Source organism: Capra hircus, chromosome 28, assembly GCF_001704415.2.
Source record: "Capra hircus breed San Clemente chromosome 28, ASM170441v1, whole genome shotgun sequence".
NCBI lineage: Eukaryota > Metazoa > Chordata > Mammalia > Artiodactyla > Bovidae > Capra > Capra hircus.
Genome location: NC_030835.1, coordinates 41,721,811 through 41,793,899, shown reverse-complemented (window position 1 = coordinate 41,793,899; position 72,089 = coordinate 41,721,811). Strand labels below are relative to the sequence as shown.

The 72,089-nt window shown below is 46.2% G+C and overlaps 1 protein-coding gene across 1 annotated transcript; it reads right to left on the bottom strand.

Annotated features, from left to right (window-relative positions):
• C28H1orf198 (chromosome 28 C1orf198 homolog) lies at positions 32,622-67,563 on the bottom strand. The gene is made up of 4 exons (XM_013975538.2): positions 67,173-67,563; positions 51,352-51,402; positions 38,541-39,086; positions 32,622-35,506 (listed from the first exon to the last, which is right to left on the bottom strand). Exons 1-4 carry the CDS (start codon positions 67,494-67,496, stop codon positions 35,450-35,452), a joined length of 978 nt encoding a protein of 325 aa, XP_013830992.2. The 5' UTR covers positions 67,497-67,563; the 3' UTR covers positions 32,622-35,449.

Genomic DNA, 72,089 nt, shown 5'->3' with positions numbered 1-72,089 from the left:
AAGAAAGAGCAGTACAGAAAATTTTGTTCCTCAGTCGCTCTCTCTCTCCCTTCCATCTTGACCATCCAGGCCCACAAGCCTGCAGCTGCTGCCGTTGCACACACAAAAACCAAATCTTGCCTCCTTTCCTTGGATTCCCACAAATCTGAGAATGGCAGTCTTTGGAAGAGGCTGGAAAGGGCTCAGAGATGGGCTTACTTATTAGTGTCTCCATGACCTTCTGGAGCAAATCAGTAGGCCAGTCTGAAGTTTGCTGGCAGAGAGACAAGGTCAGAAGTCATCCCAGGAGGGAGGACATAGGTGGCTGACGTGAGGTGGCCCTGCTGATGAAAACAGGCACGTTGAGATGAGAAGCCTGTTTCCATTTCATATTTGAGCCAATTATGGAATATCAGTGTGAAAGGATCCTAACAGGAAATGTGAAATTTTAGAACTGATGATCAAATTTGAAAGATCCCAATTCAGATAAGCCATTGAAAAGTCGAGCTTCTTCCAAAAATGAGTATAAAAATAAAATACCTAAGAACTAGGATCTTAAAAGAACCTGATGTTAGGACACAGAAGGCAGGAAAAACTCTTCTAAGAAATGAGGTTACGATCAGAGAGAAATGAGATGTATTGCGTGGTTGGAAGAGAGACAGGTTAAATGTGAAGCCTATGCTTTTCCCACCACAACTTTCAGAACACAAATGTAACCCTGTAACCGAAGCCCTTCTCCTGGAGCTCCAAAGTCTCCTGGAAGTGCAGAAAGCCTCTGGATCTTCAGAACAGGAGTCTGACTCAGGCCACAGGTGAAGAGTGGGAGCTGGCCACTCATTGAGGCTCAGAAGAAAGCAGACTCTCCCCTCCAGGGGCAAGAGTCTTGTTGCTGAAAGGTGTTAAGTCCAGGCTCAACATGGGTCTCTGAGACTAAGGGCCAGGCTCTGTCCATAGTCCTGTGCTCCAAGGGGAGGATGTTTTACAGAAGAGATGACCATGTATTGCTGAAAGAGAGGCTTTGAGATGCTGATGAGTGGTTTGAATGTGGTGAGAGGTGACCAGACATGGGCTGTCAGGGCATGGGGTGGAGAGATTGTTCCAGACTGTACCATCTGTGGCTGGGCAGGGAGGACCAGAGTAGGCAGCTGGGACAAGGGATGGCATGTGAATAAAGCTAAGAGAAGACATGTGTTTAAAAGCAGAGCATAATGAGCTCTTTGAGACTGAGATGGAGAGAGCAGACTTGTGGACACAGTGGGGCATGGAAATGGTGGGATGAATGGGAGATTAGCACTGACATGTATGCAGTACCAAGTGTAAAACAGCTAGTGGAAGGCTGCTATATAGCACAGAGAGCTCAGCTCCCTCGCTCTATGATGATCTAGATAGGACAAGGGGTGGGAGGGAGACTCAAGAGAGAGGGAGTTAGTGTTAGTTGCTCAGTCGTGTCCAACTCTTTGCAACCCCAAGGTCTGTAGCTCCTCTCTCCATGGAATTCTCCAGACAAGAATACTGGAGTGGGTAGCCATTCCCTTCTCCAGGGAAACTTCCCAACCCAGGGACCAAACTCAAGTCTCCCACATTGCAGGCAGATCCTTTACTGTCTGAGCCACCAGGAAGCTCCAATGTATGGATGTGAGAACTGGACTATAAAGAAAGCTGAGTGCCAAAGAACTGATGCTTTTGAACCGTGGTGTTGGAAAAGACTCTTGAGAGTCCCTTGGCCTGCAAGGAGATCAAACCAGTCAATCCTAAAGGAAATCAACCCTGAATATTCATTGGAAGGACTGATGCTGAAGCTGAAACTCCAATACTTTGGCCACCAGATGCAAAGAACGGACTCATTGGAAAAGACCCTGATGCTGGGAAAGATTGAATGCAGGAGGAGAAGGGGATGACAGAGGATGAGATAGTTGGATGGCATCACTGACTCCAGGGACATGAGTTTGGGCAAGCTCTGGGAGTTGGTGATGGACAGGGAAACCTGGTGTGCTTCAGTCCATGGGGTCGCAAAGAATTTGACGTACTGAACTGGTAGCTGATTCTCGTTGTACAGCAGAAACCAACACAACATTATAAAACAATTGTACTCCAATTTTTAAAAGGGGGGTGGAGAACAAATTCAATTCAGTCAACCACCAGCAAGGACCCTCCGTGGGCCAGCACTGTGCTAAGTGTTGGAGATACAAGGGTAAATAAGATGTAGTTCTCATCCCTACAGGAGCTGGAATTCAGGGCAGATGGGGAAGGGTAGCAGCATAATCAAACCAGACACAGGCAAATGCTCTCCCAGCTGGGGTGGAGGGACTGATTCCCAGCCCCACTCCTCCCGGTCCTGACCCAGGTCCTGTCACTTTGGAGTGCCTCCTGTTGACTTCGGGATGAGCCACAGGCTTTGAGTTGGCCAAGGGGACACAACTAGAAGCTTGGAAGTCTGTGCATTTGGGCTTGTTCTCTGTCACCAAAACATTTGGGCTGGCCCAGGGGAGACATGGGGCCTGGTCATCATGATATCCCCATGCCTTCCAGACTGAGAAGCTTGAGTTTGTCTTGTGGGGGATGAAGAGAAGCAGTCCTCATGGATAGGAGGGATAAGCTTGCAAGACTAAGCAGAGGGCAGGTTTTGAACAGACAGCCCCGCCTCCATAGGTGCCAGAACAAAGCAGCTCTTGTTCACAGAGCAGGGACCGGAGGCCAGGCCCTTCCCGCTTCTGTTGACTCCTCACAGGAGCCCTGAGAGAGGCGCCTGTCATCACGCCCCCTCCATAGATGAGGGAGTCTGTCTTGTGAAGCTGAACAGCTCACCCACACCACCCAGCCCATGGCAGAAAGTGAGTGGAGGAGCAGAAGGCCAAGGCCAGGCAGGGCCCTCCTAGCCAGGAGGACAAGTATGGCCAGTGGAGGAGGGCTTAGGAAGGGCCAGATTGTGACCCAGCTGCTGTAGGAAGGGAGGCAAGGTGTCCCTAAGAGGAGAAAAAGGGAGGATGGGGCTACTTTAGGTCTGTTCAGCAGCCCAGAAGCGGGGGCGAATCACTGTGGGGAGATTCAGAGCCTGGCTTTTGCAGGGCCTCCTGCAGCCAAGGAACCTAGAGTGGAAGAAAAGCTACCTGTGGGAGTGGGGGCGGAGGGTAGAAACCTGGCAGAGGGCAGAAAACTGGACAACAGGAGGATCCCACCCAGAGCTGAGGAGGTGTGGGTGAAGGGTCACGGGGATGTGGCTGGCGGGGGCAGGGGTATCTGCCCCGGAGAAGTCACACACCTGCCACTGTCAGCTGTCAGGTGACAGGAGAAACAGCCCTGCAAACGTGAGGCCCTTGACCAATGCAGGGTTGCTCACTCTCCCTGGGTCAGGGGACAACAGGCATCAGGACATAGGTGATTATCTTTTCAAGATCTTTTTTTTATATATAACAATTTATTTGTCTATTTTGGGCTGAACTGGGTCTTTGTTGCTTTGGGTGGACTTTCTCTAGTTGCAGACAGTGGGGGCTGCCCTAGTTGTGGCTCACGGGCTTCTCACTGTGATGGTTTCTCTTGTTGTGGAGCACAGGCTCTAGGCCCGCAGGCTTCAGTAGCTGAGTTTTCCAGGCTCTAGAGCAGACTCAGTAGCTGTGACACACAGTCTTAGTTGTCCCAGGCCGTGTAAGAACTTCCTGAACCTGAGATAGAACCTGCGTCTCCTTCACTGGCAAGCTGATTCATTAACATTGAGCCATCAGGGAAGCCCTCTCTTCAAGATCTTGACACAATCTTTCAAAATGAGGGAGATGGGAAAACCCGTCCAACAAGTCTGAGATGCCCATATGGTGGAGAGGATCGATTTTCTACATCCTGTCCTGTGAGGCTCTGCCAGGAGGCTAAGGGAGAGGCCTGTCGTCAAGTTGAGGTGGTTCATGGCACGGGGCTCAGGAGTCGACTTCACTGGAAAAGGCCTCCTGGCTCCTCTCGTCCAGGGAAACCCTGCCTTCCTTACTCTAGGATAATGAGTGCCATCTGGCCGGGGAGGCAGCCCAGCACCTGGCAGAGATGAGCCATGAGGCCCTTGGGTAAAAAATGGAGCTCCTCACTTCTCCTGCCAAAAGGCTACTCCAACAGACAGGCCAGTTTCCAAAGGGCCTTGGAGTCAGGCGGGATAAAGCAAAATGTGTATGAAAAACAAGCTGCCCAGTAGCGTGAATTCCAAGGAGGAGCAACAGGTCCAGGGGAGCAGCAGCCAGGGGCTAAGGGCTGGTTTGGCCAGATTTCCAGAAATAGCCTGTGTGAGACATGCCAGAGAACACCTTTGCTCCCCAAAGCCTGGGGAGAGTGAAAGTGTTAGCTGCTCAGTCGTGTCCAACTCTTTGCAACCTCATGGACTTTAGCCCACCGGGCTCCTCTGGAGTGGGTTGCCATTTCCTTCTCCAGGGGATCTTCCTGACCCAGGGATCTAACCCAGGACTCCCGCATTGCAGACAGATTCTTTACCAGCTGAGTCACCAGGGAAGCTCAAAGCCTGGGGAGCTCATATATCAAGTCATTTTCCTCTGGAGATTCAAGTATTTTGATCCAGCTTTGAGGCCTGGCTGAGGTCTTCCCTATAAGTTTCTCTACAAGTTTTGTAAAGAAAACTGACAATACTGTTTTTGTGCATCGAGAAACTGGGGCAGCTTAGAGGGCTATGAAATACCACAAGGGGCATCGTCTTCCTCCAGCAATGGCCCTGGGGCCCAGGTGGCAGCCACCCTCTGGTGTGGTGCAAAAGCCACACTAAAGCACATCCAGAAAATAGGACAATGAAGAGGGGGCTGGGCCAGCAGTCTGTCCCAGGAGACGCCCTGGAGCCTGCAGATGAGGAAGAAAGGAAATGGTTCTGACAGGAACATCTGCATCTAATTACTCAGGAAGAATACACTGCTATGGAGAGCGCACTTTCTTCCTCAGTGCAGGGCAGACTTTAAATGTGACCCACAGACTGTTCCATCCCTGCTTCCCCTTAGAGTCACAGAGTCATCAGACAGTATTCCTATCAATGTTGGGAACCTGCCAACAGGACTGAGGCCTGTAATTTAGAAATCAAGAATATCCGTGATGGAAAGGACCCCAGAGATCTCCCTGTATAGCAGTATTTATTTTTCTGGGTTGGGGATCCCTTTGAGAATCTGAAAAAAAAAAAAAAAAAAACAGTTCCTGGGCCTTCCTCTAAAATGTGCACACACACACTAGTGTGCTCATCATTCTAGAGAGTTCTCCTGTCTTCCAAAGCCGCTTAATGTGCTGTGGGTTAGTGCCCCGGCCCCTGTTTCCCTGAAGTTGTAGATGGAGAAGGAGCAGCCTGACTGGCTATTTGCAGAGCAGGACTGCAGCCCAGACCATCTTCTCTTGCCGGCACCACAGCCATCCACCTGATGAGTTTCAGAACTTGCTGAGGCCCAGGAGTCTTCCTCGGAGACTGGAAGCTTCCCTGGCTCTGTGGTGAGCGGGGCCTCATCCACAGCTGTCTTATGAGCGAGCCCCAGCAGGGTTCTCCCTCCTTCCTCCCACCTTCGTGGTTTCCAGTAATGCCTTGTGGGTGGCTCAGGGTCTGGCAGAGTTCAGACACCAGCAGCTCTTCTCAGTGGTAAGCTGCCTCCATGCAGGTGTGGGGCTTGCTGAGCTGCAGTCTGGACAACATCACAAGCTGAACAGCAAGGGTTATTTTCAGGGCCAAATAATAGCCTGAGGGACAATCCAGAAAAGCTAGTTTGGGGACTTCCCTGGCAGCCCAGGGGTTGAAGGTCCAGCTGCTAATGCCAGGGAAACAGCTTTGATCCCTGGTCTGGGAAGATTCCATGCGCCTTGGAGCAACTAAGCACGGGCACTGCAACTACTGGGCCCACGCTCTAGAGTCCACGAGCTGCAACTACTGAAACCTATGTGCCTAGTGCCTGGGCTCCACAGGAGAAGCCCCCGCAGTGAGAAGCCCACCACCACAATGGAGAGTGACCTCTGCTCACTGCAACTAGAGGAAACCCATGCAAAAAATGAAGACCCAGCACAGCCAAAAATAAATAACTAAATCATTTAAAAGAAAAGAAATGCTAGCTTTTCTGCCACGAGTGACTTCTGTACTGCCTCTGTCAGATCTCTCCTCTCTGCCTCGGAAAATCTCCAGCACATCGGAAGGCCTTCTTAGGAGCAGCAACCCCCTTTCTGTCACTACCATCCACTTCAAGCAGAGCTCCCTTCTGAGAGCCCACTGGGCCCCAGGGAAGCCCCTTTGCACTCCAGACAGTGGACATGCAGCCCACAATCGCTGAGACCACCCAGCCACCAGCCACCACAGGGGTTGATGGATGTGTCACGGGAAGAAGGGAAGAGCTTCAGTGACTTGTCTGCGGACAGGTGGCCAGAACTCACCCTGTCCTGGAAGCTGGCAGATGCAGCAAGACTGGCAAGGGAGTCTCCTCCAGGGAATCTTCCCGACCCAGGGATCAAACCCACGTCTCTTACATCTTCTGCATCGACAGGCAGGTACTTTACCACTTAGAGAAGGAAATGGCAACCCACTCCAGTATTCTTGCTTGGAGAATTCCATGGACAGAGAAGCCTAGCAGGCTACAGTCCATGGGGTCGCAAAGAGTCAGATATGACTGAGCGACCGTCACTCTTTACCATTAGCACCACCAAGGAAGTCCCATAGTCTAGGAGACACGCAAGTAAAGGATGTTTGTAACTGGCAGATGGAAGGTAAATTTGCTTTGTAATAAGGAGATAGACTGGGACCTGGGACATTTTACTGCAGTGCTTGCACCTGGACAAACATCTCCTGAAACAACAGATACAAAGAAACCATAAGGGACTAAAATTAACTGCATGCATAGGCAGTTGGGGCAAATCATGAACAACAAGATACAAAGATGTCAGAACCCACCTGCGACGTCTGAGGTGTCAGGAGCAAAAGCAGAGTCCTGAACCTGATCCCTGCCCACAGTACCACCAAAGAGGTGGGTGGACCACCTAAGTCGCCCCTCCAGTCCAACCCACCCACCTGTCCTCACCCTCACCCTACCCACAGAGAGTGAGCAAGAACACCTGTTACTTGTTTTTGCTCCCTCCTGGTGCAGCACAAGTCCCTGTAAAACTTTGCCTGAACTTCTGGTCAGGCCTCATCAATTTCTATTGATTAAAGAGTCCAAGGTGGTGCTAGCATAGTGACCCTCCAAGACAGAGAATGTGTTCAGCCCCATTCGTGGAACACGGATGTTATGGCCATTCATCTGTTACCATCTTCCTGGGGGTTGGGTGAAGGGGTCATTATAAAGAGTGATCTGGTAAAGATTCAAAACCCACTAGTTATTTGCAAGAAAAGCTATTGCATGGAGAAGCTCCTTGACCCAGGACCCATTTTGTACAATTCTTTGAGGTCAGTTTTGTTAATTTTCCTGACTTCCCATCCTAAAAGGTAAGCCAACAGGCAGACGCAGGGGCCCTCTCCACTCAAATTAATCTGACAACTCAACTTAATTGGAGCAGGTTGGGAGGAAATGTGTAGCCTTGAGACTCATGGTAGACTCCCCGCAGGGGAAAAGAAAAGGAGCTGGCCCAACAGGGACAGAAGGCACGTTCCCACATGGAAAAGCCTTCTCATTTCCTTATGAGGTGGATGACCCTGTGCTCCACTTGTAGGTCTTGTACACTGTCTGGTCTGAGCTTTATAAGAACCATGTGGGACTTCCAGAAATCCCATTTTACAGAGAAGGAAACAGACTTGACTGAAGTCACAGGGAGCACAAGCAGAAGGAGATCTCAGCCTTCCATCTACATGGCTCATGAGAATCCAGTACATACCTCAATCCTACACAGAACTGTTGCCCAAGTCAAGTGGAAGCGTGCACAGGAAGGCCCTCCAGAGGAGACAAAGTGCTACCCTGCGCTGCCCAATTGCAGTATAACGTGAGCCACCATGGAAGTTTTTCTAAATTCTGGGGCTGAAAGCTTGTACCTTTTCACCACGTTCACCCACTTCTGCCTCTGCTTCAATCATTACTTCTGGCAGCCATCAATCGGTTCTCTGAATCTGAGCTTTTTTGTTTGGTTTGGTATTCATCTTTCACATAGAAGTGAAATCATACGGCATTTGTCTTTCTCTTATCTGACTAATTTCAGTAAGCATATGCCCCCAGATTTTATCCATGTTGTCACAAAAGGTAGATTTCCTTCTTTTGATGACTTAGTTGTGTTCCACTGTGTATATGCCCATTTGTCTGTTGATGGACACTTGGGTTGCTTGCTTCCATATCTTGGCTGTTGGAAATAATGCTTCAGTGAGTATAAGGATATGTATATCTTTTCAAGTTAGTGTTTCCATTTTCTTCAGATAAATAACCAGAAGTAGAATTGCTGGGCATATAATAGTTCTATTCTGAATTTTTGGAGGAAACTCCATATGTTTTCTACAGTGGCTACAATTTATATTCCCACCAAGAGTGTACAGTTCAGTTCAGTTCAGTTGCTCAGTCATGTCTGACTCTTTGCAACCCCATAAACCACAGCACGCCAGGACTCCCTGTCCATCATCAACTCCCAGAGTCCACCCAAACCCATGTCCATTGAGTCGGTGATGCCATCTAACCATCTCATCCTCTGTCGTCCCCTTCTCCTCCTGCTTTCAATCTTTCCCAATAAAGGTCTTTTCAAATGAGTCAGCTCTTCCCATCAGGTGGCCAAAATATTGGAGTTTCAGCTTCAATATCAGTCCTTCCAATGAACACCCAAGACTGATTTCCTTTAGGATGGACTGGTTGGATCTCCTTGCAGTCCAAGGGACTCTCAAGAGTCTTCTCCAACACCACAGTTCAAAAGCATCAATTCTTCAGAGCTCAGCTTTCTTTATAGTCCAACTCTCACATCCATACATGACCATTGGAAAAACCATAGCCTTGACTAGATGGACATTTGTCGACAAAGTAATGTCTCTGCTTTCGAATATGCTATCTAGGTTGGTCATGGCTTTCCTTCCAAGGAGTAAGTATCTTTTCATTTCATGGCTACAGTCACCATCTGCAGTGATTTTGGAGCCCCCCAAAATAAAGTCAGCCACTGTTTCCACTGTTTCCCATCTATTTGCCATGAAGTGATGGGACTGGATGCCATGATCTTAGTTTTCTGAATGTTGAGCTTTAAGCCACCTTTTTCACTCTCCTCTTTCACTTTCATCAAGAAGCTCTTTAGTTCCTCTTCACTTTCTGCCACAAGGGTGGTGTCATCTGCATATCTGAGATTATTGATATTTCTCCTGGCAATCTTGATTCCAGCTTATGCTTCTTCCAGTCCAGTGTTTCTCAAGATGTACTCTGCATATAAGTTAAATAAGCAGGGTGACAAAATACAGCCTTGATGTACTCCTTTTCCTATTTGGAGACAATCTGTTGTTCCATGTCCAGTTCTAACTGTTGCTTCCTGACCTGCATACAGGTTTCTCAAGAGGCAGGTCATGTGGTCTGGTATTCCCATCTCTCAGAATTTTCCACAGTTTATTGTGATCCACACAGTCAAAGGCTTTGGCATAGTCAATAAAGCAGAAATAGATGTTTTTCTGGAAGTCTCTTGCTTTTTCCATGATCCAGCAGATGTTGGCAATTTGATCTCTGGTTCCTCTGCCTTTTCTAAAACCAGCTTGAACATCTAGAAGTTCACGGTTCATGTATTGCTGAAGCCTGGCTTGGAGGATTTTGAGCATTACTTTAAGAGTTTCCTTTTCTCTACATCCTCACCAACACTTGTTGTTTCTTATCTTTTTGATGAGAAGTAATCTGAGATGTGGTGATATCTTATGGTGGTTTTGATTTACATTCCCCTGATGTTGAGTGATGTTGAGCAACTTTTCATGTACCTGTTAGTTATTTGTAATTCTTATGAAAAAGTTAAATTTTTGGTAACTACATCTAAAAATGTAAAAAGAAACAAATGAAAGGGATTTTAATATTATATTTTATTTAACCACATATATCTAAAATAGTATTTTAACATGTAAGCAACATAGCAAGATTATGAATGAAATATTTTACCCTTTTTTCATACAAAGCCTCCAAAATCTAATGTGTATATTGCATTTTCAACACATCTCAATTAGCATTTGCCCATTTCAAGCAGTCAATAGTCACCTGTGGCTGGGACTGCTTTACAGGACAGCTCAACATTATCCAACAGTGGGACAAGTAGCTCCTGTAAACCTCTTTCTAATCCAGGGCAGCTATGAACTTAAACCAGCCCAGCTCAGAGAACTTACAGAACTCCTTAGGCTCGAAGAAGAAACCAAAGCAATCCAGCACTGACACCACCCGGTGGATTCCAATCTTGATTTTTCCACCGGATAGTTTTTCACAACAAAGATCTGATGTAAACTTCAACATAGAAAAGAGATCAAATCAGAGATCCTCAATGAAGAGGGCAGTTGTTCAGTCACTGAGCCATGCCCGACTCTTTGCGACCCCACAGACTGCAGCACGTCAGGCCTCTCTGTCCCTCACCATCTCCCAAAGTGTGCCCAAGTTCATGTCCATTGCATCAGTGATGCCATCCAGCCATCACATCCTCAGATGCTCTCTTCTCCTTCTGCCTTCAATCTTTCCAAGCATCAGAGTCTTTTCCAACGAGTCTGCTGTTTGCATCAGGTGACCAAAATACCGGAGCTTCAGCATCAGCCTGAGTATTCTGGGTTGATTTCCCTTAAGATTGACTTGTTTGATCTCCTTGCTGTCCGGGAGACTCTCGGGAGTCTTCTCTAGCACCACAGTTTTAAGGCATCAGTTCTTTGGCGCCCTGCCCTCTATACAGTCTGGCTCTCCCAACCATACGTGACCACTGGGAAGACCATAGCCTTGACTGTATGGACCGTTGTCAGCAGAGCAATGTGTCTGCTTTCCAACACACTGTCTAGGCTTGTCATAGCTTTTCTGCCAAGAAGCAACTGTCTTCTGGTTTCACGGCTGTAATCACCATCCGCGGTGATTTTAGAGCCAAGAAGAGGAAATCTGTCACTACTTCCACCTGTTTCCCTTCTATTTGTCATGAAGTAATGGGACTGGATGCCATGATCTTAGTTTTTTTCATATTTAGTTTTAAGCCAGGTCTTTCACCCTATCAAGCCTCTATCAAGCCTCCATCAAGCCTCCATCAAGAGGCTGTTTAGTTCCTCTTTGCTTCTTTCAGTCCTGCCATTAGAGTGGTATCATCCATACATCTGAGGTTGCTGTTATTTCTCCTGCCTATTTTGATTCCAGCCTGTAACATCCAACCTGGCGTTTCTCATAATGTGCTCAGCATACAGCTTAAATAAACAGGGTGACAGCTGACAGCCGTGTCGTACTCCTTTCACAATCCTGACTCAATCAGTTGTTCCATACAGGATTCTAACTGTTGCTTCTTGACCCACATACAGGTTTCTCAGGAGACAGGTAAGATGGCCTGGTATTCCCATATCTTTAAGAGCTTTCCACAGTTTGTTATGATCTCCATACAGTCAAAGGCTATGCTAAGCATAGTCAATGAAACAGAGTTGGATGTTTTTCTGGAATTCCCTTGCTTTCTCTATGATCCAGCAAATGTTGGCAACTTGATCTCTGGTTCCTCTGCCTTTTCTAAACCTAGCTTGGACGTCTGAAGTTTTTGGTTCATGTAATGATGAAGCCTAGCATGCAAGATCTTAAGCATGACCTTACTAGCATGGGAGATGAGTGCAATTGTCTGGGAGATGAGTGCAATTGTCTGATGGAATTGGGATGGGTACCAATTTTTCCAGTCCTTTGGCCACTCCTGGGTCTTCCAGATTTGCTGACATATTGAGTGCTACACTTTGATAGCATCATCCTTTAGGGTTTTTAATAGCTTTACTGGAATTCCATCACATCCACTAGCTTTATTGACAGCAGTGCTTCCTAAGGCCCACTTGACGTCACACTCCAGAATGTCTGGCTATGGGTGACTGACCACACCATTGTAGTTACCTGGTTCATTAGGCTCTTTTTTGTACAGTTCTTTCATGTATTTTTTCCATCTCTTCTTGCCTTTTCTGCTTCTCCCAGGTCTCTACCGTTTCAGTCCTTTATTGTGCCCATCTTTGGGCAAAATATTCCCTTGATATTTCCAGTTTTCCTGAAGAGATCTCTTGTCTTTCCCCTTCTGTTGTTTTCCTCTACTTTTATGCACTGTTCATCGAAGAAGGCCACTTGTCTCTCCTTGCTAGTCTTTGGAGCTCTGTGTTTAGTTGGATGTACCTTTCTCTTTTCCCTTGCTTTTCACTTCTCTTCTTTCTTCTTTGTAAAGCCTCCTCAGATAACCACTTTGCCTTCTTGTTTTTCTGTTCATTTGGGATTGTTTTGCTAACTGGGCAATATTTGTTCCTGTGCAATATTACATACCTCTGTCCATAGTTCTTTAGGCACACTGTTTACTAGATTTGATCCCTTGAATCTATTTGTCACCTCTACATCATAGGGATTTGATTTAAGTCATACCTGGCTGGTCTAGTGGTTTTCCTCACTTTCTTTAGTCTAAGCCTGAATTTTTCTATGAGAAACTGATGATCTGAACCACAGTCAGCTCCAGGTCTTGTTTCTGCTGACTGTATACAGCTTTTCCATCTTCAGCTACAAATAATGTAATCAATTTGATTTCAGTATTGACCATTTGGTGATGTCCATGTGTAAAGTCATCTCTTGTGTTGTTGAAAAAGGGTGTTTGCTATGACCAGTGCATTCTCTTGGCAGAATTCAGTTAGCCTTTGCTCTACTTCATTTTGTACTCCAGGGTCAAACTGGCCTGTTACTCCAGGTATCTCTTGACTTCCTACTTTTGCATTCCAGCCCCCTATGAGGAATAGAACATCTTTTTTGGTGTTAGTTCTAGGTCTTCTAGGTTTTCATAGAACTGATCAACTTCAGCATATTCTGCATTGGTGGTAGGGGCATAGACTTGAATTACCGTGATGTTGAATGGCTTGCCTTGGAAATGAACCGAGATCATTCTGTCACTTTTGAGGTTGCACTCAAGTACTGCATTTCAGACTCTTTTGTTGATTATGAGGGCTACTCTCTTTCTTCCATGAGATTCTTGTCCACAGTAGTAGATATAATGGTCATCTGAATTAAATTCACCCATTCCTGTCCATTTTAGTTCACTGATTCCTAAGATGTTGATATTTAGTCTTACCATATCCTGCTTGACCATGTCCAATTTACTTTGACTCATAGACCTAACATTCCAAGTTCCTATGTAACACTGTTCTTTGCAGCATTGGATTTTACTTTTATCACCTGATACATCCACAACTGAGTGTCATTTCCATTTTGGCCCAGAAGCTTCATTCTTTCTGGGGATATTAGTAGTTCTCCTCTGCTCTTCCCCAATAGCATATTGAACACCTTTCAACCTGGGGGACTCATCTTTTGATGTCATATCTTTTTTTATATATATAGTTCATGAGATTCTCATGGCAAGTATACTGGGGTGGTTTTCCATTCCCTCCTCCAGTGGATCATGTTTTGTCAGAAGAGAGCAAACCAGCCACCAAGACTCTCGAAAATGTCCGCCTAAGCAGGTCATCAATGTTTTAAGACCTGTACTCAAGAAAATGACAAGATACCATTGAAAGAAATCAAAGATAACATAAACAGGTAAAGAGGCCATGTTCTTGGATTGGAAGAATTAATATTATCAAAATGATTATATTACCCAAAGTAATCTATGTATTCAATGCAATTCCTATCAAATTACCAATACTTCTCTCCACTGAATTAGAACAAAAAAAATTTTCAATTTGTATGCAAACAAACAAACAAAAAAACCCCAAATAGCTAAAGCAATTCTAAGAAAAATGGAGCCGGAGAAATCAGGCTCCCTGATTCAGTCTATACTACAAAGCTACAGTAATCAAAACAATATGGTTTGGGGCACAAAACCAGATATATAGATCAATGGAACAGGATAGTCCATTGGAACAGAAAGTCCAGGGATAAATCCACACACCTATGGTCCTCTAATCTATGACACAGGAGGCAAGAATATACTATGGAGAAAAGACAGTCTCTTCAGTAAGTGGTCCTGGGAAAACTGGACAGCTACATGTAAAAGAATGAAATTAGAACACTCTCTAACATCATACACAAAAATAAACTCCAATGGATAAAAAATCTAAATGTAAGACCAAACACTGTAAAATTCTTAGAGGAGAACATAGGCAAAACACTCTTTGATATAAATCATAGCATAATCTTTTTTGATCCAAATCTGAGAGTAATGAAAATAACAAAAATGAATAAATGTGACCTAATTAAATTTAAAAGCTTTTGCACAGCAAAGGAAATCATAAACAAAATGAAAACACAATCTACAGAATGGGATATGTTTTCCATATTTGCAAACAAAGAGACTGACTAGGGATTAATCTCCAAAACAAATAAACAGCTCATGCAGTTCAATATTAAAAAAAAACAAAACAAAACAAAACAAAACAACCAAACCCCAGCTCATGGACTCTAGAGCACTGGCTCTACAGTAGTGGCACTTGGGATTAGTTGCCCCAGGCCATGTGGGATCCCCCAGATCAGGGATCAAACCTGTGCCTCCTGCATTGGCAGGTGGGTTCCTAACCACTAGATCACCAGTACTGTGCTTAGTTGCTCAGTGGTGTTCAGCTCTTTGAAACCCCACTGGACTATTGCCCACCAGGCTCCTCTGTCCATGGAATTTTCCAGGCAAGAATACTGGAGTAGGTTGCCACTTTCTTCTCCAAGGGATCTTTCCAACCCAGGGCTAGAACCCATGTCTCTTGTGTCTCCTGCATTGGTAGGCAGATTCTTTACCACTTTGCCACCTGGAGAGCCAGGTGGTTTCAGTCCGCCAGTGAAACCCTTAAAATCTTAATTTAAAATGTCTCATACGTGTAGATATATTTTGTGAAGGACATAAGTTAAATGTACCTCCAGCCTAACACCAAGCTATGTAGGAATGTGGGTTCATTTCATGTTTATTTTGTGCCAGAAATTTCAAGAATGTTAGACCAGGCTGGATGTTAATTTTGAGAGAACTGTAATGAAGCTCAGAGAGGGGAAGAACTGGACAAAGTCTGAAACCCAGGAAGACAGTGGGCCAGGCCGGTCATTCCTGCTGCAGCTTCTGCTGTTTGTTTCGAAGGTGACTTTTCCTCCTATATTGGGTTGCTTATCCCTGAGAGGAGATGCTGTTTTCCCCTCCCAGACATATGGTCTTCAGATACAGGTCCCCTCTCCCAGTGACAGGCACTGCCACAGCGTGACTCTGTTGGGGGCACTCAGAGACTCACCCCAAATGGGAATGGCAGAGCAAAACTGAAGGCCACTGGGGCACAAGGGAACAACAGCTTTTATTTAAAAAAAAAAAAGAAATCAAGAACATTATTCATGTAAGACTGGGTGTTAAAGTGACCGAACTGATGTTTTTCACTCTGCACCAAATAAGCATATGAAAAGAAGGACCAATGTGAAGCTCAGGAAAATGGGCTCTTTGTAGTTTTTGTGCTCTAAGGACACAAAGGTTTTAGGGATCACAGTTCAGTGAGTTTGATGCTGTGAAGGAGGAAGCATAAAGATGTTTCAGAGTAAATAGTTTTCTCTTTCAGGAAACGACCACTTCATTGAAAATGAAGGATAGTATGGCCTCTGCAAAATAACTGTACATGTGCTTGGAAGTCAGGTAAATGCGGATTAGATTCCCACTTTGATCACTTGCTAGCTGAAACATCTCAGAAAATTTACTTAGAACCTCAGTTTCATAATCTGTAAAATGAACTGAATAATACTGCTTCCTAAAGTAAAGCACAGTACACTAGAACACCAGTTTAATACATTTATTAAACACTTAAAATATGGCTGACATATTTTAAGTGTTTAATAAGTGATAACTCTTATTAGAATAATTCAAAGGTACCAGAGAGCTCTTGCCGTCTTCACAAATGAGATGAGACCAACCCACAGGCACAGGGAAAATGGCAACTTGCCTCCCACAGCCATTCCATCTGAGAGATGACAGGTTAAAAGTCTCCTAAAAGGCAAAATCCTACTTCTTTCACGGCACTTTCCCCACCAGCTTGCTCCAAACCCCTGTTCTCTGTTCTGCTATCTTCTTTAAAGTCCTGACAGGTTAGTAATTTACAGTGATTTACAATCCAACTCAGATGAACAGTGAGCAGTTTTTCAACTGTAGCTCACTCTGCTTCCCCAGGTGTGCTTCCTGGGAGCAGCAGTGGCACCTTTATAGGTCTTCATGTCTGCACCATGTCCCAGCTCTGGGGGCAGTGCACACCCTCTGCACTAACCCTCTCGGCCTGAAGGATGGATGCTGGGCATCACGGGAGAGGCTATCTTTAGTTCCTGTCCCCAGAGCTTCCTCCAGCCTCCAGGAACTCTGTCAGGAGGCTTTATCATCATCCCAGGGCTCCTCTTTCCCCTTGCAGCCCAGGTGGCTGCCATCAGCTCTCTCAGTAATGGAGAGAGAATGAAGGGAAGTGCTATATAGATCAACAAGGACTGCAAAGGTAGGGCAGCTGTGTACCTATCTATTTACATCACCAAATGAAGAGCGCAATACAATAGTCACTGGGTGCTTCTACTCCACAATGCATTATCTGCTGGGCAAGGTTTCTTTTGGTCTTGATTTTTTAATTTATTTTAATTTTTTAAATGAAGTATAGTTGATGTACAATAGTATATGTTACAGGTGTACAATATAGCAATTCACAATTTGTAAAGGTTATACTACATTTATAGTCATTCTAAAACATTGGTTACATTTCCTATGTTGTACAGTATATCCTTGTAGCTTATTTTATACATAATAGTTTGTGTCTCTTAATCCTCTACCCTTATATTGTCCCTCCATCTCCCTCTTCCCACTGGTAACCATTAGTTTGTTGTATTCCCCATATAATGTATATTATATTATATTATATTATATTATATTATATTATATTCACTTTGCTCTTCTGCTCTCTTCCCAATGAAATCCAGGGTAGACTTTTGGCTAGAGTCCAGCAGGAAAGGCATATCAGTTATCTTGCTGTCCATCAAACCAACTGAAAATCCCATGCTTAGAGTAGCAATGTATTTGCTCACAGCTCTGTGGAGTGGTGTTGGGGCAGGGCTTCATTGGGAAGCTCCTCTTGGTTCCTCATGTGGGCAGCTGGGCTTCCTCATGTTTGTTCTCAGTTGGTACTGTGAACAGCATGTTTATATACTCCCCAAACTCATATGGTGAAACCCTAACTACCCAGAGAATGGTATTGGGAAGTGGAGTGATTGGCATGTAATTAGATCATGAGGGTGGAGCCACCATGATGGGTTAGTGTCCTCATCAGAAAGGAAAGGGAGCTAGCCTTCTGCCATTCATGTGAAGACTATGTGAGGTCATCAGAACCTGGCCATGCTGGCACCCTGGTCTTCCATCTCCAGTCTCCAGGACTGTGAAAAATAAAATTTGTTGTTTATCTACCCAATCCACTGCAGCTTGCGATAGCAGCCTGTGTTGACTAAGACAGTAAAGAAGCATGGGACTGGCTGGTTTGAGATGTTCTTGGTCTTGTGTCCAGTAGTTGGCTGGGCCTATTGACTGAGATGACTCCGTCTCTTCCACATGGCTGCCCATCCTCTCCAAGAGGCCAGACCATGCTCTCTGCATGAAGATGAAGCGTTTCAAGAGAATAGGAGTGGAGGGTGCCCAGCTTCTTGAGGCTGAGGCTCAGAAATCAACAAAATGTTAACTTCCACCACATTACATTCTTTTGGTCCAAGCAAGTCGTAGGACCAGTTCAGACCACAAGGAAGGAAAATGGGCTTCACCTCTTGCCTTGAGGAGTGAAGTGTGGATCAGGGATAGAAGGAATTGTTGGAGGACATCTCTGCAAACAATCCATCGAGTGAGTTTGTCTGAGACACAATGTAAACAATTAAAACTGGCATTGACGCTCAGCTTATTAAAAGCTCAGGCTGATAAAACGGCAGAACAATTTTCATTTCTTGTCGGGCCTTGTTTCTAAAGGATCAAACTTTCTCTAGTTTTTTTAAATCCAGACTTTCTCTCTTCCCAGTCAAAATGCCCCTCTCACCTGTGCTTATGCTAGATAATAATAGATTCCAACTCCCTGGAGTGGCAACCCACTCTGCCTTCCAAGTGACTCTTCCAAGTCTTCTCTCTATCCCCATTGCTGCTCATCTAGGACAAATCATCATTACTTCTTTCCTGAGATTGCACTGATTTTCTAACTGTTCTCCTGGTTTAAATGTCCCTTCCTCAAGGATGTTTGGCTGATTTTATCACATAATTAAAAACTTGTCCTGTGGTTTGCAGACTAATGACTCCTCAACAAGTCTCCGGAATCTGTGTCTATTTTACATGACAAAGGAGAATCAATGTTGCAGATGGAATTAAGGTGGCTAATCGACGGACCTTAAGATGGGGAGCCTTATCCTGAATTATCCACTGAATCCATAGATCAGTTTGGAAAGAATTAGTATCTTAACAATATTAAATCTTCCAAAGCATGAACATCATATATTCTCCATGTATTTAGCTATTTTTAAATTTCAGCAATGTTTTGTAGTTTTTAGAATATACATAGTATACATTTTGTTATAATTTCATGTTTTTGATAATCTTGTAAATGCAATTATTTTTTTCCAACTTATTGCTAGTATGTAGAAACACAGATGATTTTTGTATATTGACCTGTGCTGTGGTGTTTCTAATTTGTATATTACTTCTATGGATTCCTTAGGGATCCACATGTATGTCATATGTGTATGATCACGTCAACTGCAAATAAAGAGAGCTTTATTTTTTCACTTTTATGATATTTATTTCTATCACTTGTTTTATTAAGCTGTCTAGGACTGCCAACACAATGTTGAGTACAACTGGCAAGTGTGGAATTCCTTGCTCATTCCTAATCTGAAAAGAAAAGGATTTAGTCTTTTGTCACTAAATATGACATTAGATGTATAACTTTCAAAAGTGCCTTTTATCAGGTTGAGGAAGTTCCTTCCTATTTCAAGTCTGCTGAGAATTTTTATCATGATTCAGTTCAGTTCAGTTCAGTCACTCACTCATGTCCGTTTGGGTGTTGGATTTTGCCTAATACCTTTTCAGCATCTGTTGAGACTATCAAATGATTCTTCTTCTTAATTCTGCTAGTATGATAGCTCAGATGGCAAAGAATCTGCCTGCAGTTTGGAAGATCTGAGTTCAGTCCCGGGGTCAGGAAGAACCCCTGGAGAAGGGAATGGCTACCCACTCCAGTATTCTTGCCTGGAGAATTCCATGGACAGAGGAGCCTAACAGGCTACAGTCCATGGGGTTGCAAAGGGTCAGACACTACTGAGTGACTAACACTTTCACTTCACTTTCACGATGAATTACATTAACTGAATTTCAAATGCTAAGCAAATTTTATCTGTCAATCAGGGTTCTCCAGAGAAGAAGCAATAGGGAATGTGTGTGTGTGTGTGTGAATGACTTACTTTATGGACTTGGCTCACGTGATTGTGGGGACTGGCAAATCCAAAATCTGAAGGGCAGACTCGGCCAGGATTTGAACTTCTTCTCTGTAAAACCTCAGTTTTTGCTCTTAAATGGCCTTTCAAGTGATTGGATGAGGTCCACAAATATTATCAAGGGTAATCTTCTTTACTAAGTCAACTGACTGTGGATCTTAACCATGTCTATAAAATACCTCACCACATACAGGAGAAGGAAATGGCAATCCACTCCAGTACCATTGCCTGGAAAATCCCATGGACAGAGGAGCCTGGTAGGCTATAGTCCATGGGGTCGCAAAGAGTCGGACACAACTGAGCAACTTCAATTTCACTTATACTTAGATTTAGTTCAGTTCAGTTCAGCTCAGTCGCTCAGTCGTGTCCGACTCTTTGCGACCCCATGAATCGCAGCACGCCAGCCCTCCCTGTCCATCACCATCTCCCGGAGTTCACTCAGACTCACGTCCATTGAGTCCCCGATGCCATCCAGCCATCTCATCCTTGGTCGTCCCCTTCTCCTCCTGCCCCTAATCCCTCCCAGTATCAGGGTCTTTTCCAATTAGTCAACTCTTCCCATGAGGTGGCCAAAGTACTGGAGCTTCAGCTTTAGCATCATTCCTTCCAAAGAAATCCCAGGGCTGATCTCCTTTAGAACGGACTGGTTGGATCTTGCAGTCAAGGGACTCTCAAGAGTCTTCTCCAGCACCACAGATCAAAAGCATCAATTCTTCGGTGCTCAGCCTTCTTCACAGTCCAACTCTCACATCCATACATGACCACAGGAAAAACCATAGCCTTGACTAGATGGACCTTAGTCAGCAAAGTAATGTTTCTGCTTTTGAATATACTATCTAGGTTGGTCATAACTTTTCTTCCAAGGAGTAAGCGTCTTTTAATTTCATGGCTGCAGTCACCATCTGTGGTGATTTTGGAGCCCCCAAAAATAAAGTCTGACACTGTTTCCACTGTTTCCCCATCTATTTCCCATGAAGTGATGGGACCGGATGCCATGATCTTCGTTTTCTGAATGTTGAGCTTTAAGCCAACTTTTTCGCTCTCCTCTTTCATTTTCATCAAGAGGCTTTTTAGCTCCTCTTCACTTTCTGCCATAAGGGTGGTGTCATCTGCATATCTGAGGTTATTGATATTTCTCCCGGCAATCTTGATTCCAGCTTGTGCTACTTAGATTAGTGTTTGATTATATCACTGGGTAATACCTATAGCCTACCTAGTCAAACCTAGTCAGGTTTATTCCTGACATAAACCCCACTTGGTTATGATACATTATTATTTTAAAATACTACCAGATTTGATTTCCCAATATTTTGTCAGATATTTTTATATCTGTATACATGACATGAATATTGATCTGCAGGCTTTTTCTTTTCTGTTTTTGTCATGTCCCTGTCTAATTATGGTGCCAGGGTAATGCAGACCTCATAACATGAGATGGGTGGAATTCTTCCTTTCTCTTGTTTCAAAAGTTCATGTAAGATTGGTATACATTTAGTAGAACTCACCAGTGAGATCATCTGAACCTAGAGTTTGGGGGGAGGAAGAATTCAAAAAATGATAAATTTGTATGGAAACTCAGAATTTCTAGTTATTTTGAGTCACTTTTAGCAGGCTTTATCTTTCAATGAAGTGGTTCATTCTATCTAATTTATACTATTTGGAGTAAAATTGCTTATAATAATATTTTATTATCATTTTAATATATGAAATATCTGTAGTTATGTCCCTATTTCATTCCTTGTATTAGTAATTTGTGTTTCTTTGTGTGTGTGTGTGTGTGTGTAAATGATGTATCTTTGTTTTTCATTAGCCTAGCTAGCAAGTTATCAATTTTGTTGATCTTTTCAAAGTCCTAACTTTTAAAACATCACCTATTTTACTATTGTTGACCCATTTTCTGTTTAATTGATTTCCACTCTCTATTATTCCCTTCCTTCTGCTTAATTTGTTCTTCTAGTTTCTTATGGTAGAAGTTTAGATAAGTGCTTTTTACAGATCTCTTTTCTTTTCTAATATAAACATTTAAAGCTATCAATGCCCCTCTAAACACTGCTTTACTTGCATATCAATAATTTTGATATGCTGTATTTTCAGTTCAAAGTAATTTCCAATTTTTCTTGTGATCCTTTTCTGACCAATAAGCTACATTTAAATATAATTTTAATATTTAAATGTTATGATTTTTCAGATATCTTCCATTATTAATCCTTGATTTAATTGCATTGCAATCATACCCTTGGAGGCAGCTATCCTCACCACCCTACCAACAATGACTGGTATCAGAGACCATACTCTGGATGATTTCAATTCTTCTCATTTTACTGGGACTTCCCCTATGGCCCAGCACATATCGTATCTTGGTGAATTTTTCATGTACACTTGAAAAAGTCATGTATTATGTGGCTATTATATATGTGTCTCATGTGTGTGTTTTAATTTTTGCTTTTGGTTTTGAATGATTTTTTTCTTGTATATTAAATTTTAGCTCGATCGTTCTATTTTTAAAAGAAGTGGTGCCATTTACTTCAATCTGGCATTTTTGGGGATGATAATTCTGCAGTAATTCTTTTTGTTCCCTTATCTGTACTTAAAATGTCTCTTTTCCTCTGGCTGTTTTGTAGTTTTCTCCTTATTACTGATTTTCAGCCATTTGCAGCATGGTTTAGAACCTCTCTGCGTGTATGTTTACCCTCCTTGGAATTCACTGAACTCTTGTGTCTGTGGGTCTATAATTTTTATCAAACTTGGGGAAATTTGGCCATTATTTCTTCAAATATTTTTTCCATCCCTCTCTCTATTTTTGCCCTTTAGGATTTTGATTACTGAATCAGTTAATATTTTCCCACACAACACTGAGGCTCTGTTCTTTTTTTCCCCCTAATCTTTTTGCTTCACTTTGGATAGATTCTATTGCTACCTTCACATTCACTTATTTCTGTAGTGTATCATTTAATTTTAATCTCTGATAAAATTTGTAAGATGTTTATCTCTACAAGTTCCCTTTCTCTGTTCTTCCATTTTACTTTACATCTTTGAGCATATGTACCTTATTTATAACAGCTGCTTTAAAATTCCTATCTCCCAACTCTTTTCTGTTGCTTCTAAATTAGTTTATTTTCTCTCATCTAAGTCCCATTTCTTTGCTCACTTGTATGTCTAATCATTGTTGATTGGTTGCTGAACATTTTGACTTTCATGTTTAATGCTCGATTGTGTTCCTATAAAGAATGTTGGACATATGCTGGCAGGCAGCAAAGTTATTTGTGAATTGGTTTGATCTTTTCATGTCTTGCTTAAAAACTATTTTAGGGCAGATCTAGAGTTCTCTTTGTTTCTAGACTAATTAAACTCCACATCTAGTGCACGGCCCATTTATAGTCTCTGATGAAGGCCCACATATTCAACATTCACCCTTACTGGAAAGAATTTGAATGATTCCCACCTTGTGTGAACTCTGAGAATTATCTTACAGTTCTCTGACAACTGCTATTTCCTTGGAAGTTTCTTTTGCCCAACCCATTATGAGTTCACCCAACACATGTAAAGACTGATCTTTAGCCAAAGATATAAAGAATCCCTATGCAAGTTTCAAGAGATCTTCATTTGCAGAACTCTGCTATTTTAATTCTAGTTCCTTTTGCCTCCCCAACTCCAAATTCATTCTCTTCACCTCAGGAAGACTGCTGGGTTCTGTTTGGATTCTGTGGCCCCCCTCCCCTGTGCTGCAGTCTAGAAATTGTCCCCAATGTACTCAAGGGGAATCTTGTGCATATTTCTGAAGCTCTTTCTCTACCCAACCCCCACCCCTTGCAAATTCCAAGTATCTTTTCATTCCAAAACTCATTCTCCTCAACTCAGTGAAACTTTCTGCAACACAGTCTAAAAAAGGCCTTCAGTCAGAAAACCAAAATAATTATAAGACTTACTTCACTTATTTCCCTTCTCTTGGGATCACAGTCTTGCATTGACTGTTGTCCAAATTTTATATAAGTCGCTGTTACGTATATTTTCTCCAATTTTCCAGTTGTTTATGGCAAGAGGGTTGAATCCAGTCCTCACTAGTCTATCATTGCCAGAGGCAGAAATCTTGTTTACTTTTAAATTTCCAGCTGTAAAACTGGTTGTGTGGTCATATCGATAGTCTACGTCCTCTACTAGAACTTGAGCTGCATGAGGGTAGCAACTACGTCCATAGGATACACTATGAACTTCCCAGTGCCTGGTGCCAGGCTGTGACACAGTAAAAAGCTATGAAGAAAATATATATTATTGCAGTCCCGGGGCTAGATGTTGCAACGAATCCATGGGGGGAGACAAGATGAGGGGATGGAGCAAGAGAAATGGAGAATATGGCACAAAGGGAACAACCAGGACCCACGTGGTTGCCAGACCTGCATTTGGACCTCATTTCCAGTCTAGGAAGTCTGTTTGACACATCTATTCCATGCTTGGGCTTGGACACTTTCACAATAAAAGACTGGCAGTAGGGACTTCCCTGGTGGTTCAGTGATTAAGAATCCACCGTACAGTGCAGGGGACACAGGTTTGATTTCTGGTCAGGGAACTAAGATCCCACATGCTGTGAGGCAACTAAACCCATGCGCCACAACGAACAACCCACATATAGCAACTAAGACCAACTGGAGCAAAATTTAATTTAAAAAAAAAAAAAAAGCAGTGAATGCTTCAAGATGCTAGTATTGTGTTAAAGCACTGAAGTATGTTTTCCACACTTTCTGTACTGTAGTTAGGACACTTAGAATAAATTTTAAAGATCCTCACACATATCACTGTGTATGATTTTATTGCAAATTCTTAGGGTAACTGAGGTTGCATTGGTAAGGCACTGGCCAGCTGATGAAATCAACTGCTCCTCTACCAAGTGCCCTGCCCAATCTCACACAGTGTGTCGTCTCTGTCCCCAAGGCACATGGCATCAGCTGTCAATAATTCCTACCCTCACTCTCTTCCCAATCTGCATAGTTGTCCCACCAGCTATTACAGAAGTGCCTGGATTGACTCAGGCTTTACAATGTTGGCTGCTGTGCAACTATAGAGTCACACAAATTAAAATGAAACAGAGCCCAACCCACGAAAGATCTAACCACTGCTGGCCAGGGGGCACCTCCAATATAACACACCAATTAAAGTGTCCTGTTTAATGTGAGAGATTAATAACAGACCTAGATGACAAGAGATGGCAAGCTTCTTTGCCAATAGGCATCCAATGGAACATGAGCATCTGTCTATTCTAGAGCTCTCTGCCATATTTCTTCCTTGCTACCCTTATCAATAACCTCAGATATGCAGATGACACCACCCTAATGGCAGAAAACGAAGAGGAACTGAAGAGCCTCTTGATGAAAGTGAAAGAAGAGACTGAAAAAGCTGGTTTAAACCTCAACATTCAAAAAACTAAGATCATGGCATCTGGTCCTATCACTTCATGGCAAATAGATGGGAAAACAATGAGAGACTTTATTTTCTTGGACTCCAAAATCACTGCAGATGGTGACTGCAGCCATGAAATTAAAAGACATTTGCTCCTTGGAAGAAAAGTTATGACCAACCTAGACAGCACATTAAAAAGCAGAGACATTAATTTGCAGGCAAAGATCCATCTAGTCAAAGCTATGGTTTTTCCAGCAGTCATGTATAGATGTAAGAGTTGGACCATAAAGAAAGCTGAGCACTAAAGAATCGATGCTTTAGAACTGTGGTGTTGGAGAAGACTCTTGAGACTCCCCTGGACTGCAAGGAGATCATACCAGTCAATTCTAAAGGAAATCAACCCTGAATATTCATTGGAAGGATTGAAGCTGAAGCTGAAGCTCCAATACTTTGGCTGCCAGATGTGAAGATCTGACTCATCTGAAAAGACCCTGATCCTGGGAAAGATTAAGGGCAGGAGGAGGAGGGGATGACAGAGGATGAGATGGTTGGATGGCATCACTGACTCGATGGACATGACTTTGACTAACCTCCAGGAGTTGGTGATGGACAGGGAAGCCTGACGTTCCATGGGGTTGTGAAGTCGGACACGACTTAGTGACTGAACTGAACTGAACCCTTATTTCTACCTCTCCTCCTCCCATAGGCAATCATTCTATTGTCAAACATCTTACATTTTAAATTTATACAAATGGTATTATTTTGTATCCCATTGTTCTTGCTTTGTTTCAGTAACATAGTCATTCAGATCCATCCATGTGTACATCTAATTTGTTGCTTTTAAGTGTTACATAATAATCCATGGTGTGAGTCCATCACATTTTTTAAAAATTTATTTATTTTTCAATTGAAGGATAATCCCTTTACAGAATTTTGTTGTTTTCTGTCAAACTTCAACATGAATCAGCCATAGGTAACCCCTCCCATCTCCTGCCCCATCCCACACCTCTAGGTGGATACAGAGCCCCTATTTGAGTTTCCTGAGCCATACAGCAAATTCCCATTGGCTATCTATTGTAAATATGGTAATGTAAGTTTCCATGCTACTCTCTCCATACATCTCAACCTCTGCTCCCCTCTCCCATGAGTCTATTCTCTAATGTTTGTTTCTCCATTGCTGCCCTGTAAATAAATTAAGTACCTTTTTTCTAGGCTCCATATATATGTTAGAATACAATATTTATCTTTCTCTTTCTGACTTACTTCACTTTGTATAATAGGCTCTAGGTTCATCCACCTCATTAGAACTGATTCAAATGCGTTCCTTTCTATGGCTGAATAATATTCCATTGTGCATATGTACCACAGCTTCTTTATCCAGTCATCTGTCAATGGACAGCTAGGTTGTCTCCATGTTCTAGCTATTGTAAATAGTGCCACAATGAACAATGGGGTGCATGTGTCTTTTTCAATTTTGGTTGCCTCAGGGTATATGCCTAGGAGTGGGATTGCTGGGTCATATGGTGCTTTGGTGCTTTTATTTCTAGTTTTTTAAGGAATCTCCATATCATCTTCCATAGGGGCTGTATCAGTTAAAAAAGAATACATTTGAATCAGTTCTAATGAGGTGGATGAAACTGGAGCCTATTATACAGAGTGAAGTAAGCCAGAAAGAAAAACACCAATACAGTATACTAACGTTTATATATGGAATTTAGAAAAATGGTAACGATAAGCCTGTATGCGAGACAACAAAAGAGACACAGGTGTATAGAACAGTCTTTTGGACTCTGTGGGCGAGAGAGAGGGTGGGATGATTTGGGAGAATGGCATTGAAACATGTATAATATCATATATGAAATGAATCGCCAGTCCATGTTCAATGCATGATACTGGATGTTGGGGCTGGTGCACTGGGACAACCCAGAGGGATGGTATGGGGAGGGAGGAGGGAGGGGGGTTCAGGATGGGGAACATGTGTTTACCTGTGGTGGGTTCATGTTGACGTATAGCAAAACCAATACAATATTGTAAAGTAATTAACCTACAATTAAAATAAATAAATTTATATTAAAAATTAAAACAGCAACAAATTTAAAACATAAAAAATTAAAAAAATTTTTAAAAGATTGCATTGACTATTCTGGGTCTTTTGTGTTTCCATATGAATTGTGAAATTTTTTGTTCTAGTTCTGTGAAAAAAATGCCATTGGTAATTTGATAGGGGTTACATTGAATATGTAGATTGCATTTGGTAGTATCGTCATTTTCACAATATTGATTCTCCCTACCCAGAAACACGGAATATCTCCCCATCTGTTTATGTCATCTTTGATTTTTTTCATCAGTGTCTTATAATTTTCTGTGTACAGTTCTTTTGTCTCCTTAGGTAAGTTTATTCCTAGATATTTAATTCTTTTTGCTGCAATGGTGAATGTGATTGATGCTTTTATTTCTCTTTCTGATTTTTCATTGTTAGAATATAGAAATGCAAGTGATTTCTGTGTATTTATTTTGTATCCTGCAACTTTGTTAAACTCACTGGTTAGCTCTAGTAATTTCCTGATACTATCTTTAGGGTTTTCTATGTACAGTATCACATCACCTGCAAACAGTGAGAGTTTTACTTCTTTTCCAATCTGGACTTCTTTTCTTTCTTTTTCTTTTCTGATTGCTGTAGCTAGGACTTCCAGAACTATGTTGAATAACAATGGTGAAAGCGGACACCCGACACCCTTGTCTTGTCCCTGATCTTAGGGGGAGTGCTTTCAGTTTTCACCATTGAGAATTATGTTTGCTGTAGGTCTGTCATATATGGCCTTTACTATGTTGAGGTAGGTTCCTTCTATGCCCATTTTTTGAAGTTTTAATCATAAATGGGTGCTGAATTTCGTCAAAGGCTTTTTCTGCATCTATTGAGATTATCATATGGTTTTCATCTTTCAGTTTGTTAATATGGTGTATCACATTGATTGATATCAAAGAATCTTTGCATCCTGGTGTATCACATTGATTGATATCAAAGAATCTTTGCATCCCTGGAATAAACTCTACTTGATCATGGTGTATGAGTTTCTGATGTGTTGCTGAATTCTGTCTGGTAAAATTTTGTTGAGGATTTTTGCATCTATGTTCTTCAGTGATACTGGCCTGTAGTCTTCTTTTTTTGTGTTGTCTTTGTCTGGTTTTGGTATCAGGGTGATGGTGGCCTTGTAGAATGAATTTGGAAGTGTTCCTTCCTCTGCAATTTTTTGAAAGAGTTTTAGAAGGATAGGCATTAGCTCTTCTCTAAATGTTTGATAGAATTCTCCTGTGAAGCCATCTGGTCCTGGGCTTTTGTTTTTTGGGAGATTTTTGATTACAGCTTCAATTTCAGTGCTTGTAACTGAGTTGTTCATAATTTCTATTTCTTCCTGGTTCAGTCTTGGAAGATTGAACTTTTCTAAGCATATGTCCATTTCTTCCAGGTTATCCATTTTATTGCCATAGAGTTGTTCATAACAGTCTCTTATCATCCTTTGTATTTCTGCACTGTCCGTTGTAACCTCTCCTTTCTCACTTTTAATTTTGTTGATTTGATTCTTCTTTTTTTCTTGATGAGTCTGGCTAAAGGTTTGTCAATTTTGTTTATCTCCTCAAAGAACCAGCTATTAGTTTTATTAATCTTTACTATTGTTCTTTCATTTCTTTTTCACTTATTTCTGCTTGGATCTTTATGATTTCTTTCCTTCTGTTAATTTGGGGGGGGGGGGTGTTCTTGTTTTTCCAGTTGTTTTAGGTGTAAAGTTAAGATTGTCTATCCAATGTTTTTCTTGTTTCTTGAGGTAGGATTGTATCGCTATAAACTTCCCTCTTAAATCTGCTTTTGCTGCATCTCATAGGTTTTGAGTTGTTGTGTGTTCATTGTCATTTGTTTCTAGAATTTTTTTTATTTCCCTTTTTATTTCTTCAGTAATCTGTTGGTTATTTAGAAATATATTGTTCAATCTCCATGTGTCTGTGTTTTTTAATTTTTCTCTTGTAATTGATATCTAGTCTTATAGCATTGTGGTCAGAGAAGATGCTTGATATTATTTCAATTTTCTTAAATTTACTGAGGTTTGATTTATGACCCAAGATGTGGTCTACCATGGAGAATGTTCCATGTGCCCTTGAGAAGAAAGTGTATTCTGCTGCATTTGGTTGGAATGTCCTGAAAATATCAATGAGATCCAGCTCATCTAATGTATCATTTGAGACATGTGTTTCCTTATTAATTTTCTGTTTCGATGGTCCATCACATTTAACCTAATCATCTTCCCGATGACATCTAGCTTGCCTCTGACTCCCACATACAGCACTGTAATGAACAGCCCTGTACATATTTCCTTAAGTACCTAATTGAGAATTTCAAGACATGTCCTGGAGGGGAACAGCAGAGTCCCAGAACAGGGGACACTCGGTTTGGTGGAATAGCACCAGATTATTCTTGACAAATGTCTGTACAGTTCCTCTATCCTAGGCTTTCTCAACCTCAGCAGTACTGACATTTTGGACTAGCTCACCCTTTGTTTTAGGCTTCCGAAGGAGGCACTAGTAAAGGACATACTGCCAGTGCAGGAGACTTAAGAGATGCAGGTTCAGTCCCTGGGTGGGGAAGATCCCCTGGAGGAGGGCATGGTAACCCACTCCAGTATTCTTGCCTGGAGAATCCCATACACAGAGGAGCCTGGCAAGCTACAGTCCATAGCGTTGCACAGAGTCGGACTTAACTGAAGCAACTTAGCATGGCATAGCATGGCATCCTTTGTCGTGGGGCCGTCCTGTGCACTCTGGGATGTCTGGCAGCATCTCTGGCTTCTACCAACTAGATGCCAACAGTAGACTCACCCTCAGTTGTGGTGACAAAAAAGATGTCTTCCCACACTACCAAAGGTCCCCAAGGAGGGAAAAACCACCCAAGGTTGAGAACCAGTGCTCTATCCCATTTCTGCCAACACTTGGCATTATTGAGCAGTTTTCCCCCTCTGATTATCAACTATTTTAAGCAACTTCTCATAGGCTTGACAGTTTTTAAGGATTTTCTGTAATGTTCATTCTGTTAAGGTTGCTGGACTCTTTTTGTTGACTCACAAGAGTCCCCTTTGTACTTCATCTATTTTTGGCTGCACGACATCTTCATTGCTGCATATGGGTTTCTCTAGTTGCAGCAAGTGGGGGCGACTCTCTAGTTGCAGTGCTCAGGGTTCTCATTGCAGTGGCCTCCCTTGTTGTGGAGCACAGGCTCTAGGTGTGTGGGCTTTAGTAGTTGTGGAACATGGGCTTAGTTGCTCTGCAGCATGTGGGATCTTCCTGAACCAGGGATCGAACCTATGTCCCTTGCTTCGGCAGGCGGATTCTTAACCACTGGACCACCAGGGAAGTCCCCTGTGTAGTCCCCTATGTACTCTTAGTACTTGTCCACTATTGGAATTGACATAGCACGTATCTTCTCCCATCGTTTCCACTGACTCTACTGAAACTGTACTTCACTGACAGAAATCCTTAATTTTCATGTATGAAATTCATTAGTATTTTGCTTTATGGTTTGTGCTTTTGAACTTTTACTAAACAAGTCCTTCCTTGCTCTTGCCCTAGGTCACAAGACGTTTTGCTCTATTAGCTTTACACATTTATCTTTTATAAATTGGTCTTTAATTTTTATGGAGTCCACCTTCTATGTAGAACTGTGTAAGACTCCATGTTGATATGTCCTATAGTGAATCCTCCTTTCCCCTGCCAATTTCTGGTGTCACTTTGATTGTAAATTGTCTCCTTTAATGGCTGCATTTGTCCCCAAGCTCTGCATTGATCTAATAATCCATTCCTGCACCAAGACCCATAAACATGTTTCATAACTGACAAGGCTTCTCTCATTTTTCAGTGAACTATTATTTTTCAACTACAATTTAGTGTAAATCTATCCAATTTCCCCAAATGCCCAACTGCAATTTTTGTTGAGGTTACACCAACTTTATAAAATGATCGGAAGAAAATGAAGTTTTATAATATTGTTACCCCACCTAGGATTATTCAGCTCTTTTTCTATCCCTTCTTATTTTCATTTTATAGTTTTCTTTGTATAAAAAAAAAAAGTCCTTGTGTACTGTTAAAGTTGATTACTGGATACCTTATATTTTCACTTCTCATTATGAGTTGCTTTTCTTTTATTTGTGTTTCTAGTTGGTATTGCTGCTGTTAATTTTTAATTTTATATTCAGAATTGCTCACTTGCTTTCTACCTGAGTCTTGGTGGGATTCAGAATCACTGCCTCCCTCCTATGGTGCCCCCCCCCCCCACCTTTGGGATCAAGGCACCTGTAAGTTCATCAGATTACATACAAGCGTATGATCAGACTAATGAAAATTTCTAGACAAGCCCCTGTGAATACCCCCACCCCACAACCGAGAACATTCTTGTCCCCCAGATTCAACATGTTTCCTCCAGGCTGCGAAGTGTTGAATACACCCAGATATATTTTGTGTCTGTGCTGATGGCTCCCTTTTGCATAGAAAGACTTTCATTTCCTTTGGTAGCTATGTTGTTTCCACATACTGAGCTATCGTAAAGGTTACCAAACCTAGGGGAAACCTACTTTGCCTCTTCTCATACATATACATACACTTGCTGGTCCACACACCTCATCAAATCACTGTAATACCAAAGAGTCAGCAAGTACAATCACTTGCTCACCCAAAAATCTGTGGTCAGCAAGGCCCCACCGTGCATGATAACTTATAAGCCTAACACCTGGAACCCCCATTTTCTTGAGGGGGTATTAGGATTTTTTAATTTTTAATTGGAGAATAATTGTTTTACAATGTTGTATTGGTTTCTGCCATACAGGAATGTGAATCAGCCATAGGTATACATATGTCCCCTCCCTCTTGAAGCTCCCTCCCACCCCACACCCCATCTCACCCCTCTAGGTTGTCACAGAGGACTGGGTTGAGATCCCTATGCTATACAGCAACTTCCCACTAGCTATCTGCTTTACATATGGTGATGTATATGTCTCAGTGCTACTCAATCAATTCGTCCCACCCTCTCTCAGCCTGCAGTGCCCACAAATCTGTTCTCTATGTCTGCTTCTCTGCTCCTGCCCTGCAAGTAGGAGGTGGATGAACCCAGAGCCTGTTATACAGAGTTAGTCAAGAGAAAACAAATATCATACATTAACACATATATATGGTATCTAGAAAAATGGTACTAAGAGGGTATTAGTTTTAAAAACTGACATCTAAACATTCTGTCAGCCTACAACTGGTAACCTACCATCTGCATCTTAATGAACAAAACAGAATTCACGAGCCACATTTTTATTTCTTTCAAGAAAAATCAGGTTCGATCACATTGAAGGCAAAAGCTTTTGGGGAGATGGCATCTGCCCTTCTGAGTCACTCACTCGATGCCATCAGCTTGTCTTGGAAAGACATGCCCTGGGTTGGCACAGGAGGGCCGTATGAGAGCTCTCTGGGGTACAGCCCACCTCTTCTGCTGGAGGCTGTGCACCTTGGCTACTGCTTCCCACTAACCTGCAGGGCCCAGGCAGGACTGTGCAAAGTGGGCCTGCTGAAGCAAAGTTTCAAGCTGGTTTTAACAAGTATGAATCCTTTTATTCCCCTCTGGGTTCAACAGCAATCATCCTAGCAGGCTTTCTAACTCCAGCAGAGGTCCCAAAGAGACACACTGAACAAATTTTAAATGGCTTTATTAAAGGCTGTTAATACAAAATACAACCGAGTTACAAGTAGTCAGTAAGAATTTTTCATTTCTGAAAATGTATCAAAGAAGAGGCTGTTCTGACACCCACGGGGGTGCAATGGGGCTGGGTGCCATGCCCCACTGTTCCCAAAGCAGGTGGAACCTCTAAACCTAGAGGGTAGAAGTGGGAAGGGATCCCAAGTGAAAGAACTGAGACTGGTTTCTAACTTCCTGGTGGAGATTTTGCAGTTACAGTCACCCAAAGCAAGACACTGGATCCTTGAGCTCAAACTCAGGAGCAGACAATGGAGTGGCCAGGATGAAGGAGGAAGGATGCAAAACCACAGTAGGCTTCAACTGAAAAGTGTGAGTTTTTACAATAATACAAATGTCTGGTTTTAGAAATGCCATCTTGATATGGGGCAAAAAAAAAAGGTGGCAAACGTGAGTTTAATTTTCCCTTACTTGGACATACCAAACATAGATTCCCAGGAGGATGGTGAAAGGCATCATCTTAACATGGATTGCCCAGGGTTAAGGGGAGAATCGCAGTTCAGGCAGGATGGTGACCCATGAGCATGCATCCTCCAGGCCATCACCGCTCCCTCTCAAGTTTTATTACTTTGCAAAGCAAAGCAATACAATTGCAGAACTCCCACTACGATTTCCCAAACTGTGATTTTACATTTAATTTCAGGAGGCGGTACCTTTACGAAACTTTAGACATTGTTACAGAGACCTGAATACCACTGGGTACTGGACCCCAGATGATGATAAAAGAGGCAGAACCTTTCAATAATCCCCAAATCTCCTCAGCTACCAGGAGAACTGGATGGGAATACTGGGTTTTATGAGAAAGCGGAAAAGAAATTAAGAAGAGTTCTCTCTCAAAAGAACAGATTGATCACCTTGGCTAACTGTGCCAGGACGCAGATCCTTCTTTCTTGATAGGCCAACACTAAGGAATGCAACTTCTGGATATCTTTTTTCTTAAGCAGACCCTGCTTTCAAGCATGGTTTCTAAGACAGTCCACTGCATTCAAAGCTGGAAGTGGAGACAGGCGGCAAGCCCAGCTCTGAAGCTCAGTGGCTGACCTGCAGGACTGGTACCCAGCTGTGCGATTCCAGCTAGGATTTCTAGGATTCTTTCCCCCTCATCACCATGCTAGGAATCTTTTTCCCTTCAGTGTTTCAACTCTATACTTAAACAGGGCAGAAAGAACTTGTGTTCACCACAGTACAGTCAGTCATCAGAGGAGGAAGGTCAAACTCAAGACCCCAAGGAGCCAAATGAAGTTTAGGGACATAATGCAATTGGCAGAAACCAAACCAAAAGCTGGCCAGGCCACAGTTTTGGCAGAAACTTTCTGGGAAAAAAGTTGCCATGTGCTTTACCTTGGAGCAAGGTAAAATATTCTAGAAATCATTTCAGAATATCATATGAAACAGAAAGGCATTTTAAAAAGACACACTTTGATACTGAAACCAGGTGCTCACTGGCAGGATTTGCAGGGATTAAGGCGTCAGGTGAGAACACAGTGAGAGGCAACGTGGAGATCACACGAGGGCATGGATCACAGGCGCACACCACTTGGGAGTCACTGAGCAGGCGCTCTCCTCTGACCTTACGCCATCCCATCTTGGGTGGAGGACACCTTGCCCTTCTGCGTAGGCTCAGAGCAGTCCTAACCTGCCCCGCTCCCTACCTCCCCAGCAGCAGAGACCACAGCAGTCAGCCAAGTCCACCTTCAGGAGATGCCGTTGCCATGACCACGAAGGTCTCCAGGGGGCGCCGCTGGGGCCATGCAGAAACGACTCCACTTCCGTCGGTGGTCAGGATTGAGGGAGGGTCCATCGTGACACAGCTTGACCAGTCTTTGGGATAAAAGACATACGCTGCCCCTGCCAGCTTCACACCAGAAGGTTCCAAAGCAACTAATCAGAAGAGCCTGGTCTTCCAGCAATGCCTGTCATCTGCCCTGACTGCTGCAGATGCCCAGGACAGAAAATACCTAAAAGGTCAGGAAAGTAGCAAAGAACTTCCAAGAGGACACTGGTACAAACCCAAGAAAAGCGATAGCCCTATAACTGCTAAATCTAGATACAAAATCATGTAAAGTTAATACAAAACTTTAAAACATGCAACTTGTTAAACAAAGATGAAGAGTCTGAGTAAGTAGCATGGCAGGCAGTTTAAAGACGACCCTGCCACGTGCCCATGATCCGTTTCCTGGAAGTGATGCGAGTGAAGGGTGGCACATGATACAGAGGCGTGGCTTCCGCAGAGGAAGAGGCGTGGCTTCCGCGTGGGAAGCCGGACAGCTGGGGCTGCGGGTATGGACTTCAGGGGCAGGCAGGTGTCCCCGTGGTTACAGCGGGCGCCCAGTGCCATGACTACTGAGGACATCCTCAACAGCCACCCGTCAAAGGAGCCCCGTGCATTTTTAAAAGGGTGGGGACAGAGAGGAGGTGGGAATCACTCTATGAATTTTGTGACATGGTTGAGGAAACTCTCGAAGGAGGGGGAAAATTGGGTGGAGCTAGAGCAGAGCTTTTATTTTAAGATTTACTGGATTCCTAAGAGTTTTTAAAAATTCCAGATGTAAAACTTCTGTTATCAAATTGTTGAAAATAGCACAGATATCTGGTCTTACCAAAAAGGGAAAAATCTGGAGAGCTGGCCAAGGCAACATTTACCAGCATCCAAATGATTCTGGAAAGAGTGGGAATCCTGCCCTTGTGTTTAATCTCCCCCTTCACCAAACCACTTTGGAAAATACTTGGGGATTCTTGGTTTGTTTGTTCTGTCTAATCCACTTTACCAGTTGTCCAGAAAATCAAATCCTGTCTTCAAGATGACATTACTTGAGCTGACCTGTAGAAGGGACAAAAACACCAAAGTAAGGCATGAGGCTTTTTTCAAATCAGCACAATCTAAAAACAGCATCTCATTTAAAATGACCCAAATGAAATAGAGTACTTCGTCTCAGAGGCTCCCTGACCTCAATTTGCCTCAGTGCTGGGAACCAGAAAATTAAATAAAGCTCAGTGCAAGCCAAACTCTGCCAGGATCCAACACATATCCCTTTCTGTCCCCAGGCATGTCTGAGGGCAGCCTGTAGACCCCACTTGGAGAGAAAAGGAGAAAAATGTATCTTTTCTATTTCTGAATGAGGGGCATGTTTAAATTTAGTCACCCATGCAGTAAGAGAACAAGTTAGGAAGGTAGTCTTTCGAATATGAAACACACATACACAGTGACAGACAAAACAAGTCACCAAGTTGAGGGAGTGAAAAATACAGAGAGAGGATGTAAAACTTCTTTCTTTCAGATTATGCGGCAGGTTCTGGAGTGATTTTCCCTGACCCAGGACCACTCTTCAGGTCACAGACTGCCCACTTACAGGACATGGGGTTGGTTTAAAGGGCCATCTGTGAGCTGACTCAGACACACTTCCACAGGCTTCCGCCAGCCACCTGAGAGACCCTTCTGCTAGGTCTAACACAAGTACATGTTTACCTGGTGGCTGCAGCCTTCCTGGGCAAGGGGGCCTTGCGTCTGCGCCCTCCACATGCTGCCGATGGACAGCACCGCCACAGAGGCAACAGAGGCAATGGGCGAAGCAGCTCCCCTGAGGCAGGTCTCAGGCCTTTGCTGCCCCTAGGTTGAGCCAGAGCTTGAAACGCCAAAGAGGTGCAGGCATACATTCCTCTTTCTGGTTTCCTACCAGTGTTCTCAGCGCAGCAGCATTTCACTCTGTGCTCTGCAGTCAGAAATCAGCTCTTTCCGAGGATTTCATGGGCTCTGTCCCACATTCCACCCCACCCCCCACACAAACACTTTCCTGTATCTCTTTACAATTAAGATTCTCACATAACTTATATAAATGCTTCCCTCAGAGGAAGACCCCACTGCAGACTCAAGAGAGCAGTGGGCTGCCTGAGTCTATGAGAGGGAGCCACTGGGCAGGAAGCCAGCCTCAGGGCCAGCATCACAAGGCGGTGCTCCTGGGGGACCCGGGGGCCTCCATCACCCCATGGCCGTCCTCCCTGTGCCTCCCTAGAGCTAAGCAAGCACTGCAGCCCATCCAGAAAAGCTCTGAAGGTCAGGAAGCGGTAAAGCTCTGGGAAGCTCCATGAACAAAGCCTTGCTCATCGCCTCACCCAGGTCCACGAGTAGGCCACCATCTTCCCCCAGAAACTGTTCTCAGACATGCCTTGTCCAAGTATCTCTTTGTTCATTATAAAACAATGTCTCAAAACCACAGCCTCCCTCTGAAATACCACTATCTGTTTATTTGGGCTTCCCTGGTGCCTCATGAAATTAAAAGACGCTTACTCCTTGGAAGGAAAGTTATGACCAACCTAGATAGCATATTCAAAAGCAGAGACATTACTTTGCCAGCAAAGGTCCATCTAGTCAAGGCTATGGTTTTTCCAGTGGTCATGTATGGATGTGAGAGTTGGACTGTGAAGAAAGCTGAGTGCTGAAAAATTGATGCTTTTGAACTGTGGTGTGGAGAAGACTCTTGAGAGTCCCTTGGACTGCAAGGAGATCCAACCAGTCCATTCTAAAGGAGATCAGTCCTGGGTGTTTCTTTGGAAGGAATGATGCTAAAGCTGAAACTCCAGTACTTTGGCCACCTCATGCAGAGTTGACTCATTGGAAAAGACTCTGATGCTGGGAGAGATTGGGGGCAGGAGAAGGGGACGACAGAGGATGAGATGGCTGGATGGCATCACGGACTCGATGGACGTGAGTCTGAGTGAACTCTGGGAGTTAGTGATGGACAGGGAGGCCTGGCGTGCTGCAATTCATGGGATCACAAAGAGTCGGACACGACTGACCGACTGAACTGAACTGGTGGCTCAGCAATAAAGAATCCGCCTGCAGTGCAGGAGCCACAGGAGACGTGGGTTCAATCCTTGGGTTGGGAAGATCCCCTGGGTTGGGAAGATCCCCTGGAGGAGGGCATGGCAACCCACTCCGGTATTCTTGCCTGGAGAATCCCATGGACAGAGGAGCCTGGCGGGCTACAGTCCATGGGATTGCAAAGAGTCAGACACGACTGAAACGACTTACCGTGCGCACACACACACTTACTTATTTTGGATTTGGGTGATCCTTCAACACTAGCTCTGTTTAAAGTCCTAAGCAAACACTTCCTCTTGGCTGCATTTTCTCCAGTAGTGCAGGGCAGCTCACACTCAGGGCTCCACACACAGGGAGACGTGGAGAAGACAGTCACGCTGCCTGTTCTCTTGCAGGGCCCTTTCTTCACGACTCACTGCACCTCGGCAGTGGGACTCTCAGATCTTTCTTTTCCTTCTCCTGCATCCCCGGAAAGAAGTCCTTTCCTTAGGACTCCACTTGGGACACCTAACTCTGTTTTGCTTGGAAACAAGAAGCTGCCCATCACTACGGAAGCGAGTCTCCTGTGATCTGCAAAAAGGCACAGCTGCTCCTGGTGGAGGTTTGGGGGTCCTGCCTGCATCCCCCTGTGTCCTCAGGACACCTGCAGCTCCCCTTCTCACCCACAGAGCAGCCCAGCCTTGCGGGCCCGTGCATAGAGCTGGCAGTCAAACCCCACCCACACTGCCAGCTTCCCCCTTGAGTCCTCTGCTCATTGGCCCCACGATCCTCCATCACCTGCCCTCACACAAGCAGGGAAGGGCAGGGGGCATCTGAGACACAACCACACAGCAGGCAGACGAGTCATGGCACCCAGACAGGCGCACTGAACACGTTTCCTGCATGTCTGTTGGTTGCCGAGCTGAGCGACAACCCAGCAGGCTGCCAAGGGATGGCAGAGGAAGAAGGCATGGACATCTGTGGCCCACCTGCCCACCCCTGTGAGGCAGCCCTCATCCCTTCAGCAGTGAGACCCTGGCTAAAGCCAAACACCCACCTGTACAGGCACAGGTTCCAGGAACAGAGCATCCTCCATGTCCTCCACAGCCTCCATGGCCTCGGGAGAGACGGGCTTTCCCACGGGCCCAGAGGGGCCGGCTTCGCCTGGGGGGCTGGCGCAGGCCTGGGCAGGCTGGGGCCTCTCGCACTCCGCGCTGATGCCGGGAGCGGCCCGCTGCTCCTGGCGGAGGGGGCTGGGCTTCTCCGCCTTTGCCTCCCTGGCCTTCGGTGCGGGCTCCTGCCGGTAACAGGCCGGCAGGACCTTCTCCCCTTTCTCCATAGACTTGATCTGGCTGGGGGTCAGCGACTGGAACTCGGCCTCAGGGCCCTCCCCACGGGACCGCTCTGCGTTGATCTTCCAGAAGGATGCCTCCTCTTCCTTCCAGGCAGGACCCAGGGCATCCAGGCTGGAGGACTTGCCGCCCTGCGGGGGCCGGAGGACCGGCAAACCCTGAGGAGCTTTGGATGGTGGCCTGGGCTCGCCGGCGGTGCTGCAGCTCGGCTCTTGGATGGATAAGGAGGAGATGCTGAACTCCATCTGACTCTAGCGGGATGGGGGGAGGGGAGGAGAAGTACAGCAACACCTTCAGTCGACAGAACGGGTGTGCCGGCCCAAGCATCTCTCCAGGAGCAGCCGCCCGCCTGCTGTCCCTCTGCTGGGACCGTCTGTCTGTCCTCAGCAGTGATCTGCAGGACTGCCATCACATCTCTGAGACACGGAGGAAGCTTTGAGAGCAAGGCCCTTCACTCTGGATGCTACAAACATCTGAGACTCCTGCCTCTGACTGACGACTAAGGCCTCTGCTTGGTGAGCGGATCACCCACCTGGCTCGTCAAGAGAGATTCCCACACCTTCCTGAGGAGGGTGACTCTCCCCTTGGCAACAACAAGGAAGGGCACACGGTTAGCATATAGACCACTGCAGTGAGGATCCAAACCCAAAACCAAGTCCCCACCTCACAGGCCTCTTCCTTCCTGATCAATGACAGCTGGCAAGGATGAAAAAAAATCCAGCAGTCAGACCCTGCTTTCCTGGACTAAACCAAGAAAGTCAAAGGCAGGCCTCAGTGCAGCTACAAAGATTTCACCACCCCCCCCGACACCCCTCCGTCCCATGCTCTGCCTGCATGCCTGCTAAGGACCTCATGTCTGTGTGCCTCAAATTCCTAAGTCGAAGGGCTAACTTCCAAAGTTAGTATTTGGAGACAAAGCCTTTAAGAGGTTTAGGTGAGGTCATGAGGGTAGAGCCCTCATGACAGGATTAGTGCCCTTGTAAGAAAAGACAGAGAGATGCTCACTTTCTAACGCCTAAGGACACAGTGAGAAGATGGCCGTCTGCAAATCAGGAAGAGGAGTCTCTCCAAGACCAACCTGCTGGCACTGTGACCTTGGACCTCTAGCCCAGAACTGTGGGGAGTGAACGTCTGTTACTGGAGGCCCCCAGCCTGTGGCATCTGCTGACAAGACAGGCTTCCTCTCCTATGCCTTCCTCAGCGTTGCCCTGCTTCCCTCAGCCGATCCTGGTCCTGTTAGGTGGGCAACCCCCGAGGGCAGGGCCATACCCCACATCCAAGTGCCCTGCAGACACTGCCGTATTCTGACGCTGCTAACCACTAAAAGCCGTAGGACTGAGTTGGGAGTACTCAGTCGCGTCCAACTCCTTGCAATCCCATGGACTCTAGCCCACCAGGCTCCTCTCTCCGTGGGATTTCCCAGGCAAGAATACTCGAATGGGTTGCCATTTCCTCCTCCAGGGGATCTTCCCACCCCGGGGGATGGAACCCACATCTCTTGAGTTTCCTGCATTGGCAGGCGGATTCTTTACCACCACACCACCTGGGAAGGCCAAGTTTGAGCTGTATGACCAACAAATCACTGGGTGGAAACCTAAGCCCTCTGACAGTAGTGCACCCTGGAGGCTGTTCCCAAGTCCTACAGAGCAAGCAATCTGCTACCTCGATGACGCTTAAAAAAAATAAATAAATAAAATCAATCTGGGACATTCCTCTCTTCCTCTCTACTTCTACTCTCGCATACATTCCCTTCTTCTTCTTCTTAAAATAAAGGTATCAGGACTTCCCTGACAGTCTAGTGGCTAGGACCCCAAGTTCCCAGCGCAGGGGGTCTGGATTCAATCCCTGGTCAGGAAACTAGATCCCACAGGCTACAACTAAAAAGATTCCACATGCCACAACTAAGACCTGTCTCAGCCAAATAAATAAATATTAAAAGAAAAATAATAAAAGTAGTAAAACTATATGCTAAAATTTGGGGAGTTAGAAAAAAACATTCATAAACTTTCCCTCTTCCGACAATCTCTATTTCTTTTTGTATTTTCATGTAATCTTTTTCAGATATGTGTTTTATGACATTGCAGTTCTGCTATGCATATAATTTCGGTATTGTTTTTTCATTTAGCACCATCATCAATGGTAGGGTGTGGTCTTTGTAACTATTCATTTTACAGGGCATAAGATATTTCATTCAGTGGCTGTCCCACATCTACTTTCCCACTTTCTTCTTATCAGACAATTGGCTACTTCTAATCTTTGTTGTTATAAGTAAGGCTGCCATGAACATCTTCTTGTATATAGCTCTCCCCATTTGGAGTTCATTTAGTCAGATAGATTTCCAGAAGTGAAATACCAGACTACAGCAGGTTTAAACCTTTCTTCTATCATGATTTTGGGTGCATACCAAATTTGTTTGCCAGGGGCTGCCCCAATTTTTAATGCTGTTCACTATGTATCAGGGTAGCAACTGTAGCCACTAGTTCCCTATTAAAACATGGTTCTCTGTTACTTTAATACATACACCTTCACTTAATAAATGGTGATTCCAAACTAGTTTTTACAAACAGCACTCTCCCAGGAGTCTAACCATTGCAACACGTTTGTCAGGACAAGGACAGAAATACTGCTTTTCCCACAGAAGCTGGAGACCTGAGCCCAGGGAGCTGCATATGTTCTTTCTGGCTGAGACTTTTCCTCAAACCCCAGATTCTGATAGCCGGAGGACACCCTTCGAGATGATGCCACAAGGAGCTCTAGCTACAAGCGCAGGCTGCGCGAAATCTCGGTTGTAAGATATAAAACCCGAGAAATGACATCAAAGCTCAGGTACCGGCGCTGACCAGACACAGTTTCCTTTCTTGATGGGTCTTACATCTAAAAAGTTTTTATTCTACAAAGGACAAAAACGGAGGTTTGGAGCAAAGGAGTGAATTGTCCTAGGTCACATAAGAGACGAAGAGATAGTCCATTAAGAGATTGTGTGGCTGGGTTTCCAACCTGGAGCGAGTGATTCTAGGCTTGCAGCTATGCTGGGCATCACATCACATATAAAAAGCCAGTGGCTGCCATGGACAATGTCTTTATAGACACCAGAGATCCTCATATACAGCAGGATTTCTGTATGTCAGCAACCTAATCTGATTTATAGGTTTCTGAGGGAATCATTCTCAAATACTCCATATTTCCATGTGTGTGTGCTCAGTTGCTCAGTCGTGTCCAACTCTTTGAGACCCCATGGACTGTAGCCCACCAGGCTCCTCTGTCCATGGGATTTTCCAGGCAAGAATACTGGAGTGTGTTGTCACTTCCTTCTCCAGGGAATCTTCTCAACCCAGGGAGTGAACGTGTGTCTCCTACATTGCAGGCGGATTCTTTACCGCTGAGCCACTTGGGAAGCCCACATATTTCCAAATTCCACAATAAAATATACGGAGAATGTGGACATAGAGATGATGAGTTCTTTAAATATGCAAAGTGCTAAAAAAAAAATAAACTGCTTGGAATTGAGACTGAGAGAACTGAGTTGAGATTGATCTGGAAATTGTTGGGAAAGAAAAGTACTTATGCTGAGCAGTTCATCAAACTTTAGGCTTTTTTACGATCAACATTTCTCCAGTGGGGAGAAGCACCTGGAAGCCTGGGCTGAACACAAGTCTACACAGAAGGCAGCAGTGGGCCAAGGCAAGGACCCTGGGGAGGGAAGCCAAGGACCCTGGGGAGGGAAGCCAAGGACCCTGGGGAGGGTCGCAGTGGCCCCGGGGCTGCTTCAGGCCCTCCATCAGGACGCCCAAGCAGCACTGAGCTGGACGTGACAAACTGCAACACAACCACGGAGGCTTCCGTGGCTCCTTGGGCCACCAGAGCCCTCATGACAGCTCCTCGGGGGAGGGTGACATCTGGGTAGAAGAGGGGGCCATGCTGAACTGGGGTGGCTACCTGGTTTGGAGCGCTCTAAGGTGAAAATGGGAAAAATAAGAACTTACAGAAGAAATAAAGTTCTAATATAATTCAGCTTCTAAGTCTTTTTTTTTTTAACCAGGCATTTGTTGTTTTCCATTCTGCAAATAGAATTATGATTACATAGCCCCCCATTTAAGAAACAGTCTTCCTTGATCAGCTACACTGGTGAGGGTCTCTTTTTTTCCTACTTCTCGCCCCAGAAGCAAAGGTTTGTGGTTTGTGTTGAAAACACATGCCTGGGGGCTTCCCAGGTGGCGCAGTAGATAAGAATCCACCTGCCAATGCAGGGGACATGGGTTCAATGCCTGGTCCAGGAAGATTCCACATGCCGCAGGGCAACTAAGCCTGTGCAGCTACTCAAGTCCATGTCCCTAGAGCGTGTGCTCCACAAGAGAAGCCTCTGCAATGACAAGCTGGCACTCCTCAACAAAGGGGAGCCCACCACTCGCCACAACTAGAGAAAGCGGGTGCAAAAAGGAGCACTCAGCGCAGACAAAAATAACAGTAAGATAAAAAACAAAGTAACGTGCCTGCTGGGAAGCGGCCTGGGCGGAGGGCCGGGGGGCGGGCAGGAAAAAGAAGAGGGACAGAGGGCCTTTTTTTCCTAACTACAGTTCATCTTCCTTGGCTCCAAGACCCCAGCAAAACTGGACCAGGACACAGTGAAAAAACGGCTCCTGGTCATTTTCAAAGACACAGTTGTCCGGGTCACACAGAAGCAGCGTCTGCACTGCAGCCCCCTCTGTGCTTTAGAGGAGGCACCCTTGCTTTTGCTCCATGACTCCAGCGCCCCAGGCAGCCCTTCCCTCCCAGACCAGGACTCAGCCTGCCCTGTCTCCTGCGCTTTCTCCTGGGATGTCCCCCCAGCCCCGGGTCCACTTTAGAAGAGCCTTCTGCTCACTGGCTCAAAACCAGAGCCACAACCACCTTCTTCCTGGAACCTGCTCCTCTCAGTAAAGGGCAAACACACCAATGACCCAACCCAAAACTGGGCTCTTTTCTTCTCCAGTAAAAATGGAGTAATGATTATCCTTACCTCCCTGGACCAGACTTGGCACATAGTAAGTGCTCAATAAATGCAGGCTACTGGGCTCTGCTCCTCTTCTGCTTGGTCAGAGGAGCCCCATCCTGGCCCACTATCAGGAGCAGTCTGAGTAACACACTCCCTGCAGGGACCTGGTGTAGCCACTGTGCTGTCCCCTAGGCTCCCTGCAAGATCTCTGACCTCACCTTTCCCCACACCCCCCGAGGCTAGGAAAGGGGGTCTTCTGACACTGGAGCTGATCAGTGAGAAGGAGAGGACAGCCCAGCCTTGGAACCTGGCAGGCCAGCAGAGGGACCACCTCCAGAGCCTGGGATGAATGCTAGAAAGTCAGGGAGCTTTCGTGCAATGTTCTCCGTCCTGGAAAAAAGTCAGTTTCTCCAGGTGCAGAGAAAGAGCTCTCAGGAACCTGAGGGCCACATTGAACTGGGTCCAGCAATGGGGTGCCTCATGTAAAAAACAGCCCAAGGTCAACAGCTCCCAACTCAGACAGCAAGCCCATGGGGGACTCAAGCCCACAGTCTCACACAAGAGGGCTGAGACGGGAGAGGTGGGAGTACTCAGGAAGCCCTCTCCCCTCACCCTGATGCTGAGGACCCCACCTGCAACCTCCCAGGTGATGGCGAGAGCCCAGGGCTGTGCACCTGGGGGGCTCAGGCCAGCTGGGCCAAGCCTGGGTGTCAGCTGCCCATGAGGGGACCTGGGTCTCAGCTGGCCACGTCTGTTCTAAAAGCAGAAAGACCACAACTGAGCCCAGGCTCTATTTTTACGTCCCACTCACTGGAGAGGAATGTGTAATATTTCAGGAAAGGAGCGTGCAGGCAGCCAAAACTGACTGTTTGGCTTGGCAGCCCGCGGCAGATCTAAACTGCTGAGACAAAGGCTGTAGAAACATTGTTAGAAAATACAATAGTTTACTAGAGCAAATCCTCATAAACTCACAAACCGTTTCAAATTTATCCTCCCCACCTCCCCCTCCAAAGAAGGAAGAGGAAGAAGAGGGGAAGATACTAAAAACTTAAAATCTCAAAATAAGCAGAATGACAACCTGGAGAAGAGACAGCAAGGACTAGCCACTGAGACTGGGGGTGTCAGACCCTCCAGGCAAGTGGGGCCTGGGGGATAGAGCCTGGGACCACCCACCCCTGATCCCCAGACCCCGGGTGTTTTCCCCACGGAGCAGGGCAGACAATGGGGAGTCCAGCTCCATTGCACCCAGCTGTTGGGCTCCATGGCAACGAGAGCTTGGAGAAAACCCCACAGACGCCCAAGAGGAGGTGGGTGTGAGGAGCTGTAGTCATCAGGTCATGGGAGGAGCAGCCTCTGCCCTCCAGGCGCTTGTCGCCTCACAGGGATAAGATGCCCCAGCACAGACCAGTACCAACAGCACGAATGAGTGCTCGTCCAGTGCGGTGCTCCTCAGAGGGGACATGGGAGGGGGACGGCCGCAGCTCAGGGTGAAGGGTACGGTCTGGGCTCGGATGTCCAGCCCACACACCTCACTCAGCCTTCAGTTTCCTCATGGGTAAAAGGGCGCATTGTTGGGATTTGTCAAGGAAAGGCCCCCAAGGTGCTCACCACAGATCAGGGGCCTGTGGGAGCTGCCAGGCTGCTGAGATGACTGGGCAGGCCATAGGAACAGGGTCTGCTCTGGGCCTGCGGGAGGGTTGGACCTGCATGGGGAAGGCCGGGGGGCTGGGCGGGCTGAGGGCAGGGGCGGGGTGGGCCAGGCAAGGAGGCAGGAGACATCGGGTGCGTGGGGCGGGGCTCAGGGCTGCAGGAGAGACCAGCAGGAAGGACCCTTGGGGTCAAAGAAGCAGGCTGGGCCCTGGGTTGAAGGGGCTGACAGGTTATGCACCCATGAGAGTCTGGAAAGGTCAAGAGCTGGGGACCAGAGGTCCCCTCTGGATCTCAGGAAGGTGAGAGACAGCACAGGGGCATCAGGGAAGGAGACTTCACTGCCGGGAAGAGACAGGGGTCTCAGGGACTGCAAGCAGGAGTGTTGCTGTGATGGGGGGATGGTACAGCTCCATGGCCCCCTGCTTCTCAGAAACTTTGGGCTGGCAGTGAAGAGGGAGAGCCAGGCAGAGCCATAACTGGGAATCCAGGGAACCCTCCAGGTACGGATAACCTGATGGAACACCCTTCTGTCCCCCGTGGGCAGGAGATGCCTGCAAGCCACAGGCAGATCCAAGCTCCAATCTCTCCTCATTGATTCCCCCTGCCTGCCAGTTACGGCCTTCTCTGAGCCCCGCTGTCCTGGCCCACGCCAGGACTAGTGACACTGACCTCCCGGGATGGAAGACTTGGACGTGCCTGCAATTCCCTAGTGTGGACCTCAGTGTATGGAGATGCTTTTGTGCCCAGGCATTTACTTCTCCTCCTGAAGAGGGGCTAGCAGGCCTCCCTACTGTGGGCATGGCCTGCACTGGCCATGAGAGATCAAGGAGCTGACCCCACCCAGCTTGCTTACTGTCCCCAGTGAGGCAGCTGAACCTCAGGGGAAGAACTCGGGCAGACAGAGAGGAAAATTCCAGACAGCCTGGGGGAGGAAAGCACAGTGGGGGTGGGGTCCCCAGAGTCCAGCTCCCCAGCGCCAGGGCCTGACCTGCCTCTGTAGGAGTCTCCTCTAAACTCCCCAGCCCAGAGGGACTAGGAATGCCAAGAATCCTCTCCTCCCCTCTGTGAAACATTCCAAGGCTGAGTGTTTTCCTCTTGAAACCTCAGGAGCATGAGACAGGAATCCACCGTGAGGCCCTCCAGGCCCCCTCTGCGCCAGCACACCTGCAAGGCTGATGGATGAGGGGAAAGATAACGACCAAGAGCACCTCACTGGCTGCGACGGGCACTGCTGCCTCTGAGCCTCCTTTCATGGGGAAGATGTCAGAGCAACAGAGGCCCCAGGCCTGACAGTCTCTGAAGGAAGCGACCCAGGAGGGGAGGGCAGGCTAGAAGGCTGAGCAGGAGCCAAGGAAGTGAGAGAGTCATCTCCTAGGCAGGTTGATAAGAAGTCTAGGGGCCCCCAAGGAGACAGGGGTCTGGAATTCTCAACGAGGAAGAAAGGACAAACCTTTTCGTCCCTCTATATTCCTTAGGATTATATAACAATAATGTATCCTGTTTGAGGACAGTCTCTGGAAAAAACCTTCTGGCTAATTCTGTCATCTTAAGGTGTAAATTGTGGGAGTAGGTCTAGTGAGGTCTTTACAACCTCCAGACATTCTTTTGATTTACTGTAATAACTAATTAGAGAGTATATAACTCCACTGCTAACACTAGCAAGGGGGTACTCTTTCTACCCCCTTCTGATGCCTATGTCAGAAGCTTTCTCTATCTCCTGTATACTTTAATAAAACTTCGTTACACAAAAGCTGTGAGTGATCAAGCCTCGTCTCTGGCCCCCTTCTCCTCCAGAGGCCAAGAATCCCAGCGTCTTTTCTGTGGTTCAGCAACAACCTTTCAGAAGATCGACTGTGCTTGCCCAGCATTAAGGCCTCTCCTGATCAGAGCTGCCTTTCAGGGACAGATGACACTAGCTTGTCCATCCTCGGCAGGTCTCTGAGAGGTCCTCTGCCATAAGCCAGCCTCAAGGAAGGAGCCTAGGCAGAGGTGCAAAAATTGGGAAGAAATCCCAAATCCCTGAGATTAACTCTGTGCCGGACAGTCGTGACCTCGGGTCAGGCCGACCCCAGCCTCAGCTAATCTCTTGGTGGCTGCTAACCAGGGATCCAACCTGTGCCCCCTGAATTGAAAGTAGAGTCTTAGACACTGGACCACCAGGGAAGTCCCCCTTTCTGCAGTCAGAGCCGAGAAAGAGCTAGGCCCTGAGTGGCCGTCACTAAATGTCTGCAGAAGTGGTGGTCTAATGGTTAAGACTTTGTGCTTCCAAGGCAGGGGGAATGGGTTGGATCCCTGGTCAGGGAATTAAGATCCCATATGCCGTGTGGCAAGGCCAGAAAAAGAAAACAGGGAAAAGCGTCGCTGAAGTGAACAGCTGCAGAAGGCATGAGATCATATCTACCAATGTGCACGTAGATGTGTGTTAACTGCATGAGGGAAAATAACTGAAGGGGTGATTGTGTGCCTAAAGCTGTCCTCCTGTCCCCAAATGCACTCATCCCCACACGGGGCTGTTTTCTGAGAGCAAGTGATTACTCATCTCTGAGTTTAAGCATAATGCCTGACCCAGAATAGATGTATAATCAATGTCTACTGAATTTTTGAAAAATCAATGAATGGTATAGAGAAAGGAAGTAGAAGGATGGTTACCAGGGGGCTGGAGGAGGGGGAGGGGGGGGTTTCTGTTTATAGGGAATAGAGTTTCCGTTTAAGGAGATGACAGACTTCTGGAGACGGACTGTGGCGATGGCTGCACGCCAGTGCGCACTCACGAATGGTTGAGATGGTACGTTTCATGTTAGGTATATTTTATAACAAAATTTAAAAATAAAAATTTTTTAAATCAGTGGACAATAGATAATCAAATGAAACGACCCGGTGTCAGAGCTGTCAGAGTCTTAGATTCAAAACGGCACAAATGCCCCGCAACTCTCCATCAGAAGCTGCAATACATGTCCTCAAACCCCAAACCTAAGCTGGACCAGGCCTCAATTAGACTAGCAGAACAAAGCAGAGGGGACACTTTGATACCCACGCCTAGGACTAGGAAGGCCTTGTCAGCGTGCACTCTCACCCAGGGGAACTCTTCAGGTACCATGTAGCTCACTGGATACATGTGGCTCCAACCGAAAATGGAAGAGAGGATATCCTCAAGCAGCTGGTTCCCATTAGCTGTCTGGTAACAGGTCCATGGAAAGGCCAGCAGAAGAACAGTCTAGCTGAGCCCTGCCCAGACCACTGGCCCACAGAATCAGAAGCAAAGAAACGAACATTTCAAACCATGAAACAGTGGGGTGTCTGACATGTATCAAAGATTTCAAATGATGAAGGGCCACCAGCCCTGCAGTTGGAGGTCAGGGCCACCCTGCCCTGGCTAACCTGCCTCCTGCAAGCAGCTCTCCAAAGAAGTTCTCACGAGTCTCTAAGTCCTAAGGAAGAGTGTGACAGCTCAGGGGGGCAGGCACTCGACTTTTGGCTGGGGCGAGGCGGATGTGGAATGCTGACTGGTAAGGACAGGGTAGGGGTGCTCCTTGGAACACTTTCTGTTACTTCTACAAAGTCCTGACTTTAAACCATATAAGTTTGACTTTGAGAGCTCAGACAGACAGGTGAGGACAGAGAGAGACTATCAGTTCATGAAATAAGCTGGTTCTCTCATTGGAAGGGAATGTGAAATGGAATTCTGAGCCACAAAGACTATACCTTTTACTGAAAAGATATAAGTTAAAATGGGCAAAACAAATCGACGTGATTCTACCAAGCCTTCTCGATTTATGCAGGTTCCCAGGAGACCTGGATGCCATCTGTGACAATTAACACCAGCACAAGTGTAACCCATGCTGGATTATGTCAGCACACTTTGTTCTAGAGACCTTTTCCAGGCACCTGTTCCCACACTGAGCCTCATTCACAGCAGCTGCCCCAGGCGCTGCCCCCTCCTTGTCCCAGAATGTCATCTGCATTGTGTTAGTAACAGAAGAAACAGCCCATCCCACAAAGGGCTGACTCGGGAACATTTAACAAGCTGAATTCTTATGAGAGCAGATATCCTCAGGGGAGCACAATGCACGTAGGGCTGGGGCACTTTAACTAATTCGATTTCTCGGTCTTCCTCACTGAGACATCATGAAACCTATGGCCCAGTCCTGGAACATCTGTGCTGCTTCTGTGCCCCTGTCCACTCCGACCTGCAGACTGCCCATCTGCCTGTTACGAGACGTCATCTACAGGGTTAGCGCTTCTCAGGCCCCCATCTGGAGGACCCACGGTGGCGGCCCTGATGAATGCCAACGTGGCGACGTACTTTCCACCCATCTCCAACTCCCTCTGCCCTGTTACTGGACAAGGGATTTGTTGTTGGACTTCAGAGCTCTGAAACTGCAGTTCCAGGCTGCTCCTCAGTATCCCTGGCTCCCTCCCACCCGCCCTCGGCCACCCCTTAACCAGTGTCCATATCCTGAAAGATTTAGCTTCCAGGCACAACTATGTCACTCGGCCTGCCCTCTGTTTAGACTTAGGTCATCTGCCTCAGAAATGTAAAAAAATAAAAATAAAAAGACACACAGGATGCAGGTGTTTGCATCTTTATTTTTAGGACGTTTAGGACCCATCGTTCTGGTTCCCTGAAGGCAGGAGTCTGTGCTTGCTGAATGAACGTGTTCATCTGCATTAATGCTGCTGCTGCTGCTGCTAAGTCACTTCAGTCGTGTCCGACTCTGTGTGACCCCATAGATGGCAACCCCCAGGCTCCATCGTCCCTGGGATTCTCCGAGCAAGAACAGTGGAATGCTCAGTTCAGTTAAGTATTCTCAAAAGCCGCGTTCTACTCTCACATGAGAGCCACCTTGGCTTTCGCAGGCTTCCTCATCCTGGGGCATTGCATCACTTGGGGCAGTCAGTGTTGGCTATAGCGCCAACTGGGGACAAGGATGCCAGCTGTCCGGGTCCACGGAGGCCCTTGTTTAGTCCGTCATTTATTCTTAGACACAGACCCCCATGTGAGGGCCACTCAGACTTGAGTCACTTGCAGACCTTCTCATTGCTTCATCCCACTCTGACCCCCCCTTCCTACAGCCCCGTGAAGGCCATTTCTACTGGGATGAACAACTGTAGAGACAAGAACCAGCCCCTTCAAGTATCAGTGCTTGAAAGCCCTGATCCGACCTCAAGTCTAAGCCCCAGTCCAGGCACTGAGCCACTATGATCACCTCCATCAGGCAAAGGACCCTCCAACACACAGCAGCAAGTGTCCTAGAATTCAGAGAACCCTGGTCTTTTTCCTTGGATTTGAGACACCTACCTCTTGGTCATTTTGCTACTTATTAATGCACTTGTTCTGGGACAACTAGGGAGAATGGGGAAATGGATCAACCCAGTGAAGCTTGATACTCTTAAGCAACTTCGGCAACAATAACACTGATAGCAATGAATGAATGACTGGACACCAGCATTCAGGGATCCAGGCTGGGTTGTCCATGTGTATCCATTGGCTATTCCAGCTTCACAAGGTACAAAGAACAGTCTCTCCCTCCTCTCTTCCACGCTCAGGACTCTGCCTTAGAGCTGACTCTTCCAGGCAATTCTGATGGATCCGCACTCTTGCCCCCTCATCCACCCAACTTGCTGTCTCTGTTGCCCTTCTGATTTCATTTTAATAAAAGCTGCTCTTATCCCACCCCCTCCAAAAGCTTCCCTCAAGGCTTTGTCATATGGACCCTTGTGCCACCAACCCCCTCACTTTAAATCCATCACCTAACCTGGCACAGGCCCTGCCCCACCGCCTCTCCTTTCCTACCAGCAGGGGGTGCATCTGACCTCCTAAGTGCTGAAAGGAAAATACCTAACCACATCACTTTTTATAAAAGATAAACAAATCTAAATTTAATCCAACTTACCCTTGTTTCCCAGGAGAAAGGGGCAGAGTGCTCATCTTGCCAAGTTATGTCCTGAAATAAAAATTCAAGAATAAATCTGAAATCCAAACCCAAACATACCCTGTGCAAACAACCACCCAAGGCCTTCGGGGAACCAAAATTTAGGAAGAATCCCAACTCCTGGCGCTGAACAATCCTGACGTCATCACACTCTGCAGAGAATGTGTTGACCTTCTGGGTCTGGCTTCCCCTCACTCTGCGGACCGAGGCTGCCAGGCATGCCTGTCCCCTGCCAAGCAGATATTAGATGGATGCCGGGGAGTCCCAGGACAAGCTTGGCGACAGGGAAGCTGAGCAGAAAGGGAACAGGGCTTCTGGGCTCAGGCCTCAGCCCTACCAGAGATTAGCCACGTGGCCAGGGGATGATGACTTAGCCTTTTGCGCCTCAGTTTCCTCATCTGTAAAAGGAAAATCACACTTGCCTTGCAGGGTTGTTGTGAGGATTAAATGAGGTCACATATGAAAGGAATGCTTTCGAACACATTGGAAAAGACCCTGATACTGGGAAAGATTGAGGGCAGGAGGAGAAGGGGACAAGAGAGGATGAGAAGGTTGGATGGCATCATTGACTCAATGGACATGAGTTTAAACAAATTCTGGGAGATAGTGAAGGACAGGGAAGCCTGGCCCGCTGCAGTCCCTGAGGTCTCAAAGAGTCAGACACAACTTTGTAGCTGAACAACAGTGAAAAGAATGTCAGAAAATTATTTGCAGTCAACACCAGTACCCAATTTTTAAATTGAGCCCCACCCCGAATCCTAATAAGTGCTTCCCAGAAATGTGAAAGGCAATGATCAGCAAATCAATGAAGAAAATGCAATTATAATGAAAATTCAGAATCATTCTGACCCTCACAAGCAGAACAGGATAAAAGGAGCCCTTCAAAACAGTCAGGAGAATTTGACCTTGCATCCACCAGCCTAAAGAAAGGCTTGTAGAAATCTCCTTCCCTTGGCCACTTCTCCAGCCTTGCGCCTGTATTCCTACACTAGCAAATGTCTCATTTGCGCCTAGCTTCTATTGGGGATCATATTTTCTGAACCAAAAACTGGGATGTCTTGGGTGATCCAGACTGAAAATGGGATTAGATAATTGAATTGACTGTCCTTGCATAAAGCACCCCAGGTACATGGTGTCTTCCCACCCAGAAGCACTCCCTGCCCCTAGAGGTAGGTCACCTGGCTCCCCCTCCTCCAGGAGGCGGCCCAGTTCTGCAAAAGGGCCCACTTTTTTTTAGTACAAACTCCATTCCTAGGCTCAATCTCTAAGCTATGTCTCCTATCACTCCTGACTCTCAGACAAAACTTCTAAAACGTGAGGCAACATGGGCCACTGTGTTCCCATTGTGCAGTTAAGCCCACGTTTATGCCTCAATTTACAAACTGTCCCTCCAAAAGTAGAAACGTGAGCTAACAAGTCTCAGCTAAGGGGGCCCGGAGTCCAGGTATGTGTGGTCAGGAAGTGGGAGAAAAGTGTAGTCGAGCTAAATGACCTGAAAGTCCTTAAAATTCTATGATCTCAGGACTCTCTAAGTTCCTCTGAGAAGCAATACAACAAGAAAGAGTTTGTCAGATGGGAAAAATAAAGGAGGCTGATGGGATGTAAGTCCCCTTTATTCTAGATTTGGACCAGGGGAAAAAGGACAAAGGGAAACCAACTGGCAAATGTGTTCCCTCTGTCCAGGGGAGGGACACCCAGTGGCCACCTCAGGGGACAGAGGAGGTGCGTGGAGATTCAGTGGGCAGGCAGAGACAGAGCCGGGGCAGGATCACTGGTGAAAGCAGGACACATTCCTTCCCATGTGATATGACCAACTCTCTGAATGCTAATTATGCAGACTGAGTCCCTTTGAAATCTGCAAAGAACAGAGAAAGAAGGTTTGGGGGTCTGGAAGGTGAATGAGACTCTTAGGAACAACGTTCTTTTCTATTTTTCCAGCTTTTTTCTACAGTAATCCTGGCCTGTCTTCTTCCCTACCAATATACATATACAAGTTATAAATGTATTCCTCCTTAGGTAATTTTGTGAATGAAAGAAAAAATGAAGATGATAAAAATAATATTACATGAAACACACAAAAAATTGAACAGGAGTAAAAGAGGGAACCAATGAAATACACTTTCTACAACAATGCTTCATTTGAGCTATATTTGATCATTCTCATTCATACTGTATACTCTTAAAAGAATTATTCCTCATAATTCCTTGTTGAAGAATTTGGGAAACAGTAAATATATTTTATAAAACCTGATAAACAAACATGAAAGGAAAGTTTTATTGGTAGTCATCTCTGATTGACATGGATAAGATGTCTAAAATTTGTATATGTACTCATGGAGTAATAAAGAGTTAGTTGTTTAAAAAAAGAAAAAGACTCTTAGGAGCAAAGACGTAGCCTGGAGCATGGTAAGCCAGCAGGCTCCAGTGGCTGCAGCCCGTATTGGCTGAAATTCCAAAAGGGCTGCAGACAGACGGGCACCCTGTGATTTCTCCACAACTTGATGTCAAGTCAATAATCTTTTGTTTGCTCCAGCAAGAAACTGAGTCAAGGGGCAAATTCCTTGGATTTCTGCAGTTCCAAGCTCATAAAAAAATAATAAAGCACTTAACAAAAATAAACATGTCAAACAAAAATGCGATTGAAGCTCTGACGTCAGCCCCTGGCCGGCTGCAGACCCCAGCCCCAAGCAGCACTGGCAGCAGGCGCGGCTCTCCGGCCGCTGGGCGCACAGCGGCATCAGAACAGCAAGGTTCTAGAAAGGGACAGTGGTGGTGGCAGCTGTACAACATCGTGAGTGTAGCAACTGCACACCGAAAACAGTGGTGAGAATGGTCAACTTTACGTTACGAATATTTTACAATAAAAAAAAAAACTGAATGCATTATATGACTCGGACTATACGACATTCTGGAACAGGTAAAATTATAGAGACAGTAAGAAGATCAGTGGTTGCCAGGGTTAAATGGAAGGAGGGATGAGAAGGCACAGAGGATTTTTAGGACAGTGAAACTACTCTGTATATACTGTAATGGTGGATCAGTTCAGTTCAGTCACTCAGTCGTGTCCGACTCTGCGACCCCATGAATTGCAGCTCTATCACCAACTCCCGGAGTTCATGCAGACTCACGTCCATCGAGTCAGTGATGCCAACCAGCCGTCTCATCCTCTGTTGTCCCCTTCTCCTCCTGCCCCCAATCCCTCCCAGCATCAGAGTCTTTTCCAATGAGTCAGTTCTTTGCATGAGGTGGCCAAAGTACTGGAGCTTCAGCTTTAGCATCATTCCTTCCAAAGAAATCCCAGGGCTGATCTCCTTCAGAATGGACTGGTTGGATCTCCTTGCAGTCCAAGGGACTCTCAAGAGTCTTCTCCAACACCACAGTTCAAAAGCATCAATTCTTTGGCGCTCAGCCTTCTTCACAGTCCAACTCTCACATCCATATATGACCACTGGAAAAACCATAGCCTTGACTAGACGGACCTTAGTCAGCGAAGTAATGTCTCTGCTTTTGAATATGCTATCTGGGTTGGTCATAACTTTTCTTCCAAGGAGTAAGCGTCTTTTAATTTCATGGCTGCAATCACCATCTGCAGTGATTTTGGAGCCCCCAAAAATAAAGTCTGACACTGTTCCACTGTTTCCCCATCTATTTCCCATAAAGTGATGGTGGATACTTTTCTCAAAGCCCAGAAGCTACAGCAGTGAGAGTAAACTGCAGTGTAAACTATGGGCTCAGGGCAATAATGACACGTAGGCTCATCCACTGTGACAAATGTCACACTCTGGTGGACACAGTGGTTTTGGAAGAGGCTGCACATGTGTGACGGTAGGGAGTGTGTCAGAAATCTATACTTTCTACTCACTTTTGCTGGGAACCTTACATTGCTCTGAAAATTAATTTATTTAAAAAAAAAAAGTGACCCCTCCCTACTCCAAAAAAAAAAAAAGAAACCTGACAAGGGTAACGAATACTAAAAACATCACTTCATAGTTACTTTAGTCTGTCTTCCTATTATCTATGCTCTTGACATTACTTATATCCATTGTACTTACAAGATAGAAAGTGCATCTGTAACAACACACAGTGGGGTTGCTGCACCTCCCTGACTGGCTCTGATTCCGTGAGCCACCCTGGGGCTTAGACGGCACCTAGGGGAGCATCTCCATGGCAACCAGTGGGTGCTCCACAGCAGGACTGCTCCCCTCAGTGCCCTGACGCCAGACGCTGAACATCTCCCAACACGCACAAGCTGCAGCCAATACCAGACACCCGAAATTCACTACATCCTACACTAAATGCAATTTCCACTATTAAAATTTTTAAGGATTTTGGTCATCTTGCCTTTGAAATTATCTGGCGACAGTCACTCATCTAGAATGGGTTGGTTTCTCTGTAGAAGTCATGACTATTCCAAAATTATCCTAAAGTGAGAAATTCTGGACTTAAAATTCATTTCAAAGGTGAAATGTTGTAAATATTAGCCTTTCCTCTAGGACTGGATACTAATGAGTCATTTCTTCCTTTATAACTTCCTTCCCAACTTCAGAGCCAATGAACTTCATTTCACCTCCAGTGTCGGGGGGACAGCACCTGTGGATGGCAGCATCCACAGTGGATGACCCTCGGCTGGGCCCAGAGGCCAGCCTGAGGAAGCAGGGCCAGGAGCACGGGCATTACAAAGCAACCCTGAGCTTCCCCTCCACAAAACCAGGTCACCAGCAGCCGGCAGACAGGGAGATGTGCCTTGACTACAACAGTCAAAAGACGTGCTTCGGAGGCCCCCGAAGCACTCTGAGAGTCTTGCTTCCTCTCCAGGCCTCACTGAGGGACAGGCTGGGGACCACTCTGCCACCTGAGAAAACTTCTGCAGATGCCCTCTCTCTGGCACACCTGTCCCAGGCAGCCTGAGGGGATGGCCACTTCCTAGGTCCTTATTGGTCTTGGGTCCATGCTTGTGGCATGCATAGACATCAGATTCAAGGCTCTCTAAAGAGCACTCTTAGCTTAAAGGTTTCAGATCGAGCTGTAAATCAGAATCACCTAGGGTGCTGTTTTAACAGGCAGAAGCTGTGGGTCCCACCTGACATAGTCATAGAAAACCAACAGCTCCCTGTGTGTGTGCTTAGTCACGTCCAACTCTCTGCAACCTCATGGACCGTAGCCCGCCGGGCTGCTCTGTCCATGGGGTTCTCCAGGCAAGAATCCTGGAGTGGGTTGCCAGGCGCTCCTCCAGGGGGCCCTCCCGACCCAGGGACTGAACCTGCATCTCCTGCATCTTCTGCACTGGCAGGCGGGTTCTTGGCCACTGGTGCCACCTGGTTATGACCCAGCAACTCCCTAAGTCGTTCCAATGCAGCTGTTCCCATGGGCAGCTCACCTACTTCAGTCCTCCACAGGACACCTGGCTCCCGCTTCTCATGGAGGCACCTGGCCACACAGGCTGCACGTGCTGACCTCCAAGGCTCAGGCGTCCACCTCTCTGCCCAGGCCACCTCACCTACAGAGGTGGCCTCAATCAGTACTGCTACATGGCTCTCATCATTCCCAAGTAAGGATTTCCAGGAAGCCAACCGGGATGCTGGCTGCTCTCACAAGAGGCCCACGGTTTTCTGGGCTGGCTCTCACCCACCCCACTTTGAAGCAGGCAAAACCATGCTCTGTGTCATCAGTATAATAACCAAAGCAAATAGTCTCCTAAACACTGCAAGGCCTCAGCAAATCGCGTCTAAAGAGTGCTAAAGAAATATCAATAACCTCAGATGTGCAGATGATACCACCCTTATGGCACAAAGCAAATCACCTCTAAAGGCCTCAGCAAATCACGTCTAAATGCTGCTTTAGAGATAAGAAAGCCTCTCTCAATGATCAATGTAAAGAAATAGAGGAAAGCAATAGAATGGGAAAAACTAGAGATCTCTTCAAGAAAATCAGAGATACCAAACAAACATTTTATGCAAAGATGGGCACAATAAAGGACAGAAATGGTATGGACCTAACAGAAGCAGAAGATATTAAGAAGAGGTGGCAACAATACACAGAAGAACTGTACAAAAGAGATCTTCATGACCCAGATATCCATGACAGTGTAATCACTCACCTAGAGCCAAACATCCGGGAATGCAAAGTCAAATGGGCCTTAGGAAGCATCGCTACAAACAAAGCTAGTGGGGGTGATAGAATTCAAGCTGAGCTACTTCAAATCCTAAAAGATGATGCTGTTGAAGTACTCCACTCAATATGCCAGCAAATTTGGGAAATTCAGTAGTGGCCACAGGACTGAAAAAGGTCAGTTTTCCATCCAATCCCTAAGAAAGGCAATGCCAAAAAATGTTCAAACTACCACACAATTGCACTCATCTCACACGCTAGCAGTGTAATGCTCAAAATTCTCCAAGCCAGGTTTCAACAGTACATGAACTTCCAGATGTACAAGCTGCATTTAGAAATGGCAGAGGAACCAGAGATCAAATTGCCAACATCTGCTGGATCATCGAAAAAGCAAGAAAGTTCCAGTAAAACATCTACTTCTGTTTTATTGACTAAGCCAAAGCCTTCGACTATGTGAATCACAACAAACTGGAATATTCTTAAAGAAATGAGAATACCAGACCACCTTACTTGTCTCCTGAGAAATCTGTACGTAGGTCAAGAAGCAACAGTTAGAACCGGACATGGAACAACAGACTGGTTCCAATGGGGAAAGGAGACGTCAAGGCTGTATATTGTCACCCTGCTTATTTAACTTATATGCAGAGTACATCATGAGAAATGCTGGGCTACATGAAATACAAGCTGGAATCAAGATTGCCGGAAGAAATATCAATAACCTCAGATACACAGATGACACCACCCTTACGGCAGAAAGTGAAGAGGAACTAAAGAGCCTCTTGATGAAAGAGAAAGAGGAGAGTGAAAAAGTTGGCTTACAACTCAACATTCAGAAAACTAAGATCATGGCATCCGGTCCCATCACTTCATGGGAAATAGATGGGGAAACAGTGGAAACAGTGGCTGACTTTATTTTGGGGGGCTCCAAAGTCACTGCAGATGGTGACTGCAGACATGAAATTAAAAGACACTTGCTCCTTGGAAGAAAAGCTATGACCAACCTAGACAGCATAGTAAAGAGCAGAGACATTACTTTGCTAACAAAGCTCTATCTAGTCAAAGCTATGGTTTTTCCAGTAGTCATGTATGGATGTGAGAGCTGGACTATAAAGAAAGCTGAGCGCCAAAGAATTGATGCTTTTGAGCTGTGGTGTTGGAGAAGACTCTTGAGAGTCCCTTGGACTGCAAGGAGATCCAACCAGTTCATCCTAAAGGAAATCAGTACTGAATATTCATTGGAAGGACTGATGCTGAAGCTGAAACTCCAATACTCTGGCCACCTAATGAGAAGAACTGACTCATTGGAAAAGACCCTGATGCTGGGAAAGATTGAAGGCAAGAGAAGAAGAGGATGACAGAGGATGAGCTGGTTGGATGGCATCACGGACTTGATGGACATGAGTTTGAGCAAGCTCCAGGAGTTGGTGATGAACAGGGAAGCCTGGTGTGCTGCAGTCCATGGGGTCGCAAAGAGTCAGACACGACTGAGGGACTGAAATGAACTGAACTAAAAGGCTGCTTTCATTTCATTCTTTCCAGAGTTCAAAGATTACATACAACTACTGCAACAGCATTTCTAATAATGCCTCTGCATAACTACAATAAGTAATCATAAATACTTTGATGTCGTAGATTCAAAATATGCTGTGCTGTTTGTTAAATTTCTCCTGCCACCTAGATGGCTGAGTCTCTTAAAGTTAGAACCCCAACCATTAAGCTCCCCAGTAATACATCTAATTTTTCTTGAGTGGTTCAAAAGCAGTGCTCACTGGAAACATACATTATCATTGTCCTCCTAAGTCCATAAATTGGGGGCAGTTTCCAGTTGATTGATAGATGGTGGAATTTTGGCTTAAAGTTAACAAGTTTAAACTGTGAAATACTCCAAACTAGAGACATGACGCTCAGATGGCAGAGCCTGCAGGAGTGGGACAGACACTCCCTGTGTTGCTGACTGTCTCATCCCTTCAGGGATGTCGGCTGCGCTGGGCCTCTTGGCACATCCTGCATCAAGCACCTTCTTCCTGATGATCTGCTTAGTGTCAGGCTGTACCTCAAATTCACAGGAGCATGTTAAAAACAGAAGGGAGGGAATCATACTCGCTGGTATTTAGCCAAATGGATTGAAAACTTCAGTTCAGTTGTTCAGTTGTGTTGGACTCTTTGCGACCCCGTGGACTACAGCACGCCAGGCTTCCCTGTCCATCACCAACTCCCAGAGCTTGCTCAAGCTCATGTTCATCAAGTCCGTGATGCCATCCAACCAGCTCATCCTCTGTCATCTCCTTCTCCGGCCTTCAATCTTTCCCAGCATCAGGGTCTTTTCAAATGAGTCAGTTTTCAAATGATTTGTATCAGGTGGCCAAAGTACTGGAGCTTCAGCTTTAGCATCAGTCCTTCCAATGAATATTCAGGACTGATTTCCTTTAGGATTGATTGGTTTGATCTCCTTAGGTCCACATAAACACCCACACATGGCTGCTTATAGCAGCTGCAGTCATAAATGCCAATACTTAGAAGTAACTAAGATGTCCTTTCATGGGTGAATGGCTATGAATGGCTAAGAAAACTGTGGTACATTCAGGCTATAGACTATTATTCAGTGCTAGGAAAAATGGGCTATCAAGCCATGAAAAGACACAGAGGAAACAATGCATATTACTAAGTGACAGAAGTCAATCAGAAAAGGCTGCATACTGCATGATTCTAACCATATGTCATCTGAAAAAGGCAAAACTATGGTGATAGTAAAAAGATAAGCAGTTGCTAGGGACTGGAGGGGAGACAGGGATGAACAGGAAAGGCATACAGGGTTTTTAGGACAGTGAAATACTCTGTATGGTACTATCAATATAATGATGGAATTGTGTCCTCAAATATTAGTGCAAACCACTGAATGTCCAATATCAAGAGTGAACTATAGGGCTTCCCTGGTGGTGCAACGGATAAGAATCCACCTGCCAATGCAGGAGACACGGGTTCGATCCCTGATCCGGGAAGATCCCACATGCTGCGGAGCAACTAAGCCCATGCACCACAACTAGGGAAGCCCAGCGCCTAGAGCCTGCGCCCTGCAACAAGGGAGGGCACGGCAGCGAGAAGCCCCCAGCTCTGCTCACTGCAACAGAAAGCCCGGGCCCAGCAACTAACATCCAGCGCGGCCAAAAATTAATTAAATAGATTATTTAAAAATAGTGGAAAATATAAATTTAAAAAAACTGTAATGTAAGCTATGAACTGGGTGATGGTGTGTAGGTTCACTGATTATAGTAGATGCACCGCTGTGACAGGGGCTGTTGATTCTGTGGGGGGAGGGGCTGTGCATGTCTAAGGAGGTGGATATATGGAAACCTCTGTACTTTCTGCTCCGTTCTGCTGTGAACCTAACAATGCTCTGAAAAATAAAGTCCACTTAAAAAAACAAAGGGAAGGAGTAAGGGAGAAGAATATGCCCTTTTTTTTAACCAACTGCTTATTCTTAGGGACTATTGTTTATATACTTATGGAATCCATGCTTTCCCCTTTGACCTGCTAGCTGAAACTCCAATACTTTGGCCACCTCGTGCGAAGAGTTGACTCATTGGAAAAGACTCTGATGCTGGGAGGGATTGAGGGCAGGAGAAGAAGGGGAAGACAGAGGATGAGATGGCTGGATGGCATCACGGACTCGATGGACGTGAGTCTGAGTGAACTCCGGGAGTTGGTGATGGACAGGGAGGCCTGGCGTGCTGCAATTCATGGGGTCGCAAAGAGTCGGACACGACTGAGCGACTGAACTGAACTGAACTGAACTGAACTGACTGCATACATTTAATTCTGCTGAGATAAGAGGTTTCCATCAGTGGAAGTAGGAAACTGCAGTTCTGACAACAGAAAAAGAGTTACAATTTAACTACTGGGCAGGTTCCACCATGAACACAAGTACAGAAACTCAGGCCTCAGCGAGAAACAAAACCTGGGTCCCAAGGTGGTTACAGGGAGGTGGCGGGGCAGAGTTAAAGGAAACAAACAGGAGAGCGGAGTAGGAAGCTGAAGACAGGTCTGGCCTTGATTTATTTTTCTGAGAAATGGATTATTTTTTCTTACTTTAGAATGTTAAAGTAAGTCCCGTCAATTTCAAGATGACTTTTGATGTGCCAATAGGCTTCCCAGCTCTGCCCCTCACCCTGGGAGACAAGGAGCAAGTCATTTCACTTTTTTGCAAAACCTGTTCCCTGGTAATTACTGGGCCACACACCCACAGTGGGGGGTGCCAGGGTGCCAGGGGGAGCCAGTGTGGCTGCCTCAGCTCCCAGGGTGAAGGTTTCAATACCCTTCCTCCTCCAGAGGCGCCAGCTATGCAGGGTCCCAGGCCAGGTGCTTCTCTAGACAGAGAACTATCTGTCTGCAAAGGGAGCCTGTAGAAGAGACCCACAGCCTCCTCCTCACGGCCTGTGGAGGTGGACACGGACCCACGGCCACGTTCTCAACTCCTGCTTGGAGCCAGGGCACAGGCGCCAGGACATGGTAAACCACATCCACCCTGTCATCTTTTCTAAAGAATGCATGCATCTGCCAGACAGATGTGTGGGATTCACAATTGCACATTCCACCTTTCTTAAAAATAAAAAGGCCAAACAATGAAAAAGTAACTCTCAAATTTCTCATTCGGGGGCCCAAAGGCTGAAAAATAAAAAGCCAAGCTGCTGAAGCAAAAGGGAAAGAGGTGATCTCACACATCACAAGTCCTGTATCAGGAAGCCACAGAGCCAACCAAACTCAAATCTGACAAAGATTTAATAATTGAGGAATGTTCTGGAAGGACTACCACATGCTTCATACTGCTGCTTCTGCACTGTTTGAAACTTTTAACAGTAACATACAGGTATGCTGGGCTTCGCTGGTGGCTCAGTGATCAAGAATCCACCTGAAATGCAGGAGGTGCAGGGGACGTGGGTTAGATCCCTGGGTTGGGAAGATCCCCTGGAGGAGGTCATGGCAACCCACTCCAGTATTCTTGCCTGGAGAATCTCACAGACAGAGAGGCGTGGCGGGCTACAGTCCATGGTGTCACAAATAGATGGACACAAGCGAAGCAACTCAGCATGCACACACACAGGTATGTCAGTTCAGAGACTGCATAATTATTTAATTAGTTTATTTTAAAACACAAACACCTAGGCTGTCCAGCCTAGACACTAAGGAGAGAGGGCAAAGTGACCCTTTGCATGGCCTGGATGCCAGCAGCTCATCAAAGTCTGCTGACTGGGGGGCTCCATACTGACCCCCTCCTCCTGAGCACTTCAGGGAAGGGTGCTTCACCAGCCATGGGGGAGCAGGAGCTGGACAGGCAGTGGGGCTGTGGAAAACTGAGGGGCCTTCAGAGGCCTGCAGATCTCCCGGCTTCCTGCAGGAGTCGGGAAGCCCCAGAAAAGGAGGTGAAGGCCAGGTGGAGTGAAAGAGCAGCCAGCCAGTCCTCTGGTTCCTGCAGGAGGGGGAGGGACACACGGGCTGGGGGAACTCCTCCTCCCAACAGCAGCTGGTCATTAAGCTGCTGAACAGGAGGTGGAGTTGTCTGACTCCAGGGCTTATAACCCACATTCTCCAGCACTCAAAATCCAAATCCCGGTGCCTAGGGTTGGCACATGGAAACATCCTTCCTGCCCAGCCCCACTTACTTTATAAAGAGGTGAAACAGGCAAGTAGGTCCATGAGAATCAACACTCCAGCTGCCCAAATTTCTGAGTTCACCTACTTATGGCTTATCTGGAGCATAGCTGTGGCACAGAGCTCAGAACCCTGAATTCTCAGATCCTCCTAGACTGGTGGCAAGAGTCTGGGAGTAAGGGCAGGGAGCAAAGAGCTAAGCATGCCTAGAAAGTCAGGGTTCTGTTTTCTGTTTTTGCTATTTGGTAACAGGAAGCTGTGGAGGCAGACTGGAGTGATACCTAAATCTCCCCAGATGAAAGCTCTTCATCTCCCAAAATAAGCCACTGCCCAGACTTTTACTGCTGTAGGAAGAAGGCAGGAATTGAGAAGCACAGGGCAAGTCAAACTGCTGAGAGCACCTATTTGCAAACATGCCTTAACGTTCAGACCAAACCTGATGCAAAGGGCAAGACCAATGTCCCTGTCTGTTCCAATCAAGGCCTGTAAGCCCGAGAGGGCCGGTTAGCTGGGGATGCTCGGTCACTCATTCATGTCCAACTCCTTGCGACCCCATGGACTGCAGCCCTCCAGGCTCCTCTGTCCATGGAATTTTCCAGGCAAGAATGTTGGAGCAGGTTGCCATTTCCACCCCCAGGGGACCTTCCCGTCCCAGGGATTGAACCTGCACCTCTTGCGTCTCCTGCATGGGCAGGCAGATTCTTACCACTGAGCCACCCAGGAAGGCTAAGCATCCCTAAAGCGTGAGTGGCTCCAGTGTGTAACATACTAGGCTTAGGGAGATAGTCACTCGGTTGACTGCCAAGGTAGTAAGAACCAAAAAACTGATCAAACCCTTCATGGCTTCCATGCTCAAAGGCAGGCAGCCAGCCTCCCTCTCTGCGTCAGGCTCGTCCTCCCAGCAAGGGTGGATCTGGGCCTGGACACGGTCCTCTTGCTTTACAGACAGCGAACGTAAAAACGAACACACAGATGGCCTGCTGCCACACGCGTCCCACCCAGAGCAGCCCCATGTGTGTCAACTGGACCTGTGAGCCGAGCCCTGACCACACTCCCTGCCACCAAGATCCATGACCATCAATACACAAGCAAGTTTCCACTTGCTTGTTCCTGCGTCACATAACAATGACCGGATAACAGTCACAGCTGAAGGCTGTATTCACACGATCTGACCTAAAATGTGGCTGTCTGGGATGCAAAAATGTTACTGGCGACAGGGTAGAGGGTATTCAAAGAAATAGGCAATGTCCTGGTCCTTCACGATAGCTGAAAGGGGGGCACAATCTGAGGCTGCAATGATGGCTGATCAGGAGTCAGGGCACCTCACGTCCACACTGTGGACAGAGCAAGCCCAGCTTTCAATATGTGCCCCAAGGTGAATCCCCACAGCTCATCAGAGCAGAGCTCCTTCTCACGTGGGACTCTACACGGCCAACTCTAAGCTTAGCAATGGGAGGAATTTATTTCATGATAGTGATTTTCAAAAGTGGACACTGACAGACTACAGCTAACAACCTTAATATTGACATTTTCGCCATTGGCAGCAGCAGCCATTTTTAATCCCATAGGCCTTTCCTACACATAAGCTCTACTATCATCCTGTTACTGTTCTTCCCACTGTAGGAGTTCAGAGACATTACTGAATTACCACAGTCAAAAAGTTAGTTGATGGGGAGCCAAAGCAAAGCCAAGACTCACAACCAAGCCCAGGTGCCTCCTATTATAGCTTAGAAAAGGCCCTGGGAGCCCAGTATCCCAGACGGTCTTTCCCAAGTACCTGCCAGGCCCACCCTGCCTGTCATCCAAGGTCAGACACTGGCTAAAGCAAGAGCTGGGGTTCACCTGAGCACCCATCCTTCAATGAGCCAACTGTGGAAGCTGGCAGTGGTGGAGGCCAAGGAGCGTTCTCTGTTCCAAGACTGGCTGTGGAGGCCACAGAGACTACATCTGAAGGCAGATCAAACCAGAAGGGACAGAGCAGCTGACTCAGTATGGTTCAGGGCCCTTCTGGGTAAGCCTGGGGCCACCTATTCAGGCTACTCTGTCCAGCAGCCATCATCACCCCTTGTGCCCAGGAGCCAACCCTCCTCCAAGCACAACCGTACTCCTGGGCATGAGACCACCAACTCTACTCTGGTGCCAAGTTGATGTAACACACTTTAAACTCCTTAGTGGGATTAAATCACTGTAGCCAAAAAGACAAAAAAGCTCTGGGCAATGTTCCTCTGTACCTTTCTTCAAACTCATTGTGTCTCTGCCACTCATGCTGAGAGCCTGGCAGGAGGTTTGCAGATCATGCTCCCAGGCAGCTTTTGCAAAGCTGAGTGCAGTTCTGAAAAACAGGGCTCTTGTGCTCCTGGAAGAATACGCAAGCACCACAACAAAAAGTTCTATTGGCTGTTAAATTGCTTTGGGTTTACAAATTCACAAATGGCTCAGCCCCGTACCCAGTTAAGGAACCAGAGTACACAATTCACTTGGTCACACATGGTACAGGCCTTTGTGGATATTCTTAGCCAGACAGCTAGTTAAGGGAAAATGACAGTGACTCTCCAACATCTGTAAGTACTTGCAGGTTTATTTCCTCTCACAGTTTATTTACTCATTACGTTTCCAAGAGGGGCTGCCTTCTTTTCCATCACTCAAATCTGAGCACCAACACTGCAAACATCTTTAGAGATGCTTATTTTCACATTAAATATGTTTCAGCTCTGGGATTACATTTTAAACGTATATTCTCATCCCTTCCGTTACCACACCCTCATTTTTCCTGGCAAAGCCTTTAGAGTTTAAAATCCAATGATGACTGTTCATCCTGTCAGAATAAAGCCATGTGGGCAGCATATTTCTGCCTCTCACACATCCCTCACAATAAAGTGGGTTTATGACCACAAGCATTTTGTATTAATCAACGTTTCCGCACACCCACGCCTGAAAATCAGATTAAAACCTCATTCTCCACTAGAATTCCTTCCGCAGTCCACAACTTCCTCAGAAAATCTCCAAGCTTGGCCCCTCATCCTTGCAGCCTCAAAGCATGCGGATTTCATTGTATATTGCTTGCTGCTTTCGACTTAGACCAAAAGTTGAGTTTGAAAAGCCCAGGAGCCACAAATTTGGCACCAAACAGGTTTTAGTTAAACACATTTCCACGAAAAAGCCAACTTTCTGAGCAGCACAGAACACTCAGGCCTTTGTGACTTTCCATGGGTCATCCCTGAGTTTTTTCTAGCTTCAGAGTTTCTTCCTCCAGTGACCACCCGTCTAGAAGTCCCAGCAGAGTGTCTAGGTCAGAGGCCCAGACATGCCCTTATATGTACCAAAGGTTTGCAACAGCTCATTTAACGTATCCAGTGTTTTTCAATGGAAAAGAGGGGCCACCACACTCACTCCCAAAACAAAACTGCACATGGGGCTCACTCGGAAACATCTTAGGCTTTGGGAAATCTTGGAAGGCACCTCTTTATTCTTGTTATCTTGCTTGACAATTTCAGTCTCCCCACACAACTCATCACAAATATTAATAATATTACTACGTATAAAATGCTGACTACCTTCCCTAGCAGGGTTGGGGTGGGTATTATTATTCTTGGGGGTACCTGAGATTCTAAAAGGTTAGGTCACTCACGGCCAGACAGCTAAATGGCAGAATAGAACCTAGGCTGGCCTGGCTTAAAAATCCCCTGTTGCTGCCAATTTGGTCTGCCTCGCTACCAGCCAAGTGCCTCCAGCTCTGGGAGAAGTCTCGAGTCTCCTGCGGCCCGCCGGGGAAGGTCCAGATGGAGGGTCTTGAATGACCTCCTTCCTTCGCTCGGCGGTTCTCCACAGACTCCCCCGGGGAGCCCCCCCAGCCCCCGACCTCCGGCTCCAGGCCGCCCCTTCCACCCACCCGGGTGCTTGCGCCTTCTCTCCAGCCCCTGCCCGCGCGTCTGGAGGGGACGGCTGCTAGCCGGCAGGTGTCTGCCCGGCCGCGGGCGCCTCGCGTAGCCGGGGAGGGGTGGAGGGGACGCCGGCCCGTCCGCACCTACCTCGTCCCCGAAGCGCACCACCTTCTGGCCCGTGGGCCCGCGCAAGCCGGGGAAGCGCGCGAGCTCCTCGGGGTCGCCGGGCGCCGGGGCGCTCGGCCCCACCAGGCACCGGTCGATGATCTCGTCCTGCTGCGCCGGCGGCAGCCGCGCCCACTCGGGCCCGTACTTCTCCCGGATCTTCTCCTTGTCCTGCATGATCTTCCTAGCCATGGGGCTTAGCGACGAGAAGTAGGTGAAGCGCTTCCGCTCCCGGTCGTCCAGAGGCCGGTTCGCACTCATGACTGCCGTGCGCGAGGCCGCAATCGCCGCCGCCATGGACGCCATGCCCTGCCTGCCCGCAGCTCTCCGCCCCCGCCCCGGCCCGGCCCCCGGCCCCGGCCCCGGCCCCGGCCCCAGCCGGGAGGCCCGAGCACCGCCCCCGCCCCGCCCCCCGAACAGCGCCCTTCCGCCCCCGGGAGCCCGGGCTCCGCCGCCCCAGGAACCCCGCCTCCGAGCCCGCCCAGCTCCCGAAGCCCCGCCCCACTCCCGGGGCTCCGCCCTCCGCGCCCCCACCCTGGGAAGGCCGCGGTCTGTACCCCGCTGCTTCCCGAGCCTGCCCTCCGCATTCCCACCCCGGAGCCTCAGTCATGGCGCCCCCACCCCGGGAACCCCGCGGCCCGCATCCCGCATCCCGCATCCCGCATCCGCCCACCGCCGGGAACCCCGCCCTACGCGCAGCTCCCCGAGCTACCCTCTTAGGCCTTGCTGTGTCCTCCAGATCGGCTCTCTCATGTGTTCCCGCGGTGCCCCCACTCTTCGGGGCTCCCCTTGACCAGCGCAGGAGGTGACTGGCACGTCCCCAGGTCCGCGCCTGGCAGTCTGATGGGACTGCTGCCGGTGACCGCCATAGCGCCACGTGGTCACTAGTTTGACAAAGGAAACTTTTCTCCCTCCCATGTGCCTAAAAAAGACCGGCATTTCTGGACCGAGCCACAGGCCACCTTATTCTTATCCCTTTCCCAGCTGAGCCATCTTTTCCCTCTTTCTTTGAACTGTCCCCAAACCTGGACCAAGGTCTTGGCGCGGTGAGCTGACAGAAGGGTTGAGCTCGGGGCAGCGAGGACGCCGAAGATACGAGCTGGGGAGACTGGACTAAAGTCTGGAGTGTTGAAAGTATCAATTTCCGCGGCTCCAAAAGAGAGGAGTACAGTGAAGTGTCGGGTACCTCATAGTGCCTTTGGCTGAGAAGGAGTTAGGAACTGCCCGGTGGGCATCTGGGGCCCGCGGGCTAGTGCACCTGTAATTCGTTTGGCTTTTGCAGGTGAAGACTTCCCCAAACCTGTCGCGTGGTCTTTGCTTTCTCCAAGATTCCTTTTGGAGTCTCAGAAATCTCAGGAACTCTAGGCAGCTTGATGTTTGCAAACAAACTGAAGAGCAGCAGGAAGTTTTTTCATAGGCAGAGAAGTGACATCCCAATAGTGTGAGGGGTCAGGTGTGCCATTTTGATGTATGTCTCAGAGCACAGCCATTAAAATTATACAGAGTTCTCATCTGCTTTACTGGCTGGCTGGTTTGAACAAGACTTAACAGGGCTCAGATGAGAATTAAATGTCCTCGTTTAAAACAAAAAACACTGCATTTCAGCTGTTACTTAGGGTCATTGCCTCTGAAGTAACACTTGGATAATTCTGAAATTTACATAGTGTTATATACCAATGTTACCTCAAATAATAATAATAAAACTCTTAGAAAATTCTGAACACAATTGTAGCAATAAATTGCAAAGTTCTGTTTTAAATGTGTGATAGCTTTATCTTCTGGCTCAAAATTCCTTAGAAAATGTTTTTAGAATGTCATGAATGTGACAAGCTCTACAATAAAAGATATTGCTATGAAGTGTTATTAGCATACCATATTGAAAAGCAGTGGAAAAAACCACCAAATAATTGCTGGGGTTGCCCAGTATTTGAAGGACTACTTGCCAAGCCAGTAGGTTGAGTTTTTTGGTACTAGTCTATTACTAGATAAGTCTATGCTATACAGATCCAATCTGAATCCTTCTTTCTTACCTCGAACGCTTGTTCAATAAGGTGAGTGATGTTTAAAGATGTATTCTTGAAATAACATCTTCGAAGTTGCTTTGAAATTCACATAGAAAGAGTTCAGTGCTGTTAGAAACTTGGTCCCCACGGGGTTTTCACAGCAATTGCAAAAATAAATGGTCTTTGCAAAAAAGCATAACCCAATTAAGTGTTTAGATCAAATATAATTTATTTCCAGAGAAGTCATAATGTAAATGCAATATGAAATGAATCAGGGACATCAGCCAAGCTATGTAAAATCCATTATTTGGGTAACACTGCTGCTACTGCTGCTAAATCGCTTCAGTCGTGTCCAGCTCTGTGCGACCCCATAGACAGCAGCCCAACAGGCTCCCCTGTCCCTGGGATTCTCCAGACAAGCACATTGGAGTGGGTTGCCATTTCCTTCTCCCATGCATGAAAGTGAAAAGGGAAAATGAAGTCGCTCAGTCGTGTCCTACTCTTTGCGACCCCAGGGACTGCAGCCTACCAGGCTCCTCTGTCCATGGGATTTTCCAAGCAAGAGTACCAGAGTGGGGTGCCATCGCCTTATCCGAGATAAATAGATTCAGAGAAGTAAAGATAGTTAAACTCCAAATATGTAATAAGGTAAAATAGTGGGATGATTCTAGTGCTAAGCATCTTTCTTAGGCAAGAATTTGAATAGAGGCAGCCTGCCTTGTTCTTTGTGGATTTCACTTAGCCAGTGGGCTGTTTACAAAATGAAGAAGCGACCATGTGGTCACTGACCCTCTGAAATGCTTTAAAACCTTGTGCTATTCCAAACAGCATTTCTTTATTCATCAACATCTTATTGAGGTATTTGCTGTTTGTTCCCAGAATACTTTTCTTAGAGACTGTATAGAGACACATACCAAAAACTGCTTTACCTAAGGATTAAACTGTTTCCATGTCTTGAACTGTGGAGTTCTTTCTTGGCACGTGCCATTTCAGCTGTTTTTCTCAGAAGGGTTCTTGAGTCCCTACCAGAATGTAAACTCCACAATAGGGAGATCCTTATCTGTCTTGTTTACTCTTGGGAACCATAATGCCTCCTGATTCAGAGTAAGGCTTCAAGTGACTATTTGTTGAATGAATTATGAATGAAGAAATGAATCAATGTTATATTTTTTACATTATTGTCCCCTGTTTACAGATAAAGATACAGGGGCATCAAAGGAAAAAAACCTTGCCTGAGATTATCCCCCATCGCCCCTCACGGGATGAAATGAAGAGACACAGAACCGTGGTCCCTTTGTCTTTTTTAGAACCTCTTTACATTAGATCAATCTGTCTAAGTTAATCACTGGGTTATTGATAATAAACTGGGTTTATGGCTATAATTTATTAAATCTTCTGAATTACTCATTAGTAAAACAGCATTAATATTTTCAGTATAATAATTGAATACCCAAGATGATCACCAACATTTCCATTACACAGCTGACATCTTGGCTAATAGTCGCTGTCCTGGAGCTCCTCTCCCCAGGTCAATACCTTCCTTTAAAATCTATTAACAGATGGTGGGAATGCAAACTAGTACAGCCACTCTGGGGAACAGTGTGGCGATTCCTTTAAAAACTGGAAATAGAACTGCCATATGACCCAGCAATCCCACTGCTGGGCATACACGCTGAGTGAACCAGAATTGAAAGAGACACGTGTACCCCAATGTTCATCGCAGCACTGTTTATAATAGCCAGGACATGGAAGCAACCTGGATGTCCATCAGCAGACGAATGGATAAGAAAGCTGTGGTACATATACACAATGAAATATTACTCAGCCATTAAAAAGAATACATTTGAATCCGTTCTAATGAGGTGGATGAAACTGGAGCCTATTATACAGAGTGAAGTAAGCCAGAAAGAAGAACACCAATACAGTATGATAACACATATATATGGAATTTAGAAAGATGGTAACGAACCCTATATGCAAGACAGCAAAAGAGACACAGATGTATAGAACAGTCTTTTGGACTCTGTGGGAGAAGGCGAGGGTGGGATGATCTGAGAGAATAGCATTGAAACATGTATATTATCATATATGAAACAGATTGCCAGTCCAGGTTCGATGCATGAGACAGGGTGCTCAGGGCTGGTGCACTGGGATGACCCTGAGGGATGGGATGGGGAGGGAGGTAGGAGGGGGGTTCAGGATGGGGAACACATGTACACCCATGGCGGACTCATATCAATGTATCGCAAAACCAATACAATATTGTATAGTAATTAGCCTCCAACTAAAGTAAATAAATAAATAAACTATTAACAGAGACACAAAGAGCAAAGCTATCCCCCAAGGTTCAAGCTTGCCCTGGGGGCACTTCTGGGACACCTGGGGGCTACCAAGACCCAATGGCTTTGGGTAAAGTCCAGAGGCACTGAAATTGGGTGCATCTGAAGTGGGGCACTGTGGTCAGACACCTGGGCACCACAGAAGCGCTCAAAACCTGTTGAAGCCTAAATTCCTTCACTTTTTCTACAGGGGAAACTATACCAGCCTTCAGGGGTAGCATGTCAAGAGAGAGAGGGTGACTCATGTGGAAGCCTCTCTCTCCACCATGCCAGTGAAGCCAGCCCTTTGATATTGCATCCACCCAGCCTGTATCTGCTATGGTTCTGGACAGGTCAGGCCCCTTTATGTTTGGTGTTTCAGGAATCAGGTCTTTGTAGCTGAAGACAAGGGCTGGACTCCTTCCTCTTCTTTGTCTCAACCACCACAAAGTGCCTTCTTCACAGCTGACTCTCAAGTATGCCGTTAGTTTAGATGTCTGTTGAATGAATTTGTTGTTCCAAATAAATAATCTGTGAGCCCACTCGCCCCGGTGAAGACCCTGCCAGGTCATGGAAAA

Coding starts and splice junctions, on each gene's coding strand:
- C28H1orf198 (XM_013975538.2), bottom strand. CDS start 67,496: ATGGCGTCCATGGCGGCGGCGATTGCGGCCTCGCGCACGGCAGTCATG. Junction 51,403..67,172: donor TGGTGCGCTTCGGGGACGAG/GTAGGTGCGGAC, acceptor TTTTTATTTCAG/GACATAACTTGGCAAGATGA. Junction 39,087..51,351: donor CTTTCTCCTGGGAAACAAGG/GTAAGTTGGATT, acceptor CCATCCCGCTAG/AGTCAGATGGAGTTCAGCAT.